We start from the raw sequence: 72089 nt of genomic DNA, 5'->3' as shown, positions 1-72089 counted from the left end.
ACAATATTTAATGAGGGCAAACAAACAATGAACATGAAGACAGGGGAACTGGTGATTTTTGACGGGGGATGCACAGAGGCTATTTAATTCTGCCTAACAACATGTGGTAATGTTACTCAAGATTGCAAAAAGACGTCTATTAGAGCTGCACGATTAATTGTTAAAAGATCGCGATCTCGATTCAGACACCCTCTCGATCTCATTTCTAAAAGACTACGATTCCCCGAGTCTGTTAAACCTTTGACAAAGTCTTACCGGATCATTCAAATCCGTGCGCGCACTGCCGCTGACACAGAGAGAGCTCTTACCATGTTTGGTTAAGAAACATCTTCACAAACAGTCTTTTCAACTACACAGTATTAAATCTGTCTTACAGTCATTTATATTATCACAGAAATACTGGGATAAAGTTTATAGTTTAAATATAAACATTGAAGTCTATATGGCAGCGATCAAAATATAACAAATCCCCTTTTGAAAGTACTGCGCTTTAAATAACGTTTGTGTCGATTGCATTGTTTCACTAATAGGTGGCGACAAGTGTCTTAATTTATTTGTCAATGAATTAATTTTTCATTCAAGAGAATCGTTCAAAAACGCTGATTCATCCAGAAATGAAACAAGTGTAGTAGGTTTATGAGTGAGTCGTTGAATCAGTGATCTAAACAACTTTTTCATCATTCTAATATTAAAAAAACTGGGGTTTTAAATATATTATATATACACTACCAGTCAAAAGTTTTTGAACCATAAGATGTGTAATGTTTTTTTAAAGTCTCTTCTGCTCACCAAACTATATTTATCTGATCCAAAGTACAGCAAAAACAGTAAAGTTTTGAAATATTTACCATTTAAAATAACTGCTTTCACTTGAATGTATTTTAAAATGTAATTTATTTCTGTGGTGTGCAGCTGTATTTTCAGCATCATTACTCCAGTCTTCAGTGTCACATGATCTTCAGAAATCATTCTAATATACTGTTTTGCCGTTCAAAAAAAACATTATTATTATTATTATTATTATTATTATTATTATGTTGAAAACAGATGAGTAGATTTTTTTCAGGTTTCTTTGATAGAAAGTTCAGAAGAACAATAATTGTGTGTAATAGAAATATTTTGTTATAAATGTCTTTGTCACACTTGATCAATTTAAAGAATCCTTGCAAAATAAAATAATTAATTTATATACTTGTGATAATGATAATGTTAATAGTAATAATAATAATAAAGAATCGTAGGAGAATCGTGATCTCTATATGAGATCAAAAAATCGTGATTCTCAATTTATCCAGAATCGTGCAGCCCTGATTCATCCAGAAATGAAACAAGTGTAGTAGGTTTATGAGTGAGTCGTTGAATCAGTGATCTAAACAACTTTTTCATCATTCTAATATTAAAAAAACTGGGGTTTTAAATATATTATATATACACTACCAGTCAAAAGTTTTTGAACCATAAGATGTGTAATGTTTTTTTAAAGTCTCTTCTGCTCACCAAACTATATTTATCTGATCCAAAGTACAGCAAAAACAGTAAAGTTTTGAAATATTTACCATTTAAAATAACTGCTTTCACTTGAATGTATTTTAAAATGTAATTTATTTCTGTGGTGTGCAGCTGTATTTTCAGCATCATTACTCCAGTCTTCAGTGTCACATGATCTTCAGAAATCATTCTAATATACTGTTTTGCCGTTCAAAAAAAACATTATTATTATTATTATTATTATTATTATTATGTTGAAAACAGATGAGTAGATTTTTTTCAGGTTTCTTTGATAGAAAGTTCAGAAGAACAATAATTGTGTGTAATAGAAATATTTTGTTATAAATGTCTTTGTCACACTTGATCAATTTAAAGAATCTTTGCAAAATAAAATAATTAATTTATATACTTGTGATAATGATAATGTTAATAGTAATAATAATAATAAAGAATCGTAGGAGAATCGTGATCTCTATATGAGATCAAAAAATCGTGATTCTCAATTTATCCAGAATCGTGCAGCCCTAATGTCTATAGATTATTACATTCTGTGGCGCAGATGGTAGAGCACAAAGCATTTGTTTTTGGAGGTGACAGACCCGGGTTTGATTCCGCCTTCTGCTGAGCTCTTTTTTCACCCTTTCCATGTCCCCTATTACATAGAAAGGCATATATTTTCAATAAAACTGAACAAAATTCTCGAAAAATGAAAAATAATGTGGATATTGTGTAAAGTTAGGGCTAGTTGTAGGGGCGGTGTCCATTTAATCATTTGTAAATAAAAATTATCATTTACACTCGTAGGATAACCTTCTATAGCCGAACTAAATTAAAATCCTGCCCTGTAAACATGTTAAACTGATTTCTTGTATCCATGTAATCACATCAATAGTCTGTCATCAGAATCGGAATGTGATGTCGGCAACGCTGTGCATTCAGTGATTAGTAGACACTGACATTACAGTAGAGACTGGGAAATAGTGGACCAAGATGATAAAATTCCAATTATACAATAACACACATTAGAATGGAATCTGGAATCTCATGACCAGCGCAGAAAGCTAATGTAATAAATGAAGCACAATTAACTGCTTTTCAGCTTAGAAATAACACTATGGCTGCATCCGAAAACGTAGGCAGGTGACTTGCTGCCTTGCCGTCTAATCAGTCAATGACTTTGCAGGCAGCATTTTTGCCCGAAGGTACCTCATGAAACGGATTTCGGACAGGCTTCTGAGGCGGAGTAATGGTTTAATGATCTACAGCAAAATATAGAGAGCTTTGGTTATAACTAAATGGATATTTCATTACTGCAATATTAATTTCTCGCTATAAATTACATAAGTGGAAAACATACATTTACACACAAACTGACCACCGACCGCAACTTTCAGACGCCATCTTTATTATTTGGCTTAACTGTCACAGAATGGAACGCACAGGATTGTGGGATATCAAAGGCAGCGAAGTATACATCTATGCTGCCTTCGAAAACCGGACAGATGAAGTCATCTCAGGAGACAGGAAACGAAGCAGACATTGATTTCGGACGTGCCTTGATGCCTTCCTACCTTGAAATGCGACCTACGAAGGCAGCATTTTGCAGTTATCGGATGCAGCCTATGATAGTGAATAGCTCAATGAAAACACTTGACCAAAATTTGCCTCTCATTGTATGAATTATTACTATTCTGCCCTCATAGAATGTCACTGTGCTCCATTAGACAGATAGTGAACATTTTGGAATAAAGTGCCAAGGCATAACTTTTCTTGGTTATTCTTTACTGTAAAACTGAAATATAAAAAAATAATGTAAATATATATTACAGGAAAACAAATACAATAATACTGTTAGACAACAGTCAACTGTTTGCTCTCGTTTCAAATATTTTCTACAAAGTTCATTTCAATATGGTCCTAGTTCAATCACTTATTACAATCAACAATCATAACTTAACTATAGAGCTTGGGAAACTACGTCACTGCGCATTGCATTCTAGGTAGTCACAGCCATTTTTTGGTACAAGCTTATCAGTAAAAGTGAAAGTGACATGACATACAGATCAAGTGTAAGATTACATATACAGAAAAACTCAACATGGAAGCAAAGTTGCAGTATTTAGAAAAAAAATCAAGACAATCAACGAACTCAATCTGCACGAACACAAGGAGTGGTCGGATGATCTTAAAGAGCTGCCGCTCGTAACCTTCCCCAATGTGTTTTCTAACCTTGTTTGTAGTGTCAGAGCGTACACCTCTGATCAGTTTAAAAATGATAAATCTCTCGAGTCTCACCTGCAATTTACAAATGGATGGGTGCAGAACCTACACATTTTCCGCGTCAACGAGCGAGTTACTTTTTTACCCCTTTACTTTTTAATATGCGTTATTGTAAACTGTGCAAATTAACCTCAGTGTGTTATTATGCACAAATAAAGAGATACAGAATTTATCAATTTTGCCGTTTATTACTGTAACAGGTGGTATGCAATATGCATAACACTGATAATGCAGGAGATGTGGTTCATGCATAGGTAACATTTAATGTAACGTTAAGTCTGTCAAATCGATTAATCACATCCCAAAAAAGTTGTTTATAAAACGTACATTTCTGTATATTTATATTTATATATATATATATATATATATATATATATATATATATATATATATATATATATATATATATATATATAAAAATGCACATACATACGTGTGTATATATCAGACCAAAGGGACAATCCTTCTTTTCCTTCTTACTGCTGCTAACCAAGCTATGTGACGCCGCTTTGTTAACTCGGAGACCTGAGATCAAGGTGCGGTTTTCCAGCGGGAAAGCTGAAAAATCGCACTCCATTCAAATTATTTTTCCATGCCGGTCATGAGTTTGAGTATGGCAGTTAATTACACAACAAGGTTTTACCATTGTAACTTATTTTTTAGCTGTATAGAGCAAACAAAACAGTCTATTATCAATCCAATACGATACATACAGCAGCGCCCATGTCCTAAAGTCCCAGAATGCATTGCGTTGCTGACGTCGTTGTTCCCAGACTCTATAGCAGAAAAAACTTAATCACTTACAGTCAAATGTTTTCCAAGGCTTAACTGTTTGAAGATCGCATTCGTAAGCTAAGCTGCTATATTTTGCTTTCACTGTTGCACTCTGAACATGTCACAACATATTCGCAATTACGCTGTTTCAAAATAAAAGTCCTGGAGGAAATAATTCAAATAAATGAATAAAATAGTAAAATAATAAATACCACTAAAATTTTATGGTCAACACACCCCCCGAATGGTATAATGAAATTATGCCACTATTTATCAATTATCAAAAAGTTGTTTTACTTTCAGAGTCTTTGATAAATGTCTCTAAAATTTCTGAGAAAAAGGACAACTATTTCTGAGATTGGTCTCAGAAAGAATTTAGTGGTTCCTTGGTCAACAATTTTCACTTCCACTTTTCGAACCATTTTGTCTGCACTTGGAAAGGTTTTTACAATCATTCCAACAGGCCTGACTTTCTTTCAAAAGTACAACGTCACCAATATTCACATTTGGTCTTTCATCAAGCCATTTTTTCAGATTCTGCAGTGTCGACAAGTACTCCCTTCGCCATCTTTTCCAAAAAGTATCAGCAAGACACTGCACTTGTTTCCATTGATTCAAATGAAGATTAGATGTATCAAAATTTCCCTCAGGAGCTGAAACTGCATCCCTTTTCTGTGTCAACAGCAATGCTGGAGTGAGTATTTCAGGTGCTTCTGGGTCCGTAGACACTGGTACCAAAGGCCTGGCATTTACAATTGCCATAACTTCCGCCATTAGAGTTGCCAAAACCTCATGTGTGAGACGTGTGGGTTTTTGAATCAGCATACCATCCAGAATTCGTCTTGCAACTCCAATGAGTCTCTCCCAAGATCCCCCCATGTGGGAAGCATGGGGTGGATTGAAAACCCATGTACATCCTTTATGTTTAAGATAATGGTTTACCTCTGTGTCGTTCACATTTATTTTCATCCCTTTGCAGGCACCAACTAAATTTGTACCTCTATCAGAGCAAAGTAGTTTTGCCGGACCACGGATGGAGAAAAATCATCGCAATGCATGGATGAAACTTGCCGTCGACATAGATTCAATTAATTCAATATGTACGGCTCTGACAGACATGCATACGAAGATCACTGCCCAGCGTTTTGAATCCGCACTGCCACCTCTTGTACGCCGTGTGACTACACTTCATGGGCCAAACACATCAATGCCCAAGTTAGTAAAAGGTGGTTCTGAAGACAGCCTGTCTGCAGGCAAGTCTGCCATTCTTTGAATCTGCAATTTCCCTCTGAGCTTGCGGCAGATAACACAGTTGAGAATATTGTTAGAAACGAGACGTCCATCCATCCATCCATCCATCATCTTCCGCTTATCCGGGGCCGGGTCGCGGGGGCAACAGTCTAAGCAGAGACGCCCAGACTTCCCTCTCCCTAGCCACTTCCTCCAGCTCTTCCGGGGGGACCCCGAGGCGTTCCCAGGCCAGCCGGGAGACATAGTCCCTCCAGCGTGTCCTAGGTCTTCCCCGGGGCCTCCTCCCGGTGAGACGTGCCTGGAACACCTCCCTGGGAAGGCGTCCAGGAGGCATCCGAAATAGATGCCCGAGCCACCTCAGCTGGCTCCTCTCGATGTGGAGGAGCAACGGCTCTACTCTGAGCTCCTCCCGAGTGACCGAGCTTCTCACCCTATCTCTAAGGGAGCGCCCAGCCACCCGACGGAGAAAGCTCATTTCGGCCGCCTGTATCCGGGATCTTGTCCTTTCGGTCATGACCCACAGCTCATGACCATAGGTGAGAGTAGGAACGTAGATTGACCGGTAAATCGAGAGCTTTGCCTTACAGCTCAGCTCCTTCTTCACCACGACAGACCGGTACAGCGACCGCATTACTGCAGAAGCTGCACCGATCCGTCTGTCAATCTCACGTTCTATCCTTCCCTCACTCGTGAACAAGACTCCAAGATACCTGAACTCCTCCACTTGAGGCAGGAACTCTCCACCAACCTTGCTCCCTATTATACAAAATCCAGCTGCTCTGATGGCTCCATCAGTAAAATGGTGATCCTGGTGTGGTCCCTGGTTATGATAGTCTTACCAGGAGGATTGCAACATGGTGCTTGTGAGGAATAATGAGAGGATGCTTTCGCTTTGAGACAGGTCTCAAAAAGTAAAAGGATAGGAGCATCAGGATCAACAGACGGGATTTGATTTAGAATTGGCCGTAGATGAGGAAAATGCTGTGCAACATCTGGAGAGGGAATCTCTGTCCTGTCATCTGGCAGCATATCACACTCGATCAAGTTTGGTAATGAGAGTTTTGTCAGTCCATCTATAGATTCTACCATAAAGTTGGTGGCTCTCCGTCCAGAAGTCTGATTTACCCCAGCACATGCCTTAATAGTGTATGGTGCAAAGCTTGCTTTGATCTTGGCTAAAGATCTGTTACTTTGTTCATCCAAGACCGCATATACCCTGACCGCTTTCTCTCTTTTGCCAGTAGGATACACTGTCACCAAACACATTTTAGAACATGATCTTGCATGATCAGACTCACCACATATCTCTGTGCATTTTGAAGTAACCGAGGTAGGTGAGATATCAGTCTGCTCCCCACATTGCTCTTTCTCCTTGACAGGCTTATCTGATGTTAGAAATAGTGAATCTGAGTGCAGAGCAGAAACATGTCTCTCGCTGTTACAGTCAGAGCATTTGACAGGTGCTTTGCAATTTTTTGCAATATGCTTCGTAGAGTCACAGCATCTGAAGCAGATAAGATTTTCTTTTAGAAAAGATATACGGTCCTCTATTGGTCCATATAAAGATATACTCCCTCTAAAGGTCCTACACTTTTTGAGTGGATGAGGCTTGCGATGAATAGGACAAAGCCTATCTGGACTTTCAGTTTGTTTCTGATACTGTTTAGACTGTAGGTCATACGTCTGTGATGACACCTCTGTTCGATGTACAGTTACAGAACTCCTACCACTGAATTTGTTAGGTTTGACTCTGCTTGATGTTGATTGATTACCAGGAGTGGAAAATGAAAAACTGGGGTCATTCCTTATTTTAGCCTGGTTTCTCACAAACTTTGAGAAAAAGGCAAAGGGTGGGAATGCTACCTCATAATACTCTTTGTGTTTGGACCCCTGGACAATCCATTTGTCTTGAAGGCTTATCGGCAATTTTTCTACTATTGGATTAACCCCACGTGGAGTGTCGAGGGAAGCCAGGCCTGGAAGGTATCCGTCACCTTTACCACATTCCAGTTCGAGAAGGATATCTCCTAACTCTCTCAATTTGTGGTTGTCTTTGTTCGACAGTGTAGGTAGATTCTCAATTTTCTTTAGAAGTGTGTTTTCAATCACTTCAGGTGCTCCATAGCACTCCTCTAAACGCTGTCAAGCCATACTGATTGCTGTTATTGCATTAAAAGTATGCACAGACCTTATTCTTTTGACCAGTTCAGAGGAATCTTTTCCAAGCCATTTTACCATCAAATCCAACTCCTCTCTGGCTGTTAGATTCAGTTCTCTAGTTGAATTGACAAATGAAGCTTTCCACGCCCAGTAGTTCTCTGGGCAGTCATCAAATTTGAGAAGACCAGAACTGACCATTTCATGTCTGATCAGATATTTGGTTATATCTGATGAAACTTGTGTCTCTGGTACATGATGTGAAGGATTAAATGATGTTCGTTTCACATCATTCTCATTTTTTGCCTCTTTTTTTACAGAACCAGTCTTTTTATTTATAAAACACAGATTGTCTACATCTGCATTATGAGGCGCCAGCAGTTTATAGTCAAATTTTGCTGTAGCTGGAGGTAATGGTGGCTTAAATTTGGTTACTAATGACTCATCAAGTGGAAGTTCTGTGAAGGATTCTCGTGAGTGCTGTTGTACATACCCACAGGTACGCTGAGCAACATTGACTGGCTGCAGGTCAGGAACTGATTTTACACTGAATTTGCCACTTTCACATTCTTCTTCCTCATATGCTGCTGCTTCAGCTGAAGCGACTGCCGCCGCTCGTTCAACCTGTAGGATGTGTTGACTCGCATCCAAATCTGCTTTTTGCTTCATCAAACTTGCCTAAAGTTCTGCTTTTTGTTTCATCATAAATGCCTCTTTTTCTGCATATGCAATTTGAGCTTGTGCTGCAACCGCTTTTGCTTTGGCTCTCATGGCTGCTGAACTTGTGCTGGACCTTTTTGATTATGATGACCTGGATGATCTTGATCGTGTTTCCATCTGCTGAAGAGGCTCAGTGTATTTCCTTGTGTGCTCCTCTTCCTCAGTTGGTTGGTTGCTTGCTCCTTGTTGTTGATCCATTTTGAGTTGCACCTTATCTTCAAGATGAGGAAGTCTCTTTGAAGACCGCAGTATCATGAGCTGTTCATGCAACCTTGTTAAGCTTAGCCCGCTGTGAGATTTGACTTTTTACTATTGTGCCCTCATAGAACGTCACTGTGCTCCATTAGACAGATAGTGAACATTTTGGAATAAAGTGCCAAGGCATAACTTTTCTTGGTTATTCTTTACTGTAAAACTGAAAAAAATAAAAAAAATAATGTAAATATATATTACAGGAATACAAATACAATAATATTGGTGCCCGATGCCGAGGCAGTGCCCGTTGCTGTTCTAAAGGCTGAGGCGGTGCCCGATGCCGTTCCGGAGGCCGAGGTGGTGCCCGATGCCGTTCCGGAGGCCGAGGTGGTGCCCGATGCCGTTCTGGAGGCCGAGGTGGTGCCTGATGCTGTTCCGGAGGCCGAGGCGGTGCCCGTTGCTGTTCCGGAGGCCGAGGCGGTGCTCGATGCTGTTCCGGAGGCCGAGGCGGTGCCCGAGGCTGTTCCAGATGCGGTGCCTGATGCCGCTCCCGATGCCGTAACCGAGGCGGTGCCCGAGGCCGCTCCCGATGCCGTGACCGAGGCGGTGCCCGAGGCCGTTCCAGAGGCGGTGCCCGAAGCCGAGGCGCTTCACGTCTCCACAGGCAGTCCAGAGTCGAGTCAGGTTCCAGTGAACTCTCCAGAGTCGAGTCAGGTTCCAGTTGACCCTCCAGAGTCGAGTCAGGTTCCAGTTGACCCTCCAGAGACGAGTCAGGTTCCAGTTGACCCTCCAGAGTCGAGTCAGGTTCCAGTGAACTCTCCAGATTCGAGTCAGGTTCCAGTGAACTCTCCAGAGTCGAGTCAGGTCCCAGTGAACTCTCCAGAGTCGAGTCAGGTGTTCATGGACCCTTCAGAGTCAGAGCTAGTCACTGATGGCCTTCCAGAGTCAGGGCTAGCCACAGCTGACCTTCCAGAGTCAGGGCTAGTCACCGCTGACCTTCCAGAGTCAGGGCTAGTCACCGCTGACCTTCCAGAGTCAGGGCTAGTCACCGCGGTTGTGGTGGTCTTCCGCTCCGCCCTGGAGGACTCTGGCATCGACCACAGGGAAGTGGTGGTCATCTGCTCCGCCATGGAGGACCCCGACATCGACCACAAGGATGTGGTGGTCTTCCGCTCCGCCCTGGGGGACTCTGGCATCGACCACGAGGACGTGGTGGTCTTCTGCTCCGCCCTGGGGGGGCTTCATGTTATTGTTTTTTTTTGTGTGTGTGTGTTCACTCCTGTCCCTGTTCCCCTCTGTTAGTCTGGCCCTCCGTCCCTCCCCCTGAACCTCCTCCGGTCCTCCTCCCTCCTGGTCTCCCTGTGTTGTGTTTTCATTCTGGTACCTGTTCCCCTTGTTTTTCTTTTCTCGCCCTCCGTCCCTCCCCCTAGCCTCCACCTGTCCGCCTCCCTCCGCCTCTGTTTTGTGTTTATCATGGAGCGTCTGGGAGCCGCTCCGTAGAGGGGGGGTATTGTCACAGTGTCTGGGTTGTGCTCCCTGGGTTTCCACTAGGTGTCCTCCTTTCCCACGGTGTCTGTCACCTTATCACTTCCTGTTCCCTTATTTGGTCACCTTCCTCCTTGTTTGAATTAATTGATTGTTCCCCACCTGTCTCCAGTTCCCTAATCATCCTTCTGTGTATTTATACCCGGTGGGTCTGAGTCTGTGTCACAGAGTCCTTGTCTTATGTGTGATACTTTCCTGAGTCTGCTCTTGCCGTGTGTTCTTGTTTTGTTTGTTATGTTATTGGAAGTTTTTAGAATTGCATGGAAAAACAGTATGTCCAGCTATAGACAGGCTCTAAAAACTGCTAGGGCAGAGCATATACACAAACTCATTGAAAATAACCAAAACAATCCAGGTTTTTATTTAGCACAGTGGCTAAATTAACAAATTACCAGATGCCACCTGATTCAAATATTCCACCAATGTTAAATAGTAATGACTTTATGAATTTCTTCACTGATAAAGTAGATAACATTAGAAATACAATAGCGAATGTAGATTCTACACTTCAGTTTCATCCATCGCACCCAAAGATAAACGGCAGTGCTTTACAACTATAGGACAGGAAGAGCTAAATAAACGTATCACTGTATCTAAACCAACAACATGTTTATTAGATCCTGTACCCACTAAATGACTGAAAGAGTTGTTACCTGTAGCCGAAGAACCGCTTCTCAATATCATTAACTCGTCGTTATCTTTAGGTCTCAATTTCATTAACTCGGTTATCAAGCCTCTTATTAAGAAACCAAAACTAGATCCTATTGTACTGACAAATTATAGGCCTATTTCAAATCTTCCATTTATGTATAAAATTTTAGAAAAAGTTGTGTCTGCTCAATTGAGCACCTTCCTGCATAAAAATGATCTGTATGAAGAATTTCAGTCAGGTTTCAGGCCCCACCATAGCACAGAAACTGCACTTGTTAAAATTACAAATGACCTGCTCCTTGCGTCAGATCAAGGTTTCATCTCATTTCTAGTCTTACTTGTTCTAAGTGCTGCGTTCAACACCATAGATCATGACATACTCATAGACAGATTACAAAACTATACAGGTATTCAAGGTCAGGCTCTAAGATGGTTTAGATCCTACCTGTCCGATCGCTACCATTTTGTTTACTTAAATGGGGTGTCATCTCATTTATCATCAGTAAAATAAGGAGTGCCACAAGGATCTGTCCTAGGTCCCCTTCTATTTTCAATATACATGTTGCCCCTTGGTAATATTATTAGAAAATATGGAATTAGCTTCCACTGTTATGCTGATGATACTCAGCTATATATCTCAACGAGACCAGATGAAACTACTCAATTATCTAAGCTAACAGAGTGTGTTAAAAATGTAAAAGATTGGATGACAAATAATTTTCTCCAATAAAATTATTGGACCAAAAAACACTACACAGAATCTTGTAGATTAAATCTGCAACTAGACGGATGTACTGTTACTTCCTCTACAGTCAGAAATCTGGGTGTTATATTAGACAGCAATTTGTCTTTTGAAAATCATATTTCCAATGTTACAAAAACTGCATTCTTCCATCTTAGAAACATTGCCAAGCTACGAAACATGTTAACTGTTTCTGATGCAGAAAAGCTAGTTCATGCATTTATGACCTCTAGACTGGACTATTGTAATGCACTTCTAGGTGGTTGTCCTGCTTCGTCAATAAACAAGCTACAGGTAGTCCAAAATGCAGCAGCTAGAGTCCTTACGAGGTCAAGAAAATATGATCATATTACCCCAATTTTACAGTCTCTGCACTGGCTACCTATTAAGTTCCGTATCAGTTACAAAGTATCATTACTTACCTATAAGGCCCTAAATGGTTTAGCTCCTGCGTACCTAACTAGCCTTCTACCACGCTACAACCCATCATGCACCCTAAGGTCACAAAACGCTGGACTTTTGGTAGTTCCTAGGATAGCAAAGTCCAGAGTAATGATTAATCTACAGGTTATATAGTGCTTTAACACATCCTAAAGTTTGAATGTTCAGAGTTTTTCAGTATAAAAGTAAATCAGGTTTAAATGTCTGATTTGAATTTCTGTGTCTTGCATCAATTATTAAAAATGTTTATGTCATTTTATACCAAAGGAATATGTCTAGAGTGAGGGTCAGAAAGAGGTCTGGTTTTATCCCGATGTTTTTGAGAGGGCGTTTCTGGATGTAGAGGAACATCACTCTCTTTTTATTAAAATACATTGAAATTTCCAATAAAAAATATGTTAAACAATTCAAGTTTGTACAGTCGGATTTTGAGAAATATGATGAAACTTAAATTTAAAATGAAAATATGAAAATTTAATTTAATAATTTGTGTGCAAAATAAAAGACAAAATATGTTTGTAGTTACATATTAACAAGATCATAGTCAGGTATAAAAAAAAATCAAAAAAACATCTAGCTTATATTGTTGTGTTGCTTTTGACCCACCGGTGTGTTACTTCAGAGTCACTGGCCAAAGCAGAAATATATCTCTGTCTACAACATTATCTTTAAAAATTATGTTTTTTTTTTTCTGAAAAACTGTACTATTGCCCCTGCTCACCCCTGGTACAATGTGTTGCTGATTCTTCAAGAGTCACTAAAAACTTATCTGTCCATAAAGCCTATAAAGAATTAGTTTAATATACAGGAATTTACAGTACTTCAGCATGTTATTCTAATTAAATGAGGGTCATTTTATCAGTAAAAGAAATCATGCCTAATAATTAAGCACTCCTGAATATAAGGAGTTGTTCACTTTCAGCCTTTAAGGACAATTTCACTCACCTAAAGGATTATTAGGAACACCATACTAATACTGTGTTTGACCCCCTTTCGCCTTCAGAACTGCCTTAATTCTACGTGGCATTGATTCAACAAGGTGCTGAAAGCACTCTTTAGAAATGTTGGCCCGTATTGATAGAATAGCATCTTGCAGTTGATGGAGATTTGTGGGATGCACATCCAGCGCATGAAGCTCCCGTTCCACCACAACCCAAAGATGCTCTATTTTGGTTGAGATCTGGTGACTGTGGGGGCCATCTTAGTACAATGAACTCATTGTCATGTTCAAGAAACCAATTTGAAATTATTCAAGCTTTGTGACATGGTGCATTATCCTGCTCGAAGTAGCCATCAGAGGATGGGTACATGGTGGTCATAAAGGGATGGACATGGTCAGAAACAATGCTCAGGTAGGCCGTAGCATTTAAACGATGCCCAATTGTCACTAAGGGGCCTAAAGTGTGCCAAGAAAACATCCCCCACACCATTACATCACCACCACCAGCTTGCACAGTGGTAACAAGGCATGATGGATCCATGTTCTCATTCTGTTTACGCCAAATTCTGACTCTACCATCTGAATGTCTCAACAGAAATTCCAGTCTTCAACTATCCAATTTTGGTGAGCTCGTGCAAATTGTAGCCTCTTTTTCCTATTTGTAGTGGAGATGAGTGGTACCCGGTGGGGTCTTCTGCTGTTGTAGCCCATCCGCCTCAAGGTTGTGCTTGGTGTGGCTTCACAAATGCTTTGCCGCATACCTCTGTTGTAACGAGTGGTTATTTCAGTCAAAGTTGCTCTTCTATCAGCTTGAATCAGTCTGCCCATTCTCCTCTGACCTCTAGCATCAACAAGGCATTTTCGCCCACAGGACTGCCGCATACTGGATGTTTTTCCCTTTTCACACCATTCTTTGTAAACCCTAGATGGTTGTTTGTGAAAATCCCAGTAACTGAGCAGATTGTGAAATACTCAGACCGGCTTGTCTGGCACCAACAACCATGCCACGCTCAAAATTGCTTAAATCACCTTTCTCTCCCTTTCTGACATTCAGTTTGGAGTTCAGGAGATTGTCTTGACCAGGACCACACCCCTAAATACATTGAAACAACTGCCATGTGATTGGTAGATTAGATAATTGCATTAATGAGAAATTCCTAATAATCCTTTAAGTGAGTGTATATATCAATCATAAATGATTAAATATCTAGTTATTAAGATTGATGTGATTTGGAATTGGTAAAATGTGCTTTGAAAAAAAAAATCATCAGAATATCTAATTTTCACTATGAAAAAGCATTTTTATTGATTTTATTCATCTAAAAGCATTTGTGAAATATTTTTGCCTGCATTACAGCTTAAACTTCATCTGTAGATTGTGTAAATTGAGATAAATGTCATGTCACAGGATGTCTGTCACAGGTCAGTATCAAATGAGTTTCAAATTATTATTTGCAGCATAAAGAATTATAAGTCCATGTGTATTATTATTTGTTTAGTATATTTTTTGATGTAATTAACATAATTAATAACCTACTTATATATTATAAACAATTATGTTGTCAGAGCCCTACAAACTAATGCAGATTTCATAATCTGTAATGAAAAAACCCAAACAACACATAATTAATGATTCTTTTTTTCTTGTGATTAAAGAGATGTTCTCTCTCTGTCACCCAGCCCATCACCCACCCCCTCCCACTCAACACACACAATCAACACCCACACTCAGTCACCAACAACACACACAGTCAGCCACCAACCCCCCTCCCTTCTTTCACACAGAGAGAGTGGCCTCAGAGTGAGATCAGATGTCTGACAGTTTTTTTTTTATTTTCTGTTATCCATAGAACATTGTAAAGTTGTGAAACTATACGTATTTGCTCAAGTTTTTGGAAGCTGCACCTTAAAAAAAATCTATGGCAATTAATGTTTAGTTTTTTTACTCTTACTCAAAAAATCACCATGGTAAAACTGTTCAAGCTATCCAAAATCCATTTGCAATTTTAGTTCCTTAATGTTTTGGCATCATGTAGACAAAGTTTGGTGTGTATAGTCTTGGGACTTCACACTCATTAGCATCCATTCTGTTTTCAAATCGCTTATCTCCATGCCGTGATCCCTACTCGTTTTGTTGATCTTGTCAATGAGGCTTTGAAGTCAATTCAGTGACTTAGCTATCAGCGTGATGTCGTCCTCAAACCTGAGATTGATAATACCGTATTTTTCAGACTATAAGTCGCATCAGTCCAGAAATACGTCACGATGAGGAAAAAAACATATATAAGTCGCACTGGACTAAGTCGCATTTATTTAGAAACAAGAGAAAACATTACCATCTACAGCTGTGAGGGGGCGCTCTATTTCTTCAGTGTAGACTACAGGAGCACTGAGCAGCATAGAGCGCCCTCTCGCGGCTGTAGACGGTAATGTTTTCTGTTGGTTCATTTCCCTTAGTTCATTTCTCTCGGTTCATGTCAAATTAATTTTTAGAAATAAGTGTCACATGACTATAAGTCGCAGGACCAGCCAAACTATGAAAAAAGTGTGACTTATAGTCCAGAAAATAAGGTAAGTCTACCGTTGACAGCCACGTCATCAACGTTTGGTTGTTTCTCTTTCTCAAGCGGCATTCTCATTATATGCTCCAAGAAAATATTAAAGGGGTGGTGAAATGCACGTTTTCACTCAATATCCTGTTAATCTTGAGTACCTATAGAGTAGTACTGCATCTTTCATAACTCCAAAAAGTCTTTAGTTTTATTATATTTATAAGAGATAGTCTGTACCGTTTTTTCCTGGAAAAGCACGAGCGGCCAGAGGCGTGACGTGTGGGTGGAGCTAAAGAATCACGAGCGCGAGTAAGCATTTGCGTTGAGAGCATCTGGAAACTGTGACATTACCGTGAGGAAAAAAAAACATCATCCAAAACAAACCATGGCTAACAGTCAGATTCAGCCGTATATTTATGATCCAGAATCAGATCCAGAGGCTGAAATTTAACAAGAGCAGCAGCAACGATTACAGCAGGACATTTCTATGTAGTATGTATTGAAACTGTATATATTTGCTTAGCGGTTTTGGAAAATGACTAAGTTCCACTTTATGTCGTCTTTTTTTTATTTATTTTTTTTAAGGTGTACATGTGGAAAGTGCAGTTTGATGACAACATAGCATGTTGTTTACTTGATGTGCTTATTCCCCGATAGCTAAGCTAACAACACAGAGATATTTGAAGCAGTTTTACTCACCGCCTGCGGTTCCAACACACGATCGTGACCCTTTTTCGTTTGGACTGCATTATCCTTAATAAATAAACGATATGCAAATCCGGCGTCAAACTGGACCTTGTTTGTAAAACAAGCATCTTCGAAATGCAGGGAACAAACAAAAACACTTACACAATGTTGATGCTCTGGAAAAATAAACTCCATCCACTGGTCCCTTAATGCTGTTTTTTTTTTTTTGGTAATCTGTGCAGGGTTGTCTTTCCCTGGCAACCAAAAACACACTTCTTTTGTGACATTTGGGTCTCTCACTCTGATCAGTGAATGTCTCTGCTCTGCTCTACGGGAGTGCGCGCTCTGCCGGGAGAAGTGCCCTTAGTACCCATATAAGAAAATTCCACTTCATCTAACGTCACACAGACCCATACTCGAAAAAAAACTTTCCGAAACTTGTGACAAACCGGAAGGAGTATTTTTCGAACAAAAATACTCCTTCAAACGTACAACTTAATTTTTGAAACTTTGTCCATGTTTAGCATGGGAATCCAACTCTTTAACAGTGTAAAAAACTCAGTATGCATGAAATAGCATCCCCCCCCCCCCCCTTTAAAAAGATCGGGAGATAGGATACATCCTTGGCGCACACCCACCTTCTGTCTTAACCAGATTGATTCGGTTGAGCCGATTCGTACCGCACTTGCAGTCTCAGCATACAGGTTCTTGATTAACTCGACTAGCTTTGGATGAATGCCGTAATGATGTAGAATTCACCATAGGCCCTCATGCCAGACTCGATCAAACACTTTCTTAAAATCGATGAACACCAGATACAACTCCTTGTCTTGTAGCGCTAGATGTTTCTCTGCAAGAAGTCATATGGCAAAGATCTGCTCGATAGTTCCTCGCCCGGCTCGAAAGCCTGCTTGTGCTTGTATCTCGATTGTGTTCTTCATTCGACTACGTATGATTTCAAGAATGATCTTGCTTGCATGGCAAATGAGGCTTATTGTTCGGTAGTTTTTGCACTTGGTGGTGTCTCCTTTCTTTCGCCACGTGACTATCAATGACATGGTCCATAGGGGCGGAAATTGACCAGTCATCCATATTCTGCTGCATATCTTGTGCATGGCTTTCACTGACACATTTCCGCCAATCCTAATAAGATCACCTTCAAGTCTGTCGATACCAGGCGCTTTCCTGCTTTTCAATTTCTTGATTGCAGCCCTGACTTCACTTTCCAAGGTGCTCGGAAGCTTCTCATGATGTTAATTTGGCTACAGGTTATTAAGCTTGTCCACATTAATGTTTATGTTGTAGTTGTACAGTTCGCTGCAGTACTCGGTGCAGCTCATCGCACACTCTCTCTCTGTAGTAAAATGTTCTCTGTTCTTGCTTCGAATGATGTTGCTATGCTCTTTTACAGCGACTCCTGTCTTAAGTACTCTCACTTTTTGGAAAAGGGCCCTCGTATCGTTCCGCTTGTTGAGTTGTTCTATCTTATCGCACTGCTTTGTTACCCATTCGACTCGGCTTCTTTCTACCTCTTTCTTTATTTCTCTCGTCAGAGCATTATAACCGGGTTTCTGTGTGAGGACTTTGCTTATGAGCTTCTTTATCTGTCGTCGCTCATCAGCCAGCTCAAGAACTTTGTCGCTAATCCAGATGTTCTTCTTTGGTTTAATGTGTCCGATGATTTGACTTGCGACCTCTTTATAAACTTTGTTTATCTTCTCAAGCGTAGTGTCTAATTCGACTAAGTCTATATTGACAACTTGTTTCCTTGCAAGTGAGAAGATTCTCGATGTTCAGCTTCGGCTTAATTTCTTTTCGCTTCGCTGTACTAAATCAGAGCTTAATTTCAGCCATAAGAAGGTTGTGATCTGAACCTATGCTGGCACTTGGGAAGCTGCGCACATTTCTCACCGTGGTTCTCCATCGCTGGTAGATCAGAATATAGTCGATCATGTACCTTCTGTCTCCCGGGTTCGTGAAACTTACTTTTCGACTATCTTTGTTCTGAAAAAATGTGTTGGTCACGCACATTCCATTGAGTTGACATAATTGAAGTAAGCGTTCACCTTGTACGTTAAGACACCCGTATCCATGTTGGCCGTGGACATTCTTCCATATTTCATCTGTTGTTTTTCCTATGGCAGCATGATGATTTTTTTTTTGATGTCTCGCTTCACAGTTTCGGTAAGCACTTGCTGCATCTGGCTGTAAAACTCTTAAATTTCCTGGTCTTTGTGACTAGTCGTCGATGGTAACGTTGAATCCTTGTCCCGCAATGCGAGCCGTCATGATACGTGACGAGATCGGCTTCCAATCGATCAAGCTTTTGAACACTTCCTTCTCAATAAGCGTGCCCACCCCATACTCATGTTTCTTCTCTCCGCCTGAGAACAACATCTTAAACAACAGCCTAGCTCAAGGGTTTGCTTCTTTGGTTGTCTTTTCATTGGTTTGTGGTTGTTTCTTGGGGGGTTGCTTCACGAGTGTTTCCCCTGTCCTCTCCCGCTATCTGGTCTTCTAGCATGGGTAGGCGCCATTGGCTCTAGTGAGCTCATTTGCCACTTTTGATGGCACTTTTTTTTGTCACTTTTTTCCTCCATCAAGGCTACTACCACACCCCGCTCACAAATAGTGAGTTGGTCCGGTTATCCCATTGGAGATCGGATAATTAAATAGCTTAACCAAAACACAGTAAACAAGAAGGAACAAATATGGTGCTAAAACAGTAACATGAATATTGTTCATATGTTCAGTCTATTCAGTGTTGCATTAGGTGCAAGTGTGTGGCCCTATATTCTACATTTGACTTGCTGTTTTCCATTTTTATTTGGCACCAGCTGCAGTAGTTAAAGTTGTTTTATATTATATCCCACCCCCCAAGTCGTGGCCCAATGGTTAGAGGGTTCGACTCCCAATCGAAGGGTTGTGAGTTCGAGTATCGGGCCCTACGGAATTGTGGGTGGGGGGAGTGCATGAACAGCTCTCTCTCCACTTTCAATACCACGACTTAGGTGCCCTTGAGCAAGGCATCGAACCCCCAACTGCTCCCCGGGCGCCGCAGCATAAATGGCTGCCCACTGCTCCGGGTGTGTGCTCACAGTGTGTGTGTGTGTGTTCACTGCTCTGTGTATGTGCATTTCGGATGGGTTAAATGCAGAGCACAAATTCTGAGTATGGGTCACCATACTTGGCTGAATGTCACTTTCACTTTTTTTTTCACTTTCACTTCCAAGGTATCGTTAAGCTAAGGTATACACCCCCCCCCCCCCCCCCCCCCCGCCAGCTATCATTTAAGAGACTGTGTTCAACCCCATGCTGAAGGAGTGTGGTGGGATGCAAGGTCTGTATTGACACAATGGATGGAGATCTCAAGACAGTCCCCTAAATGCAGGCCTATCCAAAGTTCTTGTAGTCACTGAGTTTTGTGTAACAGTATGCATTTCCCTATTTCCTGCAGTAACATCCAATGTTCTAATGTTCTTGAAGTCACTAAGAGTTTTATGTAATTCTGTGTAGAACAGTTTGCAGTTTTGTTTGCATGTTTTATAAGGATTAAATTAAATTTTTACAGATTACATTTTCCATTGTACTTACTGAGTTCAGCTCCAACCAGTTCCAACCACATTGCTTGGACATTGCTACTGATCCTGATAACCTTGCTTAGCTTAGGTGTGTTTTTTGGGGCAGCTAAACTTTGCAGGACACTGGCCCTCCAGGTGCAGGACTGGGCTGACACTAGCTCTTTACATTCATTGCATTCATTTTTCAACACCTAGAACATGTTAAAATATACAGCTCATGACAAATAAAAGTTCCAGATGGACAAACATTAAATGCATAAAACATTGTGAATAAACAATATATTAAAATAAATTTGGATGTAGGTTGAAAAAGCCAAAATGCGAACTTTTAACCTGCGAAATGCGAACTTTTTTTTTATTTTTATTTTTTTACTTTTAACCAGCACCCTCCATTATGAGACTCACAGCTGAAAGTGCCCTACCTAACTTACAATTTTAACAGTTCCTTTGTATATAATACCACCATATAATTTTGGTGTCTTTGAAAAGAAGACCCTTTGGGCTTTTCATTTTTATCAACCAGATTTGATAATTCTCAAAAATATTAAAAGTTATAGACGCTGAAGTGCCTTGAAATGTTTTTTTTTTTACCACACTGATTTTTGTTATTTTTTTTATTTTTATTGTTAATCCATCTAATCTAGAAAAGTAATGGATTGAAAGTCTCATGAGTTTATATTTCAAATCTGAAGAAGATATCATGAAAAATTAGATTCCTGCAAATATTTTTCTGAGACTATGTCTAGACCCCCTCACCCCTCAAAAATAAAAAAATATTTACCAACTGTATTGAAGGCTTCTACAAAATATTTTAGTCATTAAACATACCACTGCATATTTTTTTTTTTTCAAGTGTAAAACACTAGACAGAAACGTGATTTATTTGAGCACTAGAAAAATACAATAAGAATAATTTGAGTAAGGAAAGTAAACAAATAAAATAAAAAAGATTTAACTTTGTATGCCAATTACAGAACATCCTGAGATTGCTAGAAATGCAGCATTTACAATGAATTACAATTAAAATGTGTGCTAATGTGCTGATGACCAGTTATAGGGATGGTAATAATACAAATGCGCCATAAAGTCAATAAACTACTCTCTAATCATATAGATGACGTTCATCTATAGCCATGAAATCCGTGATTACACAGTAATAACAAGCTGATTTGCATTCAAACAGATGGTAATCATGCAGAGACAGGCCAATTCAACATAAAACACACTCATACATATATGAAAACTGTTGAAAAATAAAACAAAGAAAAAGGTGATCGCTAAGTTCTGCCTCCATCAGATGACAGGTGCGTCAGAGTGCGCATCACGAGCCGTCACGGGAGAGCGCCAAAATTCAAATAAACTATCTTTCATCTATCTTTCATTTTTTTTTGGTGGATCGTCTTATTCTGTTTGTGACACTGTACGCTGAAAAACCATGCCATTTTTTACTACCAAGACGCAGTTTCTGAGCATGAATTATTCCATAACGGACACAACAATACTGTCCCTGAAGAACTGAAATGTAAACAAAGGAATTATCATCCATCCATTATAACTTTGTTGACCTAAACATGCTCCATGAGATGTCGTTCAGTGGACCCTTACCTTCCTAACTAAACCAGGATTTACAGCTGTGGATGTGTTTATTCTTTATAAGCTTTTCATTGAAAAAAAGCAATCCGTCATCGATGCTTGAGGCTTAGATCTTTATAATGGTATATAGTTTGTCAAGATTAAATTTGTCCTGTTTCATTTAATCTACGTATTCGTAAACATTGACATGTGAAAGTTGAGGGGTGTTGAGGACATGGGCGTCAGGGTGCAGGCTAACAGGTTAAGTAGTTATACAGCTTGAAGTCTGAGGTTTATTCTTGTACACAGATATGGCATATTCATGGCAGGACACATGAAATTCATGCATTTATTTGTCATTTATGTTAACAGAAAAAGAGTAGACTGGATTTTTTTAAAACCTGTCGCCCCCTCTAGTGGAAATTAAGTATTAAGGCCTTCATTGCTCAGATAACAAAAGTAAACAGGATTTTTTGGGAAGGTAAGTCTGACCAGTTATACAGCAATGCGAGTCAGACGAGTCTGAAGGTCTGAGCTGAATATGTCTGAGTATGTCTCAAACACCGTTGGGCCTCACGCGGCTGATGACTTCCAGCTGTGACGATCAGCCCATGATGTGTGCGTGAAGGTGTACCTTGTCCGTTTCCAGGGCAATGCTGATATAAGCTCGGGATGCTCGTTCTTTTTCCATGGTCACATAATTTATCTCGACTGGGGACAGATTTTTGCTAATAAATAACATGGAATGTTCTTCCTGGACTTGAGACAGAACAGCTTCCAATCCTGTTTCGGAAGCATCCGTTTGCAGCAGGAAGAGACAGCCGAAGTCCTGGGCATGTAGGACCAGTTCAGAAGTTAGCACCCACTTCACACCCCCTGGAAGGCCTCTTCCACATCAGAGTTCCAGGTAATTCATTCTGGCTCCCTTCCTGGTCAGGTCTGTCAAGGGGTGGCTAGAGAGGAGAAGTTAGGGATGAAGCAGCGATAATACCCCGCCAACCACAAAAAAAAAGCTTGTACCTGAGTCTTTGTGCTGGGTCTCGGGATGGCGTTCACTGCCTCCACTTTCTTCTCCTGGGGTTTTATGAGACAGCGTCCCACCCGAAAGCCAAGGTACTTCACCTCGAAGAGTGCTAGATGACAATTGCGAGGGTTGGAGGTGAGTCCAGCTCTCTGAAGCTCCATTAGCACACCCTGCAGATGGTTAAGGTTGTCATCCCAACGTTCTGAGTGGATCACCACGTCACCCATATAGGCAGCGGCATATTGTTGATGCCCCCATAACAGGATATCCATCAAATGATGGAAAGTGGCTGCACGGTGGTTCTATCACCCCTAACTTCAACATCTGCTGGATTTCTGTCTCAATAGCCTGCCAACACGCTTAAGGGATCTGATAGGGCCTTTGCTTAGGGGGAAGTCGTGGCCTAATGGTTAGAGGGTTGGACTCCCAATCAAAGGGTTGTGAGTTCTAGTCTCGGGCCGGACGGAATTGTGGGTGGGGGTAGTGCATGAACAGCTCTCTCTCCACCTTCAATACCACGACTTAGGTGCCCTTGAGCAAGGCATCGAACTCCCAACTGCTCCCCGGGCGCCGCAGCATAAATGGCTGCCCACTGCTCTGGGTGTGTGCTCACAGTGTGTGTGTGTGTGTTCACTGCTCTGTGTGTGTGCATTTCGGATGGGTTAAATGCAGAACACAAATTCTGAGTATGGGTCACCATACTTGGGGGTGTTCTGATGTCATGATGGAGTACCTGGGTCTTCTGACCGATCAGGTGTTGTTGCTCGGTTTTCTGGGCAGCTGACAGGTGGGGGTTCACGTCAACAACTACGGTTTCCGTGTTGGTTTCGGTTTTCGAGCGGGGCATCACCAAAATCCATTTTTCCTTCCCCCTTTGCTGGGCAACACAGTGTAGCAGGCAGTTCTCAAGAATAAAGTGTGGGAGAGGATGGGGTCTGAGTCCACTTTCCCTCCATAGAACGCACCTGCATCCAGCAATGCTTAAGCAGGTCATCTTCATGCTGAACAAGCCCAATCTCATTACCTGATGGAAGACATCATATTATAGGTTAGAGTTATGGGAAGGGGACTCACCATCTATTCCACTGTCTGAGGCTAGGAGGACGGGGTGTCGACGAGACCTTTTCATCAGACGCCATGCTCGGTGGTTCCCTTTTTGGCTGGCAGGTTGCGTGGCAGTGGTTAACAGACAGTCAAAGCCTGGCCAGTCTCTTCCCAGGAGGACGGGCACTGGAAGGTCCTTCATCACTCCGAATTTGATAGGCCAGGACCCTGGGGCGGTGGAGATCGTCATGCGGCAAGCTGGCACCTGTTGTGTGTCCCCATGCACGCACGTAATCGGAAGAATAGCCTTCTTTTCGCTGTAGCGCGGAAGGAGGTGAGCTTAGATAAGGCTGACTGAGCTTCCCAAGTTCAGTAGAGCCGGAAACAGCCGACCATTGACCTTCACATGACTTCTGATGTCCCGCCAGCAGATCCCGATGTACAATGCAACATGCCAGCCTGTTAAGAGGTTCTGAAAAGAATGACTAGGCCCTTTTCTACAAAACTCAACCCCTCACAATTTCCAAAAAGCATGTTTCTCAAAGAATTCTGGGAAAGCATTTTTCAATGCTCATTGAGCCCAAATGCATTGCAAAGGGCATGCAATGGCTCAGAGCACGTGAAATATATCAAACATCCTTTCACTGATGAGTATGATCTGAGATATGCCAATAATGTCTACAAGGCTGTGTATGCAACAGCTTATGTACTGCATAATCTATTGTATTGTAATCATCAAAAATGTCCATTTGCTAATGTCACCTGTGCTCAACCTACTACAATACAACCATAGCAGGTCAAATAAATTCTATATAGAAAATATAAATATCTAACTTTAAATATATGTAGATATGAAAGTAAACTAAATGATGCAAAGAAAAGATTATTGTGATTATTATTACTATTATTATTATTATTATTATTTTTAGATTTTACATTATATGCAGACTGTGAATTTCACCATGAATGGGGGAGAAACAGTATTTTCGATAGAAAAGTTGACTCCCCTGCAAGATTCGAACTGGTAAACTTACAAAAAGTCACAATAGGCACAATGTAAGTAGCGACTATTGGCAACTATGATGCAATTCAGCCTTTTGGGCAACAGTTTACTGTGAACAATGTCAACATCATCTGGGGAGGAGGCCTAAGGATTGTAAGACTCTCTTTTCAGATTGACTTTCCAATCAAAACAAAATCCCCAAGTGCACATGTGATGCAGCAATGCACCATAATGGCACAGACAAACATGTGTAAACATGCAAAACATATTAAACAGCATATTATTTTTATGATGTTGTTCAAGAGATTTCCCTGGTGTGTGGCAGGTGCCTGTGTCTGTGTGTAGTGAGAGCTGTCCCCTAGGCACTAGGAAAGCAGTACAGAAAGGAAGGCCCATCTGCTGTTTTGATTGTATCCCATGCCCTCCAGAGGAGAAATAAGTAAAACATCAGGTAATGCTTGTTTAATTGGTCTTTTAACTCTTGCAATTCATTGAAAAAGGATCAAATGGAAACATTTAACAAGTTTTTAATCTAAATGATCATGAAACTGTCCTCAGAACATAACTTAAAGCACTTGTATAAAGGAGTAGTGAATGATAAGCTATATGATCAGTTAGTATATATATATATACACAGTGGGGCTCGAAAGTTTGGGCACCCCTTGCAGAATCTGTGAAAATATGAGTAATTTTCAAAAAATAAGAAAGATCATACTAAATTCATGTTATATTTTATTTAGTACTGTCTTGAGTAAGGTAAGATATTGTACATAAAAGATATTAACATTTAGTCCACAAGACAAAAAAAATTCTGAAATTATTAAAATAACCCCACTCAAAAGTTTGGGAACCCTTGGTTCTTAATACTGTGTTCTGTTACGTGATGATCCTCGACTGTCTTTCTGTTTTGTGATGGTTGTGCATGAGTCCCTTGTTTGTTCTGAACAGTTAAACTGAGCAGCGTTCTTCAGAAAAATCTTTAAGGTCCTGCAGATTCTTCAGTTTTCCAGCATCTTTGCATATTTGACCCCTTTCCAGCAGTGACTTTATGATTTTGAGATGCATCTTTTCACACTGAGGACATTTGAGAGACTCAAACACAACTATTTAAAAAGATTCAAACATTCACTGATGCTCCAGAATAAAACAAAATGCATTAAGAAAACTTTTGAACATGATGAAGATGGCCAAATTTGTCTTATTTTGTTGAAATATAATTTTTTTCCATTTAGTTCTATCCTTCGTTAGCAACAGAAGATACTTGTATGTTTCCTGGTACACAAATTAAGTACAATGTACCTTGATCTTCAAATTCCAAAAGTTTTCACCCCCAGCTCTTAATGCATGAGAAGGACCTGTATGTGTATATATATATATATATATATATATATATATATATATATATATATATATATATATTAGGGCCGGGACTTGATTAAAAAAATTTATCTAATTAATTAGAGGCTTTGTAATGAATTAATAGAAATTAATCGCATTTTAATCGCATATAAATATTTGATCTGAAAACAGTGCGAAGTAATTTTTTTTTCACATGGATTTATAGTATACCATTGAATAATGACTGAATACATAAGCTTAAGCAACAAAATATTGTTTATTTTTGTTCAACCAAGTCTAGCAGACCAGTGCAATTTTTACCATTAAGTGTAGCAATAGCATATTTAGAAACAATTTAGAAATAGTACATTTCAGAAATTCAGGTAGCTTATAGGCGCTGGAACCTTCTGTAAAGTGTTTTTTAAGTAATACACAATACTGTCAATTACATTCAGAACATTGGAAGCCCTGACTATTAGAAAACATCTCTCTGTTGCTTCAGAGGCCATAACATACTAAGTCCAACTCTCAATAACCTTGGCTAAAACAATAAAGAGTTTAACATAAACTGCCAGTTGCACCAACAAAATAATACATAGTTCAACATAAAGTGTAAAGTCCACGCTAGCTGCTATTTGTTTTGCGTTGAGGTGATACTTGAGGTTCGATCATGTGCTGCGGTGATATGCGAACGCTAGTTGGTGCTTCAGTATAATCGGTCCGCCGAAACTCATCCAGTGAGAAACGTTCTGCGGTGCAAAAATAAGTTATTAAAAAGGCGGCAAATTTTTTTCTGTTATTTTTTGTGTAATTGCTTAAACTGGATGGTAACGGATTACATGTAAAATGGATTACGTAATCAGATTACAAAACTCAAGTACTTGTAATTAGAGTAAACTACTTTTTAAAATACTCGTAATCAGACTACAGTTACTTTTTTATGGATTACATGATTACATATTATTTACACAATGGTAAGAAGTCGTTCACAAATCATTGATTCTCCTAATTTATTTATTTTTTTATACGTTTATATTTTTTCCTAATAAACCTGCCGCTTATATACGTTCGTGAATCTTCGAGTTTTTCCCGCGGAGACGGGGAGGGGGATCAGAATCACCCTCAGAAGAATATGGAGGGGAACGCAGCCTTTAATCACTGGATGTTCAGACATCATTTAATTTTTTTTTTTTTTTAAGACATGGCAAAATGTCACTATTCAGTGTAAACTCTGCCCACCATGGATTAATTTGCTGTCAATGGAAATCTTTGACCTACCAAAGTTATTGCTGGGAATTTCATGTCCTTTAATATATTTTTGTAATGTTGATATTTCTTCATTGTTACTGGGTGATTCTTCAATTGGGGGCTATTTTGCCATCTTACATGTTGATGAATGAAATTTGGTTGAATTTTGTTAGAATTATGTCAAGACAATGTTTACATGCTTTGATGTAAAGATATAATAATGGCCACGCCTGAGCTTAAATATAATTTGAGTATTTTATATCTATTTGCCAACTGGCACTGCAAAATGTCATTCCCATCACAACATCAAAAAGTCTCATAATGCAAAGAATGTATCAAGGAGATCATTTAAACTCATTTATCTTGCAAACATTGTTAACCTTCAACAATACGTATAAAAAACAAAATGTTTCCATTCAGCGAATTACATATATTTTCTTGTTCTTACCATCAAAATGTGTTATTCTGTGTTCATCAAAGCACACTTTTGTTTAATTTCTGGAAAATTAATTTTAGATGTTTTTTCTTTGAATAGGTGGATGAGTATTTCATTAGGCTTTTCATGCAGCACCTCAAGATTGAACATAAAACAGTTTTAAATGTATGTTTGCTGTAAATTAAGCAATGTGGGGGTAATGACATACTGTTCTGGTAATGACATAGTGTTTTGGTAATGACATAAACGAAAAGCGCACTGATACATAAAGCAAATTTAAAGGCTTAAATAATGACTTATGGTGAGTGTTGTTGAAAGAAATGGACAGATGTGAGGAGATATATAAATATGACACAACCATCAACTTGAACATGTTTATTTCAATCATGAAAAAACCATACACTATTTTCTAGAGAATCAATTGTCACAATGGGATAAAACAGCATAAACATATCCTTCATAAATATTTCATAACTATGACTATTACCATTAGGTGAAATATTATATGTTTAGGTTAAAACTCATAAAAGTTGCATTGGGTCAAAAGTAACAATGCATAATGAACCTTGATGTTTGCTTTCAGACATGTATTTGAACATTCAAAACATGAATTAGAGATGATAAAGGGAGATGGATGGGATGTGGAGAGAAAGAGATACTGGGCCCTATTTTAAATGACAGGCATAGTGTAGTCACTCAATGAGCAAAGTGTCCTGAAGATTAACTCCAGCCATGCCATTGTGTGTCATGTGGGAGTATTGTGGTGACCCAATGTTTTTGCTTAGGATCTTACTCATGGTATTAAAATAAGATAATTTAATTTCATAAAGAATTGTCTTTGTTATAAAATTAGGTTTTATTTAGAATTTAGACTTTGCACTTTTCCTGCAATTTAAATTAGGGCCCACTGACAGAAAAAGAGGTAGCAAAAAAGTTGAGGGAGAGAGCACACTAGTTGACCTAACATGAATATCCAGAACTCCAAGAACTATATCTCCATAACTATATCTCCAAGGACCACCCTCTTGACAGATCTCTTATCAGTGGGAGAACAATTTCTCCCAGACATCTACTGGCAGCATCATATGCCTCCGGACAAGTTCGAATGGACAAGTAACCTGAACAAAATTTTAATAACAAAAAATAACTAGGGCATCACCGAAACTGTGAAGAGAATGATTCTGATTTTATTACTTTCAGTGTAAACGGTGACTAATAACAGATAATGTATTGATAGTATCAAGGTCGCGTCAGTTGAGGCTCGTGCAGTCTGTGTGACTCGCGGAGAAATTAAAACTATAAGAACAGCACACAAAAAAGAAACAAACATTGTGATACAAAAAAAAAATATATATATTCTGTATAATATGTGCAACATCACACGACCAGGAGTGATGTTTTTCCGACTTTCAGCTCGATTGCAAATGTGATATTGATTTTATACATCAGTTAAATAAACAAGTAATATTAACTGATTTACATTTAAGAGACATTGTGGATTTTAACTTCATTTAAAAAAATAATAATAATTCTAAGCAAAGCCAAAGCAGAACGGTCGCGGATCTCCGAGCTAAATGATTCATTTTTAAATGAGTCAATGATTCAGTGAGCCATTTATAAAACTATTACCTCCTTCATTTATTGAATGAATCAGCCGTTTGAATTAATCGGTTGAATCAGTGATTCACTCATTAAGACAGTGACTTGTCACCCCCTACTGGAGGTTTAATATCATATTTAAAAATATCATTGCATTTTTCCAACATTTCATATTTTGTGTCACGTTAGTGTTATAGAAAACACGGTGATAGAACCAAATGCAGGCAAGTCGTTTATTGGGGGAAAATCCAAAAGGGGAAACAGTCCAGGCAGAGGTCAAAACCAAACATAATCCAAAGCAGACATAAACAGGACATGAACACAGGGCAAGACAAAGCAAGGCAAGACGAGAGTTGACGGACATGAATAATACGTAACATTAAACAAGGACTCCGTAACACAGACTAAGACAGACTGGGTATTTATACACAGAAGGATAATGAGGAAACAGGAGACAGGTGGGGAAACAATCAATTACACAACAAGGAGGAAGGTGACCAAATAAGGGAACAGGAAGTGATCTGGTGACAGACACCGTGAGAAAGGAGGACTTCTAGTGGAAGAGACATATACCGCCTCGGCCTCTGGAACAGCCTCGGGCACCGCCTCAGTAACTGCATTGGGAACAGCCTCGGGCACCGCCTCGGCCTCCGGAACAGGATCGGGCACCGCCTCGGCCTCTGGAACAGCAACGGGCACTGCTTCGCCATCGGGCACCACCTCGGCCTCCGGAACAGGATCGGGCACCGCCTCGGCCTCTGGAACAGCAACGGGCACTGCCTCGACATCGGGCACCGCCTCGGCCTTCGGAACAGCATTGGGCACCGCCTCGGCCTTCGGAACAGCATCGGGCACCGCCTCGGCCTCCGGAACAGCATCGGGCACTGCCTCGGCCTCTGGAACAGCATCGGGCACCGCCTCGGGAACTGCATCGGGAACGGCCTCGGGCACTGCCTCGGGAACGTCCCCCAGGCTTTGAGAAACGGTAGAAGTCTGTATCCTCGCCCTCCGCCCTCTACGATGGCGAGTCGGTGGCCCTGGCGCCTCAGACGTTGAGTCGGCCATCTTGGGCTGTGGCGCTAGGCTGGCGGCCATCTTGGGCTGTGGCGCTGGACCGGTGGCCAATTTGGGCATTGGCCCTGGGTTAGCGGCCATCTTGTGCTGTGGCGCCGGACTGACGGCCATTTTGTGCTGTGGCGCTAGACTGACGGCCATCTTGGGCTGTGGCGCTGGGCTGGTGGCCATCTTGTGCTGTGGCGCTGGGCTGGCAGCCATCTTGTGCTGAGGCGCTGGGCTGGCGGCCAACTTGTGCTGTGGCGCTGGTTTAGCGGCCATCTTGGGTTTAATCTCTTTTTTAGATTAAATATTTTACCTAGTAGTGATATTGCTGTGAATTTCATGTTTCTCAATATTGGTTTTCAAAATGTACTTAATTATAAGTAAATATGCTTTAAAATCATAAGATGTGATTTTTTTTCCCAGTGTTACTAGCAAACTCTAACAGCAAGGTAAATTAGTGTTAGTATTTTCTAAGTATTAACTGTCCATATATTGCACTTGACAAATAAGATATTGTGGCTTTTTTGCTGAATATTTTATATATTTAAATATATTTATATATATAAGTACAAGATTAGGCTAACTGAATATATGTGATATCAAATAAGGGTTAGCTCAAATGTAATCTAAATGTAATCCAAAATTAATCAGATTACGTTACCAAAAATGTTAATCTAAGAGATTATATTACTGATTACAATTTTTTTCATGTAATCTGTAATCAGTAACTGATTACAATTCATAAGTAATCTACCCAGCTCTGTATATATAGTACAGACCAAAAGTTTGGACACACCTTCTCATTCAAAGAGTTTTCTTTATTTTCATGAATATGAAAATTGTAGAGTCACACTGAAGGCATCAAGGGCTATTTGACCAAGAAGGAGAGTGATGGGGTGCTGCGCCTGATGACCTGGCCTCCACAGTCACCGAACCTGAACCCAATTGAGATGGTTTAGGGGTGAGCTGGACTGCAGACAGAAGGCAAAAGGGCCAACAAGTGCTAAGCATCTCTCGGGGACTAAGAAGACTGTTGTAAGACCATATCAGGTGACTACCTCTTGAAGCTCATCAAGAGAATGCCAAGAGTGTGCAAAGCAGTAATCAAAGCAAAAGGTGGCTACTTTGAAGAACCTAGAATATGACATATTTTCAGTTGTTTCACATTTTTTTGTTATGTATGTAATTCCATATATAATTCCACATCTGTTAATTCATAGTTTTGATGCCTTCAGTGTGAATCTACAATTTTCAAAGTCATGAAAATAAAGAAAGCTCTTTGAATGAGAAGGTGTGTCCAAACTTTTGGTCTGTATTGTATATATATCACTGTCGGGGGGAACTCCTATGTCCACATTTTGTAAATTTCATATTTTTCACAAATCCATGCTTTTGGTCAGTCCCCACGTGGGTATGTTAATTTGACAAATTATTAACCAATCTAAAGTCTTAAAAATAGTTTGAGAGCAGATCTCGTAACTACATTGGACACTTCAACTGTCTGGACACTTCAACCTCTTCTTCACACCGCCGGAGCTTCGCAGCATAATCAAGATGAGAATCGCAACAAATCCTCGTCGAGCAGCACGTCCTCTGAGGTAAATATCCTCAAAACAATGTTTATTCATGGTTCAGTTATATGAATGATATAATAATAGTTTATGTTTATTATATATAACAGTTTTATCTTGAAGTAATGGTAGTGCTGAGGTGTCATGTATTGTTTCTGAGGATGCTAGATTTTTCTTTCTGCTAGGTCTAGCATTGGACGGTAGCTATCTTGTTGACTGAAATCTTCCATGTTTTTGTTTCTGACGAGGATAATGAATTAAATGCACAAAAATAGCATGCTGTTGACCAAGTTAGCCACTATGCATTGTTTTTTTGTCATGTTTGGTGAGATAGCTTAAAAAAATTCTTGACCACCGCTATTTCTGGCGCTCGTATGCCGATCTGAACTTAGCGCAAGACAATCCACTGCAATGCAGACTAAACCTTGTGCATTGCAGATAAAACAGGATTGTATCTTACAATGTCAAGGCATGCAATCATGTTCAACAAGTAGCTGCCTTTGCCATGTTGTTTATCACTTTAAGCAAGCTAGCTGGCTTCTTGCCTCGTTATCATACGTAAACATGCTGTATAATTTAGGGAAATGATCATTTGACTTTCATTAATTTTTTTTTTTTTTGCAGCAACCTTGTCTGTGTCAGATGCGGCCTCTATTCAGACCACCTGAAGATCAAAGAGCTGAAATCCAAACACCTCCAAGACCTGAAGGAAGTCATCCCAAAAGACTTAACAGATTTTAAGACAATTTGCTTCACTAGCTTAAAGGGATAGTTCACCCAAAAAGGAAAATTATGTAATTAATGACTCACCCTAATGTCGTTCCAACCCCGTAAGAGCCCGTAAGACCTCCGTTCATCTTCGGAACACAGTATTTTAGATTTAGTCCGAGAGCTTTCTGTCCCTCCATTGAAAGTGTGTGTACGGTATACTGTCCATGTCCAGAAAGGTAATAAAAACATCTTCAAAGTAGTCCATGTGACATCAGAGGGTCAGTTAGAATTTGCTGAAGCATCGAAAATAAATTTAGGTCCAAAAATAACAAAAACTATGACTTTATTCAGCATTGTCTGCTCTTGTGGGTCTGTTCTTTGCGCGTTCATTGCAATATAGTGATATCTGGTTCGCAAACGAATCACTCAATGTAACTGGATCTTCTTGAACCAGTTCACCAAATCAAACTGAATTGTTTGAAATGGTTCGCGTCTCCAATAAGCATTAATCCACAAATGACTTAAGCTGTTAACTTTTTCAATGTGGTTAACACTCCCTCCGAGTTAAAACAAACCAATATCCTGGAGTAATTAATTTACTCAAACAGTACACTGACTGAACTGCTGTGAAGAGAGAACTGAAGATGAACACCAAGCCAAGCCAGATAACGAATGAAAGATTGACTCGTTATCTTAAACTGTGTTCCGAAGATGAACGGGGGTCTTACGGGTTTGGAACGACATGAGGGTATATGAGTCATAAATTACATAATTTTCCTTTTTGGGTGAACTAACCTTTTAATATAGGATGCAGTATTAACACAGTCAATATGATGACAATGTTATCTGTGTTACACTATGATATCAGTTATTAATGTATTTCAAATATCTACTTAATACTAGGCTTATTATGCATGTGCATTGAAGTTTTAAAATGTATCTAATATAATACTTGAATTAAATTGGATGTTTTGGATACCACCATTAAATTGTTTTTATTATTATTTTAATGATTAAGTTCAACTGATAGGCCTACTTACTGTATAGACTTTGCATCTCTTGGCATGTAAAACACCCAAAGTAGCAAGGTTTTTATTTATGGGAGAAAAAAAGGCTGTGTACTGGCGCCAAGTAAGCCTCTTTGGATACAATAACGAGTGAAAATAGTTAGGTTACATACATGCTTCGGTGCATAAGGAAGCCTGTGAGCCTCGAAGGTAAATTGGCGAGCAGATTAGGCAAATGACCGCCTATAAGACAACTTAATCAGTGCATTGTTTTTTTGTATTGCATCATGTATAGCTCACAAACCTTTAAAATAGAGTTTAGGAAGATGTATGTAACAACAGTCATTAGCTTTGGTTAACTACTGAAGCCTTTTCTCTTGTCTAAAGGTTCAATGCGATTGCCAATTTTGCGTGCAGATTAATTTCCGCCTATAGACAGCCAAGACAGTTTATTGTTTTATTTTGGTATTTCATCACTCATAGCTCTCAAACCTTTAAAACAGAGTTAAGGAAGCTGTATGTAACCACAATCATTTGCTTTGATTAGCTCGTAAAGCCTTGTCTATTCTCAAAAGACTCAACGTAACCGCAGACTTTTAATGAACACTGCTGGCAGCAGCAACATCTGTGTCCATACCATTCTTATCAATAAGATATATATGGAATTATATACATAACAAAAACATGTGAAACAACTGAAAATATACTGAATATGTCATATTCTAGGTTCTTCGAAGTAGCCACCTTTTGCTTTGATTACTGCTTTGCACCCTCTTGGCATTCTCTTGATGAGCTTCAAGAGGTAGTCACCTGAAATGGTCTTCCAGCAGTCCTGAAGGAGTTCCCTGAGAGATGCTTAGCACTTGTTGGCCCTTTTGCCTTCAGTCTGCGGTCCAGCTCACCCCTAAACCAATCTCGATTGGGTTCAGGTCTGGTGACTGTGGAGGCCAGGTCATCTGGCGCAGCACCCCATCACTCTCCTTCTTGGTCAAATAGCCCTTGATGCCTTCAGTGTGACTCTACAATTTTCATAATCATGAAAATAAAGAAAACTCTTTGAATGAGAAGGTGTGTCCAAACATTTGGTCTGTACTGTATATATATATATATATATATACTTTTTTTTTCACTAAAACGACACCGATAGTCAAAGCCAACAACTCAGAGCTGAGCTTCCTGCTGCTCCTCTCATTGACTCTGTGTTTCCTCTTTTCATTTACTTTCATTGGTCGACCCACTGAGAGGTTCCATGTGTTGCAGCACCCAGCATTTCGGATCACTTTTGTCATCTGTATCTCTTGTGTTTTAGGAAAAACAATAGTGGTGTTAATAGCTTGTAAATCTACACTTCCAGGAATAAATGTAATCGAATGATTTGGACCTCTTCAACAGAGAATCAGTGTTGTTGGCTTTACTCTTGAACAGGTCCTCATCTTAACGATATCCACACCTTCCCCATACATGAATATGAGCTAAAACAGAGAAAAGACCATCCTAGAATGCAGATTAAGCTCAGCTGTAAGTTTCTGGGCTGTGCTTGGTTATCTTGGATTTTCTAGTTTGGAAGCTGCTTGATAACTTTAATGAAGCCAAATTCATCACATTCAGCATGCTCATATTTTGTGCTGTCTGGATTGCCTTTATCCCAGCTTACCTAAGCACACCTAGAAAATTTACAGTAGCAGTCAAGATATTTGCAATTTTAGCTATAGCTATAGTTATAGTTTACTAATATGTATTTTCATTACACAATGTTATGTTATCCTGCTAAGACCAGGTAAAAAATTATTAGGAAAGGTCCCACATTAACCTGATCAGATGTTATAAAAAGGATGTGGCGCAAACAATATTTACTAAATTAAAATGGCTGAATATATGAAAAATTATAAAAACTACCTGAACATTTTGAACATGGGCAGCAGTGGCTCATGTAGGTTGTCTACAAACCGGAAGGTTGGTACTTCAATCCCCGGCTACACCTGACCAAATGTTGAGGTGTCCTTGAGCAAGACACCTAACCCCAGCTGCTCCCGACAAGCTGGATGGCGCCTTGAATGACTGACACCGCAGTCGGTGTATGAGTGAGTGAGTGCATGGGTGAATGTGAGGCAACTTTGGGTGGCAATTGGGTCCGTTGAAAGCTATTTTGATTCAAATGTCTGCAACAGATGGTCTGCCTGTAGTGAAAAAAAGAAGAAAAAAAAATGTAGGTCTACTACCGTATTTTTCGGACTATAAGTCGCACCTGAGTGTAAGTCGCATCAGTCCAAAAATACGTCATGACGAGGAAAAAAAAAACATATAAGTCGCACTGGACTATAAGTCGCATTCATTTAGAACCAAGAACTAAGAGAAAACATTACCGTCTACAGCCACGAGAGGACGCTCTATGCTGCTCAGTGTAGACTACAGGAGCACTGAGCAGCATAGAGCGCCCTCTCGCGGCTGTAGACAGTAATGTTTTCTCTTAGTTCATTTCTCTTGGTTCATGTCAAATTAAATTTGAGAAATAAGTCGCACCCGACTATAAGTCGCAGGACCAGCCAAACTATGAAAAAAAGTGTGACTTATAGTCCGGAAAATATATTGCAAGAATATGATACACTTGACAAATAACTGATGGTCAGAAACATTTCAAGCAAGCAGATTGAAGCACAAACATACTAAACATGAATATGAATCCTTAAGCTATCCCATATTTATTAAAATACACACACAATAAGTGATTATAAAGATCATAGTCAAATGTGTGGTTTACATATAAATGAATATGGAGTTAAGCGATGGACTGATATTAATTTAAGTCATTTTGAGTTCATTTTGGTCCATCTATATCTAGAAAAGACAGTTTCTGTGCCATTCTCTGACAAAAGATGTTCTGTGGGACCAGAGGTTAACAGGTCCCCTTAAGAATTTCACTCTGGTTCTGTTAGGTGTGGAGAAGTCAATCCAAGGATCTTGTTTATTACTCTCATAGGTTTACATGTGCTGGCCGGCGTTGCATCTTGATTACTTGCCCCAAATTTGAAAATCCCTTCTCCGAATTGAAATTGTCAATAATTGTTCTAGTGGTGTTAATTTTGAAAGCTGTTCTGTGAAAGAGTTGGTTGGTTGTTTATCTTGCTTTTGATTCGGCTCGTGTTTCAACCACAGTCCACATTTTGCCCCAATATCTTGAATTTTGGGGGCATGCAACTGCATTCTATAGGCTACATCATGCACTACCTTATCAATTAAATATATAATAACCAAAGCAGTTCTGGGGTGAGGTGAGTGGGCATGTCAAATTTGTTAATTTTAAAGGGGTCATATGATGTTGCTAAAAAGAACATTATTTTGTGTATTTGGTGTAATGCAATGTGTTCACAAACCGTACATTATTGCTGCTACTGTAACCCCTATCTCCCGGGTCTGTTACACCACACCTCGTCCTTGCTTCAAGTGGGTCTCAAACCCAGGACTTCAGCATGGGAAGAGGGCACACTAACAAGGAGGCTAAAGACTGTAGCCCCTAGCTTCTTGAGATCAGGGGAGTGAGGGCATTTACCTGCATAGCACCTACTCGCTGGCCTCCTTTACACTACTCTATGTCCCGCCTTTCTAAAATGCACACATTTGTGTATATATATATATATATATATATATATCGTCATTCTGAAAAGAAAAATGTGCTCTGATTGGCTAGTTAACTAATGTGTTGTGATTGGCAGATTTAAACAAATTAGAATATGGTGACATGCCAATCATCTAATCAACTCAAAACACCAGCAAAGGTTTCCTGAGCTTTCAAAATGGTCTCTCAATTTATTTCACTAGGCTACATAATCATGGGGAAGACTGTTGATCTGACAGTTCTTCAGAAGACAATCATTAACACCCTTCACAAGGAGGGTAAGCCACAAAAATGAATTGCCAAACAAGCTGTTCACAGAGTGCTTTATCCAAGCATGTTAACAGAACTTTGAGTGGAAGGAAAAAGTGTAGAAGAAAAAGATGCACAACCAACGAGAGAACCGCAGCCTTATCAGGATTGTCAAGCAAAATCAATTCAAGAATTTGATTGAAGTTCACAAGGAATGGACTGAGGCTGCGGTTGAGGCATCAAGAGCCACCACACACAGACATGTCAAGGAATTTCCTGAACCACAGACAGTGTCAAAGGCTTCTTAAGGAGAAGAAGAACTGGACTGTTGGCCATTGGTCCAAAATCCTCTTTTCAGATGAGAGCATGTTTTGTATTTAATTTGGTTACCAAGGTCCTAGAGTCTGGAGGAAGGGTGGAGAAGCTTATAGCCCACGTTTATTGAAGTCCAGTTTTAAGTTTTCCACAGTCTGTGATGATTTGAGGTGCAATGTCATCTGCTGGTATTTTTTTTTTTTTTTTTTCTTTTTTTTTTGGAAACCAAAGCCACTGCACCCCATTTATCAAGAAATTCTGGAGTACTTCATGATTCTTTCTACTTACCAGCTTTTTGAAGATGCTAATTTCATTTTTGGGACCGGTCCACACTGCCAAAAGCAGCAAATGTTGGTTAAATGGCCATGGTGTTGGTGTGATTGACTGGCCAGCAAACTCACCAGACCTGAGCCCCACAGAGAATCTATGGGGTATTGGAAAGAGCAGAATGAGAAACGAGACCAAAAATTCAGATGAGCTGAAGGCCACTGTCAAAGAAACTTGGGCTTCCATACCACCTCAGCAGTGCCACAAACTGATCACCTCAATGCCATGCGGAATTAAGGCAGTAATTACAGCAAAATGATCCCCTACCCAGTACTGAGTAAAATAACATACTTACCAGAAGGCCAGCAATGTACTTATTGTTGTAATTGTTTACATCGGTCTTACGAAGTATTCTAATTTGTGAAAGAGTGAATTGGTGGGTTTTTGTTAAATGTGAGCCAAAATCATCACAAATTTAAGAACCAAAGACTTAAACTACTTCAGTCTGTGTGTATTGAATTTATTTAATACACAGTTTTCACAATTTGAGTTGGATTACTGAAATAAATCTACTTTTCCATGACATTATAATTTATTGTGATGCATCTGTATATCATTGGCAGTTTATATGATGATGTCAACTGGAGGAACATAGAGGTTTAAAACAAATGGCTAAAAGCTGATTCAGATCAAATATACTCACCTGCACAAACATGTGGAAGCATTACTGTGACCTCTGATTTTGTCTCTTTTTTTTTGTCTTGATTTTTGTTTTCACAAGGAGTCTGACAACAACCAGTGCTCCACACAGATATCTGATCACACCATCATCCAGTCTGTCTGGAATAACATGAAGAAAGACAACAAACTGAGACAGATTAAATCCAGAAGGACTGTGGCAATATCTCCAAGACACTTCAAGAAACCTAACTGCAAAACTGCCTGAAAACCAATGCCAGGTGCAACTAAGACGAAAGCTTTTTTTTTTTTTACGCATAGTGTGGTCAGACCAAATGTTGATTTAATTTAATAGAAGTTAATTAATAAAATCTATTTATGTTTAACTTTGTATAGTACTGTAGCTTTGCAGGTTTTTTGAAGCATTTTGGAGACATTGCCACAGTTCTTCTGGATTTAGTCTCAGTTTGTTCAATTTCTTTATGGCATTACACACAGACTGGATGATGCGGAGATCACATCTCTGTGTGGAGGAATGGCTGCTGTCAGATTCCTTGTGCAAAAAAAAAAAAAAATCTCACTGGATTATTACATTTAATGGCAAAAATAATGTTTGGAAATGTAAACTGATTTTACTACTGACACACTACAGCAAACCATAGAAATAACGGACTTAAAACCAATTGTTTTTTTTTTGTTTGTTTGTTTTTTTAATACCCCATAATTTATTTATAATTATTATTCTTAAAATCAGTGGGAAAGTATAGCTTATTAACAAGGGTGTAGAAACACCTAACTAACTAACTAACTGGTTGTAAGCCTAAAAAATATATTTTCTGGTTCCCAACAGTCAGCAGAAGTGAGAACAAAATTAGAAAAAAATTCTAAATTGGGTATGCACCGATACCAATTTTTCCAGTAATCACCTGATATCGATACTTTTATTTTTGGTACTTGTCAATACAGAGTACCAATACTGATATTTTTATTGCATTTGTAAATTTTTTATATATTGGGTTCAGAAACAAAATGAGTATGTATAATGTTAGCTGGTTAACTTCATTTATAAAATAGATACAGTCAAACCTAAATTTATTCAGACACCTTCAACCTTTGTCACATTATCACAAATTATTCCTCTATACAGTAGTTTAGAAAATGGTAATAAAATATGACAAGAACTTTCAACTGTCAAGAGTTTGTAATTTGGTAACTTGGTAATGTTAGATAACTTTGATAAATTGATTACAATCAACCAAAACTGTTCATACAGATGTTAGTAAGACAGTTTTTTTAAAATCAATATTTAGTTGGGCAGCCCTTAGCCTTAATGACTGCCTGTAGTCTCCTGGGCATTGCTGTCATCCAGTTTCATGGAAACCTGAACCTTATTCTCATTTTTTTTTCTGACTCAGTCTGAATAATTTTTTGATCCCTAATTTGTATCAGTTTTACTTCAGGGAACGCCTCGTTTTAAATCTCCTAAATGTGATATTTTCACAAATAGATTTTTTTTTTAAAATACTTATTTAAAATGAATTTAAAACAGTTAGAAAATGATTTTACATAAAATAAAATAAAATAAAAAAAAACTGTGAAAATATAGTGCAATCAGTTTGGACATTGCACAGTGCTCATTCAATAAATGCATATGAGTTTTAAGTCTAGATTTAAATGTGACTAGTGTTTTAGCACATCTGATTCTGGAAGCTGATTCCAACTGCGGACAGCATAGTAACTAAAGGTGGACTCCCCTTGTTTTGTGTGAACCCTTGGTATTTCTAACTGACTCGATCCTAATAATCTGAGTGGTCTGTCAGGCTTATATTCAGTGAGCATATCTGAAAAATATTTTGGTCCTAGGTCATTTAGTGACTTATATATGAGTCACAGTACACTGTAAAAATTATTTAGCAGTTTAGTTGTTTCAATGAATTTTTTTTATGTTGACACAACTTGCAGTTACTGAATTTGTTCATTTAACTAAAAATTTTAAGTTTTCAGTGTCTCAACTAGTTTGAAAGTTGACTGAACTAGGTAATTTGTCCTCATAACTTAAAAAAAAATTGTTGACTCAATTCAATAGCAATATCACGTTCACAACATCACTTATCGCAAGATCTCGTCGTTCTTGTGAAGGCTGTTGAAGAGAGAAGAAGGTCGTCAGCCATTCTAGTCAGTTTCTCCTCAAAGTTTGTACATTTTACTAGAATACAACTTTGGTAAGTAAAATATTCATATTTATTGGCTTAATGTGTAAGATTACATTTGTTGTCTCAGAAGAGTAAGTATGGTTTAAAGAGTCGTATATGGGCTAGTTGCATATCTCCGCCATCTTGGATTTCCGGTCTTGCGAGTGTGTGCGTAGATATTTCCGGTTGTGCTTAAAGTCAGTGCAGAGAACCGGAGAAGTCCAAATATTACCTTATATATGTTTACAGGATTTATAATATCACTTCAAATGCAAATAAGATATACACTGCTATTATCACCATACTATAAATGTTAACTGAGCCAGTGGATTTGAAACTTGTGTATGTTTGGTTCTGGTGAATGAATTAAATACACTAATGTTCACTACTGTTCACGAGATGAAATTTGAACTCATGGTGTGTATACAGAGCTATATAATGTATTTTTATCTTACCAAATATGTAAATGTACAAATTACTTATTTCTCGAAAATGTTTGCATTATTATTATTATTTTTTATATTAAATATTTACCTCGTGAGACATGGGCTGCGATTTATCTTCAGAATCCATTTCTTAATTGTACACATACATCAGTCTGTTTCATCGTTATTTTCACAACATATTTATTATTTTACACAATAAAAAAATTAATGACTAATTTTAATATCTGTTTAATCTGATAATTAATGCAAAAGAATAACAATATGGCTGCTCATAGACAGATAATGATTTTTTGCTGCAGATCTTTCAAAAACAAATAAAAATAGATAAAAACACACACACATGAATGCAAACAGCTATATTTATTTAATGCAAACTTACCATAATTATATTACGTTTAATTGTACAGTTAGTTATAAATTATGTTATCAAATAAAGTTAATAAAACATGCTTTATCAGAAATCTCTGTGCGTCTTGTTTGACAGTAAGAAACATTGATCTTACATAAAAGTCAGAACAAAACCAGCTCTTCGAAAATGAAAAGTATTGCATATTTGAGAGGTTTGTGTTTGAAAGAAGACATTCCTGTGGACCTGATGCTGATCCGCATAATCAACAGAAGAATAAAGCAATCTCCGCGTTGTCTCTTGATAAATTTCCACACAGAGGTACGTAAAATGTAGGGAGGATGTTTCCCCATGTTTCTGATACACCCACTATCCGCGGTTAAATTTGAAAATCATTAATTTTATACATCTATCCACGTTTCGTATGTGAGTTTCCCTTACAGTCAATGCGAGCGTCGCAAGACCGGAAATAAGTACGCACACACTCGCGTTGCTGAAGCTCACCGGCGCCATCTTGTGCACCTAGCCCATTCTGAATGTAAGTTACTGTATGTAAATGTTGGTTTCGCGGCACTCTGAAGCCTCAAAATACAGGCGGTTCCACAGTATTTTCCTTATAAATATTAAAACAGATATTCTCCCATGCGGGACAGCGGAGCTGAACTTATGTGGAGAACGATAAAAATACAGTTTGTATGTATTATTTGAGCCCAGGGCTGCGTTCGAGACCGTTCAAACAGAGCGCGAGAGCTCAACGGATCACTGTATGGATTAAGAATGGCGGGAATTTAAAAAAAAAAGGAACTGCTCTAAACCTGACAGCGTAAGACATCCGTCAGAATATACATCGATGAAAAATTAGGAGAAAAAAGGAAGATTACTACTCGAACTGTGTCTTTTCTGCATGTTATAATGGAAACAAATGAGCAGCACAGATGAGCACCTCAAGTTCTTCTGAAGCGCGTAACTTAAGGTTACATTTGATATCGCTGACATTAGTTCTGATTTTTTTACAGTCTACGGTTCAGATGAAGTTCTGAAGGTAGCGTTACAAACTCTTCTTTCAGTTTTCTGAAGTAATGTTAGCCATTCAAGTGCCTCACTAGAACCTAGAACCCAGTGTAATGCTGCGTGAATATCTGTTTTTATACAGTCTATGGTGAATAGACGGTCATAAGTAAATTGCATACGTCCAAAGTAATAATAGCATATATCTTGTATAAATAGAGATACAATAACGATCGACACAAATGTGTTAAATTTCCTTTTATTGTGTTATAATTCTGTGTTGTGTCATTTAAAAGCATCGTCTGAATGGTATAGTTTGTCTTTGGCATTTAATACAAACTTGTCAATACATTTGACTTTCTCTGTAAAGATTTATTTATATATGTATGTTTATTATTTTACAGTGTTTTAACATGTTTTTGTATTTTTCATGTTTATGATATTTCAATAATCCTGTGGATGGACCGCAGCGAGTCCTTTTGCAGTTATCCATCAAAATGCTATGCAGACATAATGCAAATGGCATTTACATTGTAGAGCTTGGACAAAGTTGTAAGTAAATTTATTTATTTATAAATGCATATTTATTGGAGTCTATATGCTTTACGATTGTAAGGCCCTCTTTAATGCATTCCTTTGTTTTTATCAAAGCACACAGGCTCTGCGCAGGAATTCATCCAGGGTTCTAAATTAACACCCGCCAACCCGCCAAATGCGGGTTAAAATTCATTTTGGCGGGTGTTAATTAAAACTTACTAGCCAGTTTGGCTGGTGATGCATGACATGAGGCTCTGTTCTCGATCATTTATCCCCCTGGCAACACTTCCTACATTTCCCATGAACACTATGCTGTAATCCTACGTGATGACGTTTCATATGCCCATTGGCTGCACGCAGTTTGCAGTGAAACCAGCGCGAAAAAACAAGGAATAGAGCTTCCATCAGAAAACACAAGGAAGAAGAACAAATGGAGCAAACGGAGAAAAAAATTAAGATTAAACTAAATGCGGCTGTGATTGGGACGGATTTCTGGGGGCGAAAAGAGGAACGAGGCAGGGGATGAGGATATTACGGAGCCCCGCACGTCATCTGTAGGAGAAAAAAAAATCAATCCGTGACGACGGTTTTGCAATCCGTCCCCACAGTTTATAAACCGTACTCACGAATTCATAAACTTTTCCCTTGGTTAAACAAACCGTACCCACGAATTCCCAATCCGTGCGCTCAGATTTTGTAAACCGTACTGTCAGTTTTTGAATCCGTACACACAAATTCATAATCCGTGCGCATGCTTTCACAATCTGTTCCCTCAGATTTGTAAACTGACGCGCATTTGTAGCTCCGCCCCCACCTGCAGATTAATTTCTGTTTATTTTAAACATTATTTTTCATAGTATCCAATGAGTCTTTGAGCGTTTATTTTACATTAATCACCAATAGGATAAGACACAGCCGCCTGTGTTTTATGGCCAAAAAAATAAACGCTAAAAAGAAGAAGAAAATAAGGGTAAAAAGCAAAACAAAACAAATAATTTGCCGGTTATGTTTTCATTCCTTTTTTCTCTAACTGAATGCAATGTTATTTTTGGCCTCATTATTTAATAATAACATTAACAGTGAAACTTGCATCTAACTCAGGCAGGTGGGGTGGGTGGAGCTTAGTTTAATAAAATCACAAAAATAAGTCTTCATGTATATTAAGAAAGAATTGTACACAAGCATTTACAAAACTGTCAAAGTTTATTTAAAAATAAAGCAATTAATGAATTATTTTCTTGTACTCATTTATTTAGCCTACAAATTAAAATTATAAAAAAAACTTTATTTTTATTTTTATCATTATTAAATATTATTATATAGGGTATGCATAAGGATCTTTAATCCAAAACAATTTAAAACCAAGGAAATAATTACTCCAGAGTTAGTCACAATGGCAGGTTTATTGTACAATAATAATCAAGTGCTATTATAAGATTATTCCTTTATTATTATTAAACCTATTCCACATAATAATATTCAATAAAACTGTATGTTAACAGGAACTTGCTGCATGAATCCGTGAGTACGGTTTACAGATCCGTGGGAACTGATTGCGAAAGTGTGCGCATGGATTATGAATTTGTGGGTACGGATACAAAAACTGAGGGTATGGTTTACAAAATCTGTGTGCATGGATTGGAAATTCATTGGCACTCATCATTTGTTATTTTTACCGAAAAAAAAATGGCTAGTGGAAATTCTGATTGGCTGGTAACTTTAGAAAGTTACCAGCCACATTGGCTGGTCATCAAAAAAGTTAATTTAGAACCCTGAATTCATCAAGGACATGACTGCTGGGATTACGCTTGTGGATGACCAATCTGAGCACCATCAGTCTGCAGTGATGTGGTCCAGGTAATAGAAGAAGAAGAAATCTGGGTGATCTGGGGTTGTAACACGTTTTGGGGTTGTGTACTGTGTTAGACGATCTAGGACTGGAACTAACAGAAATAAACTAATTCAGGTTTAAAACAACTTGAGGTTTAGTAAATGACAATTTTCTTTCTTTTTCTTTTTTGGGTGAACCCTTTACGAAAATGTAGATATTTGCATTGGAAAACAGCTTCAAAATTTAGAGAACATAATTTGACATTATTTTCCCTTCAGTTTTATTCCTTGAATTTTCTATAATTGGTATTTAAAATGTCTTTATAAAGTGTTGAATTTATCTTCATAAAACCACCAGAAACCCTGTTTTTGGACATAGCCATTCTTTATTATTTTGCTGAATACTGTTTTGAATTCTGAAACATGTTCAGTGCTAGCATATTGGCCATTAGCAACTTTGCTTAAAGGGTTAGTTCACCAAAAAATTAAAATTAGGCCATGTTTTACTCATTCTCAATGCACCCTATGTGTATATGATTTTCTTCTTTCAGACGAATCTGATCTGTGTTGAATTGAAAATTGTCCTGGCTCTTCCAAGTTATTTAATGGCAGCAGACAGGTCTGTTTTTTTTCTCAGCAGTCCAAAAATAGTCAAATAAAATGCACCCATCCATCAATAAAACATGTCTCACATGGCTCTGGGGGGTGAATAAAGGCTTCCTGTAGTAAATCGATGCGCTTTTTGTAAGAAAAATATCCATATTTAAAAAGTTGTAAACACTTTTTTTCTCTTCCACTGACTATCATATGTGCAAGCCTAATTATGTGATTTTACTTCGTGATTGGCGTATTGTCTCTCCTCCGCTCTTCCGTGTTCGTCACTAATCATCGGTGCATGCATGACCCCTATGTCCTATTTTCATCCACCCGGAATGGCTCTCACGAAAGTGAGAGAAAAGTGTTTAAATATGTTTTGAATAACATTTTAAATATGTAGAGTTCAGATGCAAAAGCCGCTAAACGCCACCTCCGTCAAAAATGAGATAATGACATTCAGTGAAAGCTATCTGCATATAGTACGCGTTCAACAAATATATTTGCTTCAAATACTCTAAATCTCACCCTCAGCCCATTCAGAAATATCAGTTTGTTGGCAAAAGCCTCTAGACGCCACTTCTCTTTGGCAGCAAAAGCCGCTACATCCCGAGAACCAATCAGAAGGCGCGAATCAATACAGGTGGTTTCAATATAGCGGCGCGCTGAGGAGACGGCTTTTTTCAGACGTCTGAGGGGATTGTTTTTGTTTTATTCAGATTCAGATTTTCTTTACGTTTTTAAGATGGAGTACGATGAAATGGATGAGCCTATCCTAATGACATCAAATGGCAGAAGTAAACGTTGTTTACCTCAAAACTCTTCCCGTTACAAGGCAAAAGTGAATCGATACAGTGGAAATGGCTTGGTCGCAAGTGTAGCATGCACTCATAACACTTCTTGGTGCAGTGCTGTTACTTTGAAGGAATCTGATTTATTTTACATCAAACAACAGCTCTATTCATTATCAACAAGATGGCGGCGCGTCCACACGCAGCGGCTTCTCTCTGTCCCGACAGAACGGTGTTTTCGTGTTTTTTGTCTTGTGAGTCGCAGTGTTTTTGCACGTTGTCGTCGCGTCTACCTGTCTGTAAGCGCAAATACAGCAAATACAGTTTCTGCTCGATGTCGGCAGAACCGCATTTTTACAGTTAAACTCCGCGCAAGCGGAACAGCTGCGGGATCTCGATCTGCTACGGAGGCCTTCACCATCACCGACCCCCACTACTACATCTCGCCCGCAGCGGAGGCGCCACAAGCGGCGTGAGAGGAAGCAGAAGAGGGGGAAGCGCAGAGGTATCCGGGCTAGGCTAACGGCTAACCCACACAAGCCATCTGTCCCCACCATCGTACTGGCTAAAATACGCTCGTTGGACAATAAACTGGACTACATTCGTTTACTACGCTCAACTCAGAGGACTGTAAGAGACTGTTGTGTTTTTGTCTTCACGGAAACATGGCTCAGCAACAGCGTTCCAGATGGCGCTATTCAGCTCGACCAGCTGACGTGCTATCGAGCGGACAGAGCTCTCGTCGCGGGAGGAAAAACCCGCGGCGGCGGGCTTTGTGTTTACATCAGTGACGCGTGGTGCCGCGATACTGTTGTAATCAGCAAACACTGCTCAACCCTGGTGGAGTTTATGATTATTAAGTGCCGGCCGTTCTATCTGCCGAGGGAATATACTGCTATACTGCTCATTTCAGTGTACATTCCCCCATTCAACATCACCAGCAACAGGAACGACGCACTTAATGAACTGTACCAACACATCAGTGAGCAGCAGACAGCACACCCGGATGCTTTTCTCATAATAGCTGGGGATTTCAACCATGCTGACCTTAAGAGTGTGTTTCCAAAAATACACCAGCACATCAACTTTCCAACACGAGGTAATAACATTTTGGACTTTGTTTACACCACACAGAGAGGAGCTTACAAAGCCCTCCCCCTCCCCCACCTCGGAGCCTCAGATCACATCACTGTTATGCTAATGCCTGCATACAGACCGCTCATTAAAGTCGCCAAACCAGTTTACAAACAGATTAAAGTGTGGCCAGAAGGATCATCAGAGATTCTTCAGGACTGCTTCAACACAACTGACTGGGACATGTTTAAACAGGCTGCCACATGCAATAACACCACTGACCTCCAGGAGTACTCAGAGACTGTTACTGCCTACATCAATAAGTGTATTGATGATGTAACGATCACAAAAACTATCACTGTCCGGGCCAACCAGAAGCCATGGATGACGGGGGAGGTCTACAGACTCCTGAAGACACGGAATGCTGCCTTCAGGGCTGGAGATGGGGTGGGCCTGAGAACAGCTAGGGCCAACCTGTCCCGTGGCATCAGAGAGCCTAAGAGACAGCACTCCAGGAGGATAGCTCATCAATTCAGCGACAGCAGAGACACTAGGAACCTGTGGCAGGGGATACAGACCATTACGGACTACAAGCCCCCACCACGGAACTGTGACAACAACATCTCTCTGCTGAACGAGCTGAACACCTTCTTCGCTCGCTTTGAGGCACAAAACAGCACCACTGCACAGAAGACTCCACCTCCTCCCGGTGACCTGGTGATGACTCTGACCCCAGACAGCGTGAGGAGATCCTTCAGCAGGATCAATGCCCGCAAAGCTCCGGGTCCTGACAACATCCCTGGGCGTGTACTGAAAGACTGTGCAGCAGAACTCACTGATGTCTTCACAGACATTTTTAACATCTCACTGAGTCAGGCTGTTGTTCCCACATGCTTTAAAACTACCACTATCATCCCAGTCCCGAAGAAGCCATCTCCATCCTGCTTCAATGACTACCGTCCTGTTGCACTTACCCCCATCCTCATGAAGTGCTTTGAACGGCTAGTCATGCACCACATCAAGTCTGCCCTCCCTGGACCCCTTCCAGTTTGCATATCGATCCAACCGGTCGACCGATGATGCCATCTCCACTGCCGTCCACTCAGCACTCACCCATCTGGAAAAAAAGGACTCTTATGTCAGAATGCTGTTCATAGACTTCAGTTCAGCATTCAACACAATCATCCCTCAGCAGCTCATCTACAAGCTGAGTAAGCTGGGGCTCAACACTTCGCTGTGCAACTGGCTGTTGGACTTTCTGACTGGAAGACCTCAGGCAGTACGGGTCGGCAGCAACACATCCAGCACCATCACACTGAACACTGGGGCCCCCCAAGGATGTGTGCTGAGCCCCCTCCTCTTCACTCTGCTGACCCATGACTGCACACCGTCACACAGCTCCAACCTCTTCATTAAGTTTGCAGATGACACGACGGTGGTGGGTCTCATTAGCAACAAAGATGAGACAAACTACAGGAGTGAGGTGAGCCGCCTGGCTGGGTGGTGCAGTGACAACAATCTCTCTCTGAATGTGGAGAAGACGAAGGAGATTGTTGTAGACTTCAGGAGAGCACACACTCAGCACGTTCCTCTGACCATCAACTGTGGACTGTGGAGAGAGTGAGCAGCACCAAGTTCCTGGGTGTGCACATCACAGAGGACCTCTCCTGGACTGAAAACACCACAGCACTGGCCAAGAAATCACAACAGCGTCTCTACTTCCTCCGCAAACTGAGAAGAGCCAGAGCTCCACCCCCCATCATGTACACATTCTACAGAGGGACCATCGAGAGCATCCTGTCGAGCTGCATCACTGTGTGGTATGGCGCCTGCAACGCGTCCTGCCGAAAGACTCTACAACGCATAGTGAGAGCAGCTGAGAAGATCATTGGAGTCTCTCTACCCTCCCTCCAGGACATTTATGGAACACGTCTCACCCGCAAAGCCCTCTGCATCACAGGTGATCCCACCCACCCATCACACAGCTTCTTCAGCCTGCTGCCATCAGGGAGGAGACTGCAGAGTCTCCAGGCCAGGACCAGCAGACTGAAGGACAGCTTCATCCACCAGGCTGTCAGGAAGCTGAACTCCCTCCCGAACCTGCCCCCCCCCCCCTTCTTCCCCAGGCACCACTGAACTATGAACCCCCCCCCCCCCCCCCCCACACACACACACACACTAATTATATGATGACATGCACGAGTCACTTGTGCAGCATTGGTCTGCTCACTCACCGCTCACTACCTCATTTGGCATGGAACTACCTCATCAGTCCGTTAAATAACAGCTCTTGGTCACTTGTCACTTTAATCAGACTTAAGATATTTTTAATAAGTGATTTTTTTTTTTTGCACTAAAAAATCTTTTAACTGCACTGTTGTTCACTTCATTGATTTGCACTATATCTTTCATTTACCTTGCGCTGCTTTATTTAACTTTATTTTTAACTTTTATTTTTATTATGTCTTTTTTTTTTTTTTTTTTTTTTTTAATAATTCCCTTATTGTATAATTGTATCTACATTTTATATTTGATCTAGTTATTTTTTTTTTAGGCTTTAATGTTAATGTTATCTGTATGCACCGGGGTCTGAGAGTAACGCAATTTCGATTCTCTGTATGTATGTACTGTACATGTGGAAATTGACAATAAAGCAGACTTGAACTTGAACTTGAACTATTCCACCAACGACAAAGTCGAACAAGATGCCATTCTTCTGTCTCATATGGATGCTATGCCATGTAAACGGAGGAGACGACAAGTGGAGGCTGAAGAGAAAAGAACGCAAAGAGATGTATCGATAAAGTATGCCGTTTTGAAAGAAGATAAAACAAAAGTTCCCATCTGCCACGCTTCATTCATTTTGAGCATTTTCTGTAAGTACAAAGAATTTCTCATCACAAGTTTATATTTTTTTCCTTATTTTTGCATTAATGGCTTAGTATTTGTTTTATTGTTAGTGTTTTATTTATTTTTCTAATTTTAGTTTTACCTCATCAAAGCCGTGTTTATCCAATTATCTTCCTCTAGTACGTGCTCAGTAACGTTACACAGGTTATTTTTCAGCAGTTATTATCTGGTAATGCATCTCTCTGCAGCATTAAATGACATGTATCTTATTTAAATTATTATCATTGATGGCCATAGGCTACCTAAATTTGTTAAAAACGATATCAGAATCAGAAGGAGCTTTATTGCCAAGTATGTTTGTACATGGAATTTGTTCTGGTGACAAAAGCTTCCAGTAAACAGAGACAACAACAACACACAGATAATGAAAAATAAAAATAAGTGAATAAAATAAAAATAAAAACACATATAAAATATATATATATATATATATATATATATATATATATATATATATATAAATAGAACAAACATTGTATGTGCAGGTGAGCTATAGATGGAATAAGTTATAGGCATGAACTAAGATGGGTGGTATCAAAGAAATATAAGTGAAATTACAAATAGTATTGTTGCACAATGGGGAGAGCATTTAATATGGGCAGACATTTTCCAAAAAAAAAATAAATAAATAAATAAACTGTATAACTGTTGTCAATTCATGTTTTTAAATTTTGTGTAATATGGGTAATATGCCTGCATGATTGGTTTCATGTTTATTTTCATTTGAGGTGTCAAGAAAGACAGAGTTCAGAGTATTGCAAAGTACTGGCTTGAGAACGGCAAAGCACGTCCCGAACATCGTGGTGGTCCCAGGGAAATTGAAGCACAAACTGCAAAGAAGGACATAGTTCGAAAGCACATACAGTCTTTTAATTGTAGAGCAAGCCACTATGCCCGCCGTGGTGCACCTGGGAGAAAGTTCCTGCCGAGTGACTTGAGTGTGGCAAAAATGCATCAGATGTTTCTTGAGCAGAATCATCAACAAGTTTCCTACTCACTATACTGGAGCATCTTTGTGTATGACTTCAACCTGGCTTTTGGTCATCCTGCCAAAGATGTGTGCTCTTCGTGTGTCAAATTCCGCATTGCAATCAATGATCCTGATCTGACTGCAGAAGAGAAGCGGAACAAGATTCTTCTTTACACACTTCACCGTCGCCGAGCTCGTCAGTTTTATGACACACTAAATGACCTGGGTGATACATTCACTGTCTGCTTTGGCATAATGGAGAACCTGGTCCTTCCTAGGTCTGCCATCTGTCAAACGTATTACTCAAGGCAGGTATACTTTTATGTATTCGGTGTGGTCCGTCACCGTGGCAGAGGAGAACCCCAGAGTCGGCATGAGATAAATCTGTACACCTGGCTGGAATATGAGAACTCAAAGGATAGTAACATTGTCGCCTCAGCTCTACATCACTACATCACCTCAGTGGCAAGAGTTGATCTGCGCCAGTGTCAGAGCCTCCGCCTGTTCTCAGACTCTTGCTACGGCCAGAATAAAAACATTAATGTTCTGTCTATGTTGTTTGCCATGCGTTCTCAGCTGTACCCCCAGCTCAACATCACTTACTTCTTTCCTATACGAGGGCACAGTTTCCTTCCAGCTGACAGAGTGTTTGGAAGGATTGAGCAAGATATCCGGAAGCATACAACTATTCTGTTGCCAGAAGAGTATAACAACATTTTGCTGAAGCATGGCACTGTCTATCAATATGGAAAGGACTGGCAGTGCTATGACTTCAAAGAGGCAGCAGGCATGTTCACAACAACTCAGAGATCATTCAAAATAAGTGAAGCAAGAGTGCTGCAAATCTCTGGAGATAAGCTGGGGCTAAAGCCTGCTTTTGCTGGTGAATTTTGCCAGCACTCTGTGCTGAAGCGGGGAAAGAAGTGGTTTCAGTTCAAGCCGGCTCTTCTTCCGGATGTGAACTGCGTCAATGAAGCAAAGAGGACTGATGTCTTGAAGCTGGCAAGGACATTGAACAAGACCTTGAGGATGAATGAATGACAGCATCTAAAAGTGTCTGAGAGATGTCCTCTTATTGCACAGTACTGTTTGTGTTTTATTTGCTTGTGTAAGCTATTGTAAGCTATTTTCTAATTCAAAAACAGGTCAAGTCCTATTTTTATTGTTATCTTAATGTCGCTTTACATTTAATGAATGAATTTATTCTACTTGCATCTGATATGCAGTTTATATTGGAACATTATAGTGGAATTGTTTAGGGCTTTTACATTTTTAATTACATTTAGAATACCTGTTTATTTGCACTGAATTTTTTTATACTTGAATTTTATATTAAATTATTACTTTACACTGCTTAAGTCTTATAAGCTTCTTATAAAAAATGTACAGATATTGATGTTTAATACTTGATTATACTGAATCGAATATGCTTTGTTTACATCAATGTTTGCAATGTTTACATAGTTCAACTTATAAATCCCAAATATCAGAAATGACGTTTTTGTTAAAATTTTTATTGATGTCAATGTAATGTTACTGACTTAATGCACTTACTTGGATAGATGTGTTTTTAATTTAATGTTTGTGCAACATTTGTTTTTTGAATTGTTAAAATAAATGTTCTGCCATTTTTTGCCAATGTGGTTATACTGGAATTTGCAAATAATCGAAGATCACATTCAACCCCCCTGTAAAGAAGTTTGTCCACTGTTTAGTTTTGAAATGATTATGCTCTAATCTTTTTCAGTGTTTCTAGTTACATTTTTCGTGATTTTTAGTGATTTTTTAAATATTTACTATGTCTTGTTCCAAATATGTGGATTTTGAGGTTTTTGCGAAAAAAGCACAAGTGGATTTAGCTGGTTTTGATGCAAAAGAAAATCTAATTTGTTAAAAATCACTGAATTGACTGAAGTGACATTTTTGAAAAAAAAGTTATTTTATTCACTGACTAATAACCTTATCAGTACCTTTAAAATGAAACTAATGAACGTGAACACAGGAGCCTAATAAAAAATGCTAATTTAAAGAAAATAAGTCTGATGGATTTAGAGGTTTTTGCATCTGAACTCTTAATGTGTATATTTTTTTTACAAAAACACATGGATTCGCTACAGGAGGACATTATTCACCTTTCAGAGCCATGTGAGGTACTTTTTATTATGAATTGATTTACATTATTTGACTACTTTTGGACTATTGAAAAAAACACCCACCTATTGCCATAAATATTTTTTTATATAATCCGAGTGGATTTGTCTGAAAGAAGAAAGTCATACACACTTACGATGCCATGAGGGTGAGTAAAACATACATGGGTTAACCAAGCCTTTAAGAGTCATGCTTTACTCTGCAGTGCAGTTAACATGCAGTGCAACATACTATTATTTACACCAATATATTTTCTGATCATTGTATAAATGGTGTGACAGATTAGACACTTAGAATTGGATTAAGAAAAAAAACCTGAATATGTTGTATTGGTTTGTCACATTTTATGTCATTCAGAAATCATGTAGAATACCAGTGAAGAAAATAATTTCCCCCCATTTTTAGCATAGTTGGTTCTGGGGGTGTATTTCACACTTATCTTCCTATGGGATTTTAAACTTCATTTGTTATAAATATATTAAGTAATGTAATATTTTTTTTCTTTTTCCAGCCATCCGGTGACATTAAGGATGTTGAGAAAGAAATTGAAGAGGGCATTCTGAATATAACTGAGGAGCAGCAATGTGATGTGCTTCCCAAGGAATAACCAACACTGGTCTCATTTGGACATCCTGTCATCACTGACATCTCCCATGTCCCCAAGGCATTTGGACTCCTAATGGGTCTGTATGCAGTGAACATCCACTACCTCCAGCGCATTAAATACACCATTGAGGCTCTGCAAAAACTTGTGAAGATCAGCTGCTCCCACCATGTGCTCGCTACCACGGCAGGAACTGTAGGAGTGGGGGAGTGAATGTCCAGGGCTCTCTCCACCCTCAACACCACAAATAAGGTGTCCTTGAGCAAGGCACAACTGCTCCCCAGGCACTGCAGCATAAATGGCTGCCCACTGCTCTGGGTGTGTGTTCACGGTGTGTGTTCACTTCTGTGTGTGTGCACTTTGTATGGGTTAAATGAAGAGCACAAATGTATGTCATGTCACTTTCACTTTTCAGTGTTCATGATGTGTCCATCGGCTCCACAGCACTCTTTCTTAAAAAGTAGTGTTTATATATATATATATATATATATATATATATATATATATATATATATATATATATATGGAAATTTAGGTTCTTTTGTGCCTTTCACTACATTTTAGTACAGGGGTCTCCAACCTTTTTGTGAGTGAGAGCTCCCTGAAGAGATAAAATAGTCTTGTGGGCTACTTGTTTGATATAGGCACACGCACACATACACACACAGTTTCAAGTTTTGAAAAATACAACAACAAACAGTAATATTGTCAAATATTATGACAATTGAATTTATAATTACCGTATATACCCGAATATAAGTTTTTTTTGTCCTAAAAATAGGCTGAAAATGGGGGGTCATCTTATATTCGCGATATAGACAAAATCACGGGGGGAAAGGGAGACAGAACAAGGGCATAAATATGAAATAGTGACTGAATGATTTTGGCTATACTTGCATGTAAAATTAGAAAAGCAACATAAAATCTGTGTTTAACTAAATTAAAACGCTGCTCCTCTGCCGCGCGAGACGCCGAGAGAACAAGAGACCCAGATAGCACACGTACGTTGCGGAGACGTCTGTGAGATGTCGTCTTTTGCATCTGGCAGATGTATATTTTACGGCGTTTGCTCATCTGGCATACGTCGCCGAGACATCCCTTCCAGCTGTTAAGATGACGCCTAGCCGATGTGTTCCAGACGTAAATGAATTAAAACGTCTAGAATTAGCTCTTTAAACAATGTTAATCAGATGTTCAAACGTCTGCCAGATGTCTAATTGATGTAGGACAGACATCGTTTTATCAAAACTTTCCCCTCCCATTATTTTAATAAAATACTCTTGCTAGGTTTTAAATAATCTTCCGTCATACATGTCACAATTACCAAATATAATGAACAAACAAACAAAACGATCAACTAAAGAACATACATTTGTTGATTTTATTAAATATATATAACAGGCAAAAAAAAAAAAAAGTTTTTTTTTTATACAAAACAAGTTTATACAAACAACAATACACTATTTGTAAAATATATACAGGCATTCAAAAAAAAAAAAAAAAAGTTAAATCCGCCCTGGGGCCAAGCGTAGGAAATCTTTTATAAATTTTTCCGCGTCTGCTTCGGTTGGAGACAGAAGGACGGGGTTCCTCATAGCTGAAGCTGTATGTAAGAAGAAACAATTACAAAAATGTAAAAATTACTTACATTGAAATGAACGTTAGATATTTTTTTCTTTATCTGGTTCGTCTGAATAAATCGGACAAAGTTATCTAAATAGCATAAAGAACAAATAATTTTAGCTGCTGGACGCCAACATAAAAAAAAAAACAAGGAGACAGCACGTGAACTATGCACGTGATTTAGGGTGCGTGCCTCAAAGCTCTCCCCGCGTTATTCAGCCTAGAGCCTAACCATGTGCCGTGCTGTGCAGAATACACGTCTAGATTAGTTGCAAGAGAAGATTTGCTTAAGGTACGTGTAGATTTTGAAAGTAATCGTGTTCTGCCAGCGATCGGTTTTATAATAACTTCCAAATTACGTTGTGTATGATGACTATTTGTTAATCAGCGAGTAACGTTATACCAAGTTGATTCGCGTGCGTATTGGTTGGGCTAATGGATTTCTAAAGGGCTTAACTGATGTTTTAAGTCTATTTTAAGTGTTTCACAAGTTATTTTTTTCTAAATATTTTTAATAATGGCTGATACCACGTCAGATTATGTTTAACCAATTTGTAACGGGTTATACATTATTTTTAGTTGTTCTGACAGCTCCGCCATTTATTCTATTGTTTGTATTTGTGTAACATTATTGAACTTACCTATTAGGAGTGCTCCGATTTGTGATTTTCGGATCCCTCTCTTGTCTCCCCTCCCGCACCAGTTCAACTGCCGGGCGACGTCAGTGGAGAACACCTTGGAGCAAATCCTCCATACGGTTTTCTTCATGCTCGGCCCGCCACTGATGGATAATCTGTTCACCTTCAACAGGTACATTTTGAAGTAATATTTTAGCATTAAATGGACCTGTATTCTATACACATCTAGTTAAAAGATTTTTTTTTGAAAGAAGCCTCTTATGTTCACCAAAGATGCATTTATTTAATTGAGAATGCAGTATAATTTAATTTCATGAAACTATTTATATGAACTATATTTAACTATTTTAAAATCTAACTTATTTTTGTAATGCAAAGCTGAATTTTCTCAGCAGGATATGGATCAAATCTATATGCTGATTTGTTGCTCAAGAAACATTTATTATTATTATCCAAGGTGAAAATGGTTGTACTGTGTTTTTCTGTAAACCATAGTGCACTGTTCGAACAGTGTTGTGTACTTACATTATCACAAATGTTTCGAAGAATGTTTAAATCCAGAGAAATAAGTAATTTTAACTAGTGACATATGTTTTAATAGACTGGTGATAACCGCACAGAGTAGGATCATAATAAAACTTTCAAATGCATCTAATATGATACGCCAAAATAATATATGATTTTAACCACTGCAAATCAGTTGTATTTCTATTTTTTAAAGATTCTTTAAAAATAGTTATGGTTTTCATAAAATTATAATGAGTAGCAAAAACAGTTTTTGATGATAATTAACACTAAGATGAACCATTATTAATAACTGCCATTAATAATTGCTATTAACTGATAAGCATATTCTAATGATTTTTTTCATGTGACACTGGAGGCTGGATTAATGAGTATATAAAAATATTTAAAAATAACAGCTCATTATTTTTCAATAATAATTTTATACATTAGCAAGTAAATGCAGTACGCATTAGAGACTTCTTTCAGCAACATTTCAACTTAATCATTCCATGATTTTGACTAGTAGTGTGTATAAACATGCACACACATGTTTGCACACAAACATTTTGTTAGTAGTTGTAGGTTTGACCGTTTCAGTGATCTTACCATTCTCTGCATAAACCCTCTGTCTGCCAGTCTTTGTTCCAGCCTATCTAGGTCTGCAGTAGATGCTAGAGGAAAGACACCACCCTCTTCCTCTTCAGCCATCCGCATTTGGGGTACAAGATGCCTGTTCCCCACTAGAGACTGGACCAGTGAAGTCAGATGGTTGATCTTCATGTCCATTTTCTCTAGTGTTTCCAGAATTGCCCTTTCTACAGCTGCAAAACAGAAGATAATTTAATTTAAAATAGGGGTGGTGTTAGCGCAGTGGATAAGACACATGTCTGTGGTGTGGGAGACCCGGGTTCGAATCCGCTGTGAGGCACCAATGTGTCCCTGAGCAAGACACTCAACCCTTAGTTGCTCCAGAGGCGTGCGACCTCTGACATATATAGAAATTGTAAGTCGCTTTGGATAAAAGCGTCAGCTAAACGAATAAATGTAATTTTTTATGTAGCTTTGATGAATTAAATTATGCATTTTGCAACTTATTTAAATTAATAAATAACGTACATGTACATTGATTTGTTACAGTACTCAAGACTGGATTTTCCTGTCTCCCACAAGAAGTACCTGTAAGTATAAATTTACTGTAAGGTTTTAAATATTAGATGTAGTGTTACATGCATCTGCCTTGAGGTTATCAGAAGAATGTCACATTATTTAGGGTAAAATGTTTACCATTTTCAAAAAAAAAAAAAAAAAAAATTATCCTGACCCTTATATGCATTTCCGTGTTTTCTGGTTTGCTAAAGAGCCTTACTGGAGCTCAAAAGGGGAGTTGGTGAGTAAAAACTTAAAGCTGCAGTAGGGAACTTTTGACGCTCTAGCGGTTAATAAACAGAACTGCTTGCGTCTTGCGGAAGAACATTGTAGCCGGATCTACTTCTCTCTGTTTATGTCTATGAAAAATCACAAAGGTACTGGGTTACTCCGCCGCGGTATCCCCGAAGCAATCTAAAATAGTCCGAATATAAACACTTATTATAGGTGCACCCTAGTGATTCAGGACAAGCTAAAAACACGGAATCAGGGCTCACAAAATAAAAAAAATCCCTGGTAGCCCTTCAGACAGGTACTCTTCAGATTTTGGTAGCCCGAAATATAATTTAACTAGCCTAAATAAAAAAAAATAGAAAAGATTTCTTATACCATATAACAACGTAATTAAATCTCCAATACTCCAATAACTAACTAGTGCTGGGTATCGAGTTCGATACTTTTTAGGCACCAACCGAATTGCCATGATACCATCCAATATCTATAAAACCTCTTGTCGTTCGATACCAAACTTTGTTACCTAAAGGCTTAATCTTGTCAACATCAGTGAGCCAATAAACCTGCAGCACTAGGTGTGTTCGACAAGAAGCGGCAACGATTGATGTTGACATCCGCAAGAGCAATTCAAAAACCTACTAAGCAGTCTGCTGTAACTCTCTTGGTCCTGTGCAGAGCTTTGTCAAGTTGAACACACCTCTACTTGTTTATACTCAGAAAGATGATGCTCATACGTGAGGCTGTGGCAAGAAAGCAATTTTGATTTTTTTTTTCTCCTGCTTTACTAAAATCATAGCTACCATGATTTCTAAACTGATGGTATGTACCAAATAGTTTTTTTTTTTTTTTGGGGCATTACTTCATTTTAAATTATTTTTGGAACATGATTAAAATGAACAATAATGCTGTCATGTCCTATTATACCCTAAATGTTTATATAACATTAAATCATGATATTTACTATGATTTGAAATTGTTATTATCTGGTTTTAAATGCTGTGAATGAAGTTTTTCTCATTTTCATCTCCTTATTCTATTTAATGTTCTTTTACCTTGTGTGTCAGGTGGATGAGCACTCCAGCTGTCGCTATGATGGTCTGCCTGAGAGATGCCTGCTGGAGCTGAGAAAGATGGAGTGGGTGAGATTTGCTTGTTACTCAGACAAGTAAATGCACATTAAAATTCTAGCTAATTGAATTTCAGGAAATAATAAAAACAAAGAAAAATATGTATTAAAATCTATTTTTAAAGTAAAATCATGGCATCAATGCCATCCAGAAGAAAATAAGTCAGTAAATGGTAACGTACACAGTCAAAGCTTTTTGAACCGTAAGATTTTTAATGTTTTAAAGAATTCTCTTGTGTTAACCAAGCTTGCATTTATGTATGCCAAAATAAAGTAAAAGCACTAATATTGTGAAATATATTTTTACTATTTAAAAAATATGCTTTATACAGTAAAACAGGCCTTAAAGTTCTTTGACACTGTGCCGGATTTCCGACGTGCAGCATTTAATCCTTCATAAAAAATACAAATCATAATAAAGAATCTTGTTGATTGATATCACTTTTGAGTCCATGCGTTCGCCTACCAATTGTATGAGAAGTGCAACTTTCACTCTCAACCAAACTAACATTAGTAGCCAGTCAGAATGTTTTGCTTTTATAAACACGAGATGCGCATAATAGTATTCAATTACGGAGTCGCAGCCCTGATGAATGGAGAAGCGCGACAAAAAGCTGTGAGGGCGAAATGGTCAAATATATCCATCTAGAGCAAATTTACATAGCTCATTATAAAGCAGCGCAGCTTTGTAAACAGCTCAGAGTAATCATGTCATCTCCATAAGAATGATATGATTGCCAAAACATATTTACCGGGATTTCTGAAAAGGTCCTGTTCACACATGATCTATTAATGGTAAATTTACCAGTGAAGACTGTATGGGGCTAAACTCTTCCTCTGTATACGCTTTGAATTTTATTTGCTTAACGTAATCTGGAAAAACCGTGTGCATTATCTCACTAGATTTGTAACGTAAATCATTTATAAAACTTTGCCAACACAGCAGATACATCAACCTATGTCTAAATATGCCATTGTATTGGACATTGCGATTCCAAAATAAATGTTTCTGCACGTGGCAAAATATTAAAATTTTATGGATTTAAACATTGTTTAATCAAGCCATATTGCCCAGCCCTACTAGGTTATTAAAAAGCTGACTTTTCACAGTGTATGCTCCTAAACCAGGGGTGGCAAACGGCGGTCCTGAAGAGCCACAGCCCTGCACACCTGAACAAGCTATTCAAGGTCTGAAGGGTTACTAGAAATCTACAGGCAGGTTAGTTTTAATAAGGGTTGGAGCTGAACTCTGCTGCAGCTGTCTTAAACCCTTCTTACCCAGCTATTCATAGTAGATCATCATTTAATCATGTGTCCATTTGTGTCATTTCAGATTACAACACCGTTATAACGATCAAATGTAACTTACTCTGTGTTCTTCCTTGGTAGTCACCTGAGGGTCTCAAGACAGTAAAGGTGTGCTCCACGGATTAAACACAAAATATTATTTTGTTTTAGATTGTGTGAAGGGTTGTGAATGCTGCGGTCACACTAGACTTTGAGCTTGCAAAGTTTCCTTGGACGCAGCAACAATTATGATATGATGTCATACTCTGCAGTGTTGTTTAAAAAAAACACTTAAAATCAACACACAATGCATAATAATACATTTAAAAGGTAAAAACACACAATCTACTCCACTTTCTCTCAGCGCTGCAGTTTTAAATTTTTTGCTGTGATGTATCAAACTGCTAATGGTGATACAGTTTCACGTGATGTGAATTCGCAAGTCAAGAGTCACCAAGATTAGAACTTTGGAATGCAGCGAAATGCGAAACTTTTCAAACAACTTGCGCTTCCGGCTTGATGCATTCGCATACATATTAATGGAAGTCAATGGAAAGAATAATAATCTTTATTCTATTTAATTTTCTTTTACCTTGTGTGTCAGGTGGATGAGCACTCCAGCTGTCGCTATGATGGTCTACCTGAGAGATGCCCACTGGAGCTGAGAAAGATGGAGTGGGTGAGATTTGCTTGTTACATTTTGCAAATTAACAAACTAAGGCCTGCAACACACTCAGTAGCCAGAATTACGTTTTATTTTTGTGGGGTGTAAAATCATGAGCCATGTGAAATCATTCAGATCCGTATAAAAAAATTTGAGGGGCGTGGGGTTGGTGGTCATGATGTTTGAAGTCCAGGGTTTTTCCTGGGTCAAAAACGGTCTTCGGTGGAGGCTGACGGTCATCCACCCAGTAAAAAGAACTCTACCCATGTGATTTGCAAAATACTACAATACATTTTAAATAAATGCAATGAAACAGTATGTGAATTTTGCTTATACTATTATTTAATGAAATATAACTCACTGTCAAGTAGGGCTGGACCAGAATATTTGATTATTTGAATATTCGTTTGGTGGGTTGGCATTAGTGTTGCTTTTGTCAATGAAAATTATGACTATATATTGTCGTCAACGAACCTTTATCATGTGTCGAAAATGAGTCTAAACGCAACGTAAATGCTGGTCATGTGACAATGACTATAATTAATTGTATAATGCAGTATTGTTGACGAATAAAAACAAGACTAAATGTGGTTTACAAAATAAAAACTATGCTAAAATGTCTTCATTTTTGTTCACCAAAACGAAACAATGTTATACGTTTTTTCATCTCATTTAGTCGCGTTATTATTTATTATTATTATTTTGCAGTATTTCTGTTCCCTATGTCTCACTGTGCAGATGCAATTGACGTCACTTCCTCAAGCCCCACTCGCAGCATTGTTTAGATACTTGATCTATGTATCTGTCCATGTATGTATCTATGTATCTACTTTGCAGTTATTTTAATGTACATTGATACATTGCAATTGCAGTTTGAACTCGGATCTGTCATGCCACGTTAATGCCACAGAATTCACATTTACATTTACTTTGTGGAAAGCTTTTGTGTCTGCAGTATGTATAAAGAGTGCCCAAAATGGTAAAATGAGCCACTCTTCTATTAAATAATAGAAGGATCTGTGAAGGGTGTCAAATTAAAAAAAATTAAAAATTAAAATAAATTAAAAATTAAAAAAATTACTTGAGTGGATTTGTGTAATGAACTTACTCTGGCCTCTTCCTTGGTGGTCCCCTGAGGGTCTCAGGACAGCAAACGTGTGCTCTATGGATTGAACACAATTTTGTACAATTTTTTAGATGTATTTAAATGTTGTAAAATGTTTCAGATTTCCTTTATCCCTGATTATGCTTTTACCTTGTGTGTTAGGGTGAGCAACACACCAGCTGTCTCCGTCATGGTCTGGCTCAGACATAATCAGTGGAGCTGAGAAAAGTGGAGTAGGTAAGTTGAATCAAGCAGTTTAAGTGGAGTAATGACGGTTCATAATCTTAAAGGGACAGTTGCTTACATATAAAAAAAACAAAAATGTGTTAATTGTATGAAGCGATTATGAATCTTTAGAAGATTGGAATTAAGCCACTCATATTGTATCCGTTACTTCTACAATCTCTGTATGGACTATGAAAATGTACGAACAGAAATCCCTGAGTTCATTGAATATTTTAAAAAGTTTTTGGGTTTAGAATGACATGATCTATGATTTAACTTTCCAGTTAATTGCATCAAATGTTGATCTACATTTATCTTTCCAGCTAGCCTAATACAACTAATTATTTACCTTGGAAGCTGGGGAGACTCTCACACCAGGTCTGTTGTTGGTCTTCCGTGTCCCTTTGTTGCTGATTGACACATGCTGTTGACAAATGGGGGAATCATTAATGGCATTCCATATGCTAAAATTAAAAATCACCTTTAAAAATGGGTACACTGGTGATTCTTAGAATTTATTCACACAAAATAGGACCAAGCAGTGCAGCTGTATGCTTCAACAATTGGATAGTTGTAACTTTTATTAAACAATGTAGATTTGGACATAAAAATGAAATTAAGATAAAATATAAAGTTTAGACTTACAGTTGCTGAGAGCATTTACTGCTCTGCTCTGTGAAACCTGAGGTTGCACAATAGGACCTGATAATAGAAATGTAACTTTTTAAAGGTCTGTTAAACACCTTTAATCTTACTACATACTGGGTCATTTTGTGTCAGATCATCCAAAATTCAGAAACTTTCCTGAATCAAATTTGATATTTTCAATGTTTTTTTTTCTTAAAGGGACAATTAGTAACTTTTTAGGTATTTTATTATCTAAAATCAATATTTTTATTCATAAATATGCCCTCAATGGTGTACAAATACCTATGCCAATGTTTAAACTAATCCTTGTAAATGAAGAATTTATTATCTTTATATACATGGGACGGGTAGGTCGACGGAGGCTTCCATGTAGTTCCGCCATCTTGCAAAACTATAATAGCAGAGAGGGACAAAAAGTACTAAGCCAGAGTACTACTTTTCGGTCAGAGCCAGAAACGCAGGTGCAGAGCAGTGAGAGGCGCTTGAAACTGCACCGGCAAGTTTAAAAGTCTGGATTGCATTCTTATTATGGACCATACATATGCCGCGCCACAGGAGAAGAAAACATAGTCGCCAAAACGGTAAAAAATAGAACGTAAAAGGAAACGTGACCGTAGATTACAGAAAACAAGAGTTAATGTCGGGGAAGCTTTTTCTAGGTGGAAAGAGCTAATGCTGGATAAAGATTTCAAAAGAGACACTGAAGTGGCCAGTTTTCTTCTCGACAGGTAAGTCACTGTTACAATCTATATTATAATATTTTTTTTATATCTAACAATGCATATAATTCAGAAAATATAACGAATAAATATGACATAACTACTAATTACAATATTTCATGTTTTCCACAGTCAGTAATTCATACTGTAACATTCGTTTGTTAGTTGTCATGTTGCAGTTTGTTTGAAATAACACACCTGTTCACCTGAAGGAAAACTCGACGAAGTGCTATTAGAAGACATCCTGTCAACGCTTTTTGGTACATATCGCCTACCGTAGATGCAACGCGCATTTGAAAAAGCGAGGCGCTGGAGAGCAAAATTAGTTTGAATGCAAAATACAATTTCACCACTAGATGGGAGTAATTCCTACTTAGTGCCCCTTTAAACCAAAATATTGAATGTCACAAGATTGTTGAAGTCAACAGATTTTACTAATATAGCTACCAATCTTTATGTAAAAAATAAAATAACAATGCTGCCATCTTTCTAATTCCATTGTTATGTGGTTGTTAAATCTTCATGGTGACCCATTCATTTTTTTATTACTATTATTATTATTATTATTATCATTATTATTTTCCATTTACCTTTTTTTTTAGTTTAGGAATGGCTGGAGGTTTTGGTGCAGGTGGAACACTTGTTTTGTTTGCAGCTTTTATTTTTTAATGGGTGGTTCTGCTGCCTCTTCATCTGCTGAGTATATATGATCTGTACTTGTTTTCTTTCTAGGAAAAAAAAGATAAAAAGAACAACTGCACACATTCATTGCCTCTTTGTGTGATGTAGCAAATACTCATAGAAATGTGCTCAATAACTTTTCTGCTTTATTTCTCCTTAAAGGGTTAGTTCACCCAAAAAATGTGAATTATGTCTTTAATTACTCACCCTCATTTTGTTCCAAATCTGTAAGACCTTTGTTCATCTTCAGAACACAAGTTAAGATATTTTTGATGAAATCTGAGAGCACTCTGATCCTGCATAGACAGCTTTGCAACTACTACCTCAAGGCCCAGAAAAAAAATAAGGACTATAGTGGTTCAACCCTAATTATGAACTGAGGATAATACTTTTTCAACAGTTATTTTTTTTCTGTGTCAGTCTCTGACATGCATTCATGACAGGTGCTGATGCAGGAGCCGGCATTTTGACAAAAAAAAAAAAAAACACTGTTTTAACAATGACTTTAATACCTTCCTGAGATGGTAGTGGCATTGATGTCTATGGGGTATTTTATAATAATAATATCTTAATTTTTGTTCCAAAGATGAACGCAGGTCTTGTTGGTTTGCAATGACATGAGGGTGAGACATTTTTGGGTGAACGCTCCCTTTAATACCTCCCTTAAAACAGTTTATACTACTGGGGTGTTGAATGCTTGAATCTGATTGGCTGACGAACTGAGGTGTGTAATTATTTTCTGTTAAACGCATGGCGAACGTAGTTCCAGGCAGATCTCTTGACCACAATACAGTTCCACATCACTTTGCATAGTAAGCTGTAATAACAAATTACAGGACTAACAAAAACCAATCAGCCAATCAGATTCAAGCATTCAACGGCCTCGTAGTATTAAACAGATGACACATGAAGGCAAATAATGCCATTTTCATTTGTTAAATCATTTCTTTTGTCTTTTTGCGAGGACCTACTTGGGAATCCTTTTTCCAGCAATTTCAGGTTCTGAGTTTATGTCAGAAGTATAGCTGGCCTTCTTCCAATTGTTGGCTACATTCTGGAAAGATGCTGAAAACAAGAAATGCAGGTACGGCTTCATTTTTGTTTATTAAAGCTATATGAGATCATGTTTTACAGTGTATATAAATTATGTGCAAAGATTCTGAAAAATGAAAAACAGATAATTAGTGGTCGACTGATATTTTTTTGACTGCCGATATCTCAAGATATCAGGATGGCTAATATAAAGTGAATATATATATATATATATATATATATATATATATATATATATATATATATATGTGTGTGTGTGTATATATATGTGTGTGTATATATATTGTATATATGTGTGTGTGTCTGTGTGTGTGTATATATATATATATATATATATATATATATATATATATATATATATATATATATATATATATAAATATATAATATATTAGCGGTGGGCCGTTATCGGCGTTAACGTGCTGTGCTAACGCGAGACTCTTATCGGGCGATAAAAAAAAATATCGCCGTTAATCTATTCTCAAAGTTTGGTTGGGAGCAGGGTCTATACTAAGCAAGCTATGATGACTTTCATCTTGATATTTTATATAACCGACTGGCTGAGACCAGCCTTAAAAGATGCTCAGGACAGTTGACGGGCCACTGCTGCGCATCATCATGATGTTTGGGGCCATTTCATTCAGAGATGTTTCCATGTTCTTCGCCAAGTCTGTTCCAAACCTCATTGTCATTTCATGAAGTGTTAATTTTGACACTAAATTTTAATTTAGTTTTAGTCTTAGTCTTTTGACTATAATTCTTTTTCGTTTTAGTCAAGTTTTAGTCATCTGATTTGTTTTAATTTTAGTCTTATTTTAGTCTACTAAAATTGCTTGGTATTTTAGTCGACTAAAATTGCTTGGTATTTTAGTCGACTAAAATAAGACTAAAATCAATAACAGATTTACTAGACAATTTTTTACAGCTGGTATAGGAAACAAACTTAACCAAAATATATAAAACACAAATTCAACTTTATTTCAACACAACTGTGTCTTTATTTCGATTCAAAAGCTTTTATGCAGCAACAAACACTGTCATGATAATGTAAACAATAACTAGCTGCCAATTGACCATCAATAAAAGAAAAATAAGTTAGGTCCAGGACCTTAAAGCTTACAGCTGAGCTGTATAATAAGTGCATACATTTAAAGTTAATATTTAATAAGTTGGCAACTAGGTTGATAAAAAAAGTAACAAGATTTTATAAGGTATTGATTTGTCTAGCAATATTGTATGTTTTAAATACTACAATATTGCTAGATTTGTATGTATAATGATAGGATGTGAACATTCATGTTTCACATGACTAATATAGAAATATTTGTGATATTGTCAACAAGTAGAACATTATAAAATATACTAAACATTAGTATTAATCAAATGTATTTATCATGATATTACGTATTAGTATTGTGCTCTCATCTAATTTGAAGAAGGGGCTATTTTACAGTACTTTTCAGTTCGTAATATTTAATGCTACAACATCTACGCACTGCAGTCTTCCAATTTTGCTTAGCTCAATAAACAAAAGAACATCGTTGTGAAATACATTTGAGAAAATGTCCGGGTGGCTCGTCTGTAAATGTCTTTTCAAATTGGTTGTGTTCTTGCCACGAATGAGCGCTCCGCGTGCTTTACACTTCGTTTTGTTTTGTTCGTCGTCAAACGTGAAGTGAGCTGTGGACATTTTGTCGCTCTTTTAGACATCACCTCTTCGAATGCCGACTTCCCGGGAGCTCATTTAAAAACTGAAAACCTTCGCTTCACGTCTCAATAAATCAGGCTCTGATTGGTTCTCTTCTCTCATGCAGTCTGTTCTGTTTTGCCGGTTCTTTTGCTCATTCCTCGCATCTCTCCCGTCTGCTGATTTGATTTTCGTCACAGTCTATTTTCGTCTCGTCCTTTATTCGTTGACGATAATGTCAATCAATTTAGTCATAGTTTTAGTCTCCATCAGTGCCTTCTATTTTAGTTTTCGTTTCGTTTTCCTCCGCAAAAATATATTCGTGACGAAAATAATGACGAAAATATTTAGTCAACGAAATTAACACTGATTTCATGCAGCATCTTAAATACTAAACAGTACATGCTGTCTCAGTCCCAATAACACAGTTTCTAAATCAATTCCAAGCAAAGAATTTCGGTTGTTCTCTAGCAGATCATCTTCAGGAACCTCCTCCTCACTTTCATTGTTGTCTTCAAATAAAGTAGCCTTTTCAAATAGGGGATGATGCAAAACTTGTCTGTGCTTTCGATAGATATGGTTTCTGTAACTTGCAACAGTTTTATATATTCTAAAACATCCCTCAATGTCACAGGTAAAACTAAAATCTGCTTGGTGGTTATGTTGCACTTGCAGGTGAGTTAGAAACTTTGTGAGTTGTAACTTCACAACATCATAAAATTAACATTTATAAATTTTCATCTGTAACGTTACCTCTGAAACTTTCTTTTGCATCAATGAGGTTTATAGTTTCAAGCCAGTGGCATGTGTCATCTACTGACCATTTATCAACCATGGTTATCTGGGGATAAAAAAAAACAAAAAAACAAGCATAAATAACACTTCGTAAACCAACTATGCATTAAACACACCTAACATTAAACATTTTTGGCTTTAGAACATTTGAATACTAAAATGTAACATTGTGCTATCATCACTTTAATCCAGCGCATGCGTCACAGTAAACATAAACGAACACTGCACTGCAACTGTGTCTTTGCACAGTTTTAATAGCTACAGACCGGCCAGAAGTTTTGAACTGTAGCAGTGTCCACTTTCCTGCTGAGTTTAGCTCCAACCCTGATGAAACACACCTGAACAAGCTAATCAAGATCCTCGTTTGGTCTGGGTTGGAGTTAAAAACGGCACGAAAAGTATCTTGCGGGCAAAAGTTAAGAACTTCTACACCTGTTAACATAGGCCTGGGAAAAATACTCACCGCAAAATGAGTAGGCCTATGTGTGAAACTGCGACACACTTTCACATAATCATTCACCTCCGTCTTCCACCCGGTTCACTTTTATTTGAATCGGCGCCGTTTATTTGAACAACGAGCGCGCGCTTAATTGAAATGAACGTTAAAATTCACGCTTCTGACTCGAAGCTCGTCTCCTTATTACACATATATATCTTACTGTAGTTAACAATTCCATTAACATTAACAAGGAAATAAAGGAAGACTGTATCTTAATTAAATTAAAAACCAGAGCAAAATTAATTTAACAGGGCTAGAACCGATGGCTGACGAAGCCTGTCAGTGCTTCATGCCAGTGTTTTTGAGGTAAAATTTGCTTCTAGTATCAGTGTTTAACACAAGGGCTACTCTAACAAATATAAATATTAACTGTAATACAAAATATTTCGGTAAAATCATTTCAAAAATGTAAAAACTTAACTTCCCAGATAGCATACATATCCGGGCCTCATCTGGGCCAACTATGGCACATCTGGCTCAGTTCTGGCAGCGGCAGAGGTTATATGGGCCATCTCTGTTTAAAAGAGATGTTCAAATTAAAGCTGGTTTGTCACACACGGGCCAAATCTGGCCCACACACAGCAAGCCATGACTCAAATTAAAGCCGGTTTGTTGCACACGGGCCAGATCTGGCCCATAAACAGCATGCCGCAACTCAAACTAAAACCGGCTTGATGTGTTTGGGCCAGATTTGGCCCGTGTGTGACAAACCAGCTTTAATTTGAGTCGTGGCTTGCTGTGTGTGGGCCAGATCTGGCCCGTGTGTGACAAACCGGCTTTAATTTAAGTCGTGGCTTGCTGTGTGTGGGCCAGATCCGGCCCGTGTGTGACACACCGGCTTTAATTTGAGTCGTGGCTTGCTGTGTGTGGGCCAGATCCGGCCCGTGTGTGACAAACCGGTTTTAATTTGAGTCGTGGCTTGCTGTGTGTGGGCCAGATCCGGCCCGTGTGTGACAAACCGGTTTTAGGTTGAGTTCTGGCTTGTTGTATGTGGGCCAGATATGGCCTATACCAGGTGACCAGATGTGCCATTTTCTGAAGACACATCCTGGCAGATCACCTTACTTTATCAGTCAGTGGTTCTAAAACTATTTTGAGAACTGGACGCCCATAATATTTCAGGACACGTAATATAAATACATACACACATTTATTTGACCTACACGGACCTGTGATGAAGCTGCAATGTTATTCTATTTTTTTACATTTTTGTACCATGTCTTCTGGTGTGACACCATGTTCTTTGAACTTTTTCGGAACCACTACAAATTTTTTATGCTTTGTTGTGCATTAATATGACACCCCTAAATTATATATATTTTTTATTAAAAAGTGCATGTTAAGCTACATAATCCTAGAAAATTGCAAATGTGTCTTGCTTGCCACTAATGACAGGGTAGCTTGGATTAGGAAGGTCATTATTTGACAGAAAAGGCTGAAACGTCCTTTGGTGTGATAAAAAAAAAAGAAAAAAGTCCTCCATTGTGACAACTGTACTGTCACACCGCAGGACAAAGTTTCTTTAAAAATCATTTTAAATAATTAAATATTATTTAACTCTTTTTTTTATACTTTTAAATGCAATAATTACATTCATTCAATTAAGCTCTAATCATCAAAATAATAATAATAATATTAAATTATGAATCTTTAGAATATATGACAATTTCACTTTTTAATAAAAAAAGTTAAAAAAAATTAACTTTTTTCATGATATTCACATTTCTTCAAGATGCACCTTATACACACACACACACACACACATACTGGTTTTTGTGGTTTAGCAGTACTCTGATGGCCAAACCAGTTGGATGGTGGTTTAAGGGGACACCCCTTTCCCGGTGTCCTACAGAGATGATAAAACTATCAAAAAATTTGTTTTACTCTGCAGAACACAAATATCACTTTGGATTTTCTTTACACACAATATAATTGATAATATGACAATATGATATTTTGGTGGTACACAAGGACTGTCACGCCCCTCCTATAATGTTCCCGCCCATTACATAATTGGGACTTATAGGGTCCGATTGATTTATGAGGACACTCGTTTTACAATACACAAAACATGTCCATTCTCTGTATTACAGGGACCAATGTGTTTTACAGGTACGTGACCCCATACACAACACACAGACATGTCCCTATGCTGCATTACGAAGACTGAGGTGGTTAAAGAGTACAGGATCTTTAACACAATACACAACATTACAGACACCAATGTGTTTTAGAAGTACTTTAATAATGACTTAAATTTGTGAAATAAAAATAAACATGTTGTCAAATTCGCCATTTAATTAAACGGGTAATCTTAAAAAAAAAAAAAGGAATGCCACACAAAACAAACATCAAATAATTAAGTGTAATTCACCAACTAAAAAAAAAAAAAAAAAAAAAAACTATAAATCAAATCAAAAGGCAATCCTCATGTTGTAAGTACCTCACTAAACACACAGTGTGCATGAGATTAACTCTCTGAGCACACAATACATGCTGCAGATGTGTAGAGAAACCGATTTATCTGTAAAGGAATGGTTTTCTTCCAGAATGAAAACTGTCATCATGTACTCACCCTCCACTTGATCCAGACCTGCATCAGTTTCTTTCTTCTGTTGAACACAAAAGAAGATCTGTTAGTTTATGAACAGTTGATGGGCACCGTTAACTTCTATAGTACGAAGAAAAAAAAAAAAAATACTATGGAAGTCAATGATGCCCATTAACTGTTCAGATACTTACAGATCTTGTTTTGTGTTCAACAGAAGAAAGAAACTGATGCAGGTCTGGATCAAGTGGAGGGTTAGTACATGATGACAGTTTTCATTCTGGAAGTTAAATTCTCTTTAAGGGACAGGTCATCCAAAAATCAATGAGAAATTGACACAATTTTGTAATTTTTGACAAACTAACAGTCAACCTCGATTTCTACAAGGAGATATTCGTATGAACTGCTGCCATAACAGTATTGCACTATGGGAAATAAAAACAACAGCCAAAGTGCTAATGTTAATTGAATGGCATCAAGAACACACAAAATGTACTGTAACATCACTTGCTTTGGGTTTTCCTTTTTAAGCTAATTCCTCGATTTCTTACAAAATCCCTTATGTTCTGTGCACTGCGTCTCACCAAAACAGGATCCTCAGCAGATTTACACTGCTGGCATTCAGTCAGTGTGGCCAGTTTACCTTTAGCTATGTGGCCCTTAAAATGTTTCATTACAGCTGTAACTTCAGCGTTTGACCAGGACACCTTCTG

At 38.4% G+C, this 72089-nt stretch overlaps 2 long non-coding RNA genes and 1 pseudogene across 2 annotated transcripts; all 3 read left to right on the top strand.

The window, feature by feature from the left end:
- The first annotated feature begins 24125 nt into the window (after nt 1-24125).
- Nucleotides 24126-25086, top strand: LOC127934125 (extracellular calcium-sensing receptor-like; annotated as a pseudogene).
- A 30861-nt stretch (nt 25087-55947) lies between these two features.
- On the top strand, nt 55948-58532 carry LOC127933958 (uncharacterized). Its single transcript, XR_008147636.1, has 4 exons — nt 55948-56106; nt 56518-56624; nt 57596-57678; nt 58097-58532. It is a non-coding gene; the product is annotated as an uncharacterized LOC127933958 (long non-coding RNA).
- Nucleotides 58533-61356: 2824 nt separating this feature from the next.
- Nucleotides 61357-63341, top strand: LOC127933967 (uncharacterized). The gene is made up of 3 exons (XR_008147647.1): nt 61357-61431; nt 62684-62758; nt 63070-63341. It is a non-coding gene; the product is annotated as an uncharacterized LOC127933967 (long non-coding RNA).
- Nucleotides 63342-72089: the final 8748 nt, after the last annotated feature.

This window comes from Carassius gibelio, chromosome A18, assembly GCF_023724105.1.
Source record: "Carassius gibelio isolate Cgi1373 ecotype wild population from Czech Republic chromosome A18, carGib1.2-hapl.c, whole genome shotgun sequence".
In the NCBI taxonomy this organism is placed as follows: Eukaryota; Metazoa; Chordata; class Actinopteri; order Cypriniformes; family Cyprinidae; genus Carassius; species Carassius gibelio.
The sequence above is the reverse complement of the archived record's forward strand: the minus strand, read 5'-3'. Positions and strand labels throughout refer to the sequence as shown.